Source organism: Ascidiella aspersa, chromosome 4 (assembly GCF_963924565.1).
Source record: "Ascidiella aspersa chromosome 4, kaAscAspe10.2, whole genome shotgun sequence".
Lineage (NCBI taxonomy): Eukaryota > Metazoa > Chordata > Ascidiacea > Phlebobranchia > Ascidiidae > Ascidiella > Ascidiella aspersa.
The window spans coordinates 26,692,046-26,764,134 of record NC_139450.1 but is presented as its reverse complement, the minus strand read 5'-3'; the positions used below and the strand labels follow the sequence as shown (position 1 = coordinate 26,764,134).

General features: G+C 36.3%; 3 protein-coding genes and 1 long non-coding RNA gene across 4 annotated transcripts in view; 2 read left to right on the top strand and 2 right to left on the bottom strand.

Annotated features, from left to right (window-relative positions):
- Positions 1-2,258, bottom strand: part of LOC146157216 (lysosomal amino acid transporter 1 homolog) — a 9,679-nt gene extending 7,421 nt beyond the window's left edge. Inside the window, exons 1-3 of the mRNA XM_083387621.1 lie at positions 2,033-2,258; positions 1,631-1,724; positions 419-554 (exon numbers count right to left, since the gene is read on the bottom strand). Coding sequence (XP_083243747.1) covers positions 419-554; positions 1,631-1,724; positions 2,033-2,229 — 427 coding nt within the window. The 5' untranslated portion in view covers positions 2,230-2,258. The remainder of the gene's footprint in view (positions 1-418; positions 555-1,630; positions 1,725-2,032) is intronic.
- A 25,186-nt stretch (positions 2,259-27,444) lies between these two features.
- On the top strand, positions 27,445-28,849 carry LOC146157215 (uncharacterized). The gene is made up of 3 exons (XR_014494816.1): positions 27,445-27,519; positions 28,016-28,102; positions 28,709-28,849. It is a non-coding gene; the product is annotated as an uncharacterized LOC146157215 (long non-coding RNA).
- A 613-nt stretch (positions 28,850-29,462) lies between these two features.
- Positions 29,463-37,381, top strand: LOC146157214 (uncharacterized). Its single transcript, XM_083388126.1, has 10 exons — positions 29,463-29,484; positions 29,787-29,904; positions 30,406-30,524; positions 31,509-31,742; positions 32,374-32,576; positions 33,430-33,547; positions 34,083-34,202; positions 35,158-35,328; positions 36,225-36,388; positions 37,220-37,381. The coding sequence occupies exons 1-10, from the start codon at positions 29,463-29,465 to the stop codon at positions 37,379-37,381; spliced, it is 1,431 nt and encodes a 476-aa protein (XP_083244252.1).
- Positions 37,382-41,007: 3,626 nt separating this feature from the next.
- Positions 41,008-69,667, bottom strand: LOC146157213 (uncharacterized). Its single transcript, XM_083388125.1, has 18 exons — positions 69,503-69,667; positions 68,755-69,091; positions 68,098-68,331; positions 67,590-67,739; positions 67,436-67,486; positions 67,044-67,284; positions 66,645-66,667; positions 66,445-66,495; positions 65,736-65,828; positions 64,595-64,700; positions 63,533-63,651; positions 62,650-62,883; positions 61,505-61,707; positions 60,066-60,183; positions 46,025-46,144; positions 44,499-44,669; positions 43,484-43,647; positions 41,008-41,789 (listed from the first exon to the last, which is right to left on the bottom strand). The coding sequence occupies exons 1-18, from the start codon at positions 69,665-69,667 to the stop codon at positions 41,625-41,627; spliced, it is 2,745 nt and encodes a 914-aa protein (XP_083244251.1). The 3' UTR covers positions 41,008-41,624.
- Positions 69,668-72,089: the final 2,422 nt, after the last annotated feature.

Below are 72,089 nucleotides of genomic sequence, written 5' to 3'. Positions count from 1 at the left end.
TACTTGGTTTTGGGGTACTGATATCTTACAAATAATGAAACTCAAAGTTTAAAAACCCAAGTAAAACCAGGATCCGACTTTTTTTAAAGGAAATAGATATTTCGCCTAAACTGGAATTGTCAGTTCCTATAAGTAAAATATATCTACATAGACAAGTAATAATAAAATTAATAAAGAAATCAAAAACATACAAAATCAGTATAGATTAAGTAAAAAGTTTACAAACGAAATACAGGTTGTCAAAAGAAAACTATGGCTATTTTGAAAGGTATAATGCAAAGCAGCGCCATTTCAATATTTCTACTTAGAGAAAAAAATGAAATAAACAGGATGGGGTTACATGCATAAAAATCTTTACAGCAGAAAGGAAAGGCCTATAAATATAAAACAATAGGATGTTTGTTATCAATAAAAAGGCTACCTGCTCTGTTGAGCATGCGCCTGTGTTTGAGAGAGTAGTAGGAAAACTGAAAGATCATGATCAAATCCATTGAGACATAATAAACCGCAGTGTAGAGCTGGATTGGAAACTGCTTGGTGAGAACACAACCAATCTGGAAAAAGTTGAAGCAGTATGTTTAAGATAGTTAATTTTAGGGTTGACAACCTTTCGTCATCAACCAAGTTTTCTCTCAGTAAAAGCCTGGGAAATGTACGACAAATGGTTGGCATTTAATCAAAATATGCACTTGCCTATTGGGCAAGTGTCTACCAATTAGCACTTGACCCGATGGCAAAGTCATCTATGAATATTTGTCCTACTGAATTGTTTTTTATAACTTTGTCTTACTCTTTCGGTGTGCATAAATAAATCAGCGTGTTTATAAGCATGCATGGATGAAAAATTGGAATGTTGATCTGTGCTTAAATTTTTTTACTTTATGACACTAGTCAGCCGGACGAGTGGGTGTCAATCAGCACTAGCGTGGAGGAAATTGCATTGGCAAGCAGTCAAGTGAAAAATTCCATCCCTTGACAATCAGTGGAACATTATAATTACTTATTCACAAATGAATAAACAGTTGACATGAAAGTAGCCTATTAAACGAAATTAATGAGAACATCAATTTGAAATGCAAATATATATCTAAGTAGCCATCTCTCTAGAAGACATGTAATTACATTAACAAACAAAAAAGCTCATAAATTGACTTCTGCACACTGCCTGTACCAACTTGTTAGGTAACATAATTCAGTTAACCTTTTAAAGTATATATATACAATGTTTATCAACCTATAAGAGAAAATCCAAATATCTGGGGGGGTCGCCAATCTGCAGTATATATTTGAAATGCTTAGATTTAGAGATCTGTCCAGAGAAAGATTACGTAAAAGTTTGAAAAAAAGCTATGAGAGAGATTCGAAGACATGCCTCAAATCCTAACATTTGAATTTATTCATGCAATTTGTCTCATATTTGGTTCACTTATAAAAAGTTCATTGAATATAATTAAGTCGCCAAAGGTTTGCTGTTTTAATCACGCTTATTATTCGGGTTCCTACGAAAAGGTTAAGGAACACTGATGTATAGCATGAAACAAAAGATACAACTGATCTATTTATCTTTCGGTATATTTGGTATACAAAGAGCACACCTAACAAGAAAACAAATTAAGGAATTTAGTAATACCAAGTTGCTTGAATCTCCAAAAAGCCACAGCAATAGAAACCAAAAGGAAAGAGCCTCGTCAACTTTTCCTTTCTTGTAGTTCTCATAAAGCTGACTGAAATCATTTTCAATTGCAAATTTTATATTGGAAATAAATTAATTGTATGAAGCATTGCAAAAAATTATATTAAACTGAAAATATGCTGCAGTACAAAGTGGGTAAAATCAAAATAAAATTTGGTAAAATCAAAATCAGCAGATAATGATAGATAACACATAGAATTGATATCAAAGATTTTTTTGCTGCAATTAATTGAAGAATTACTTTACTAGCTTTGGATGAAATAATTACATTATCAGCTTTCAGAAACATGATAAAACACAGGGTTGACAAAAGTATATGACAATAATGCAGAAACTCACGGCAAACTCGAGCAAATCCAGCAGACAATAGAAACCAAACCGAAAAGGAATCCGATTTCTTCTTTTGTGTTGTAAACACACTCATTAAAAACCTCGTAAACCCACATGACTGGGTCTGGTTCCAAGCAGCTGCCATTACTTGCATTGCCAGTGCTGAAGTCTTCAAACACTGACTGTAGTGGATTTATGGAAAACATGTTTTCATGGAAATAAAAGCAATAAAAGCTAAAATCTGTAAAGGTCAAGTCTGTTTGTTAGCCAATATGAAACTTTTTAACTTAGTTTTTTGCGTGGTACCGTTTAGAAAAACAAATTCAGGAAAAAGAGTAACTCAACCTCTTGATTATGCGATTAACACCAAACCACATGATTCCTGGCTGTTAACTAAGGCTCTGAAACCCTTCTGACATATTCTGTTATGTTTTCTCAGATGGAAACAGTCACATTTTAGATATCTTCTTTAAGCAGGGTCTAAATATAACTCAGGACTTTTTATCAATTGTTGAAACTTTGCTGCTTTTATTATCTAAGCATGTTTTCAAAAAGCAAAGAGCAGCCACACATGGTGTTGTTATATAGTCCATTTTCACAAATATTGTACATTTTGAATAATATTTAGGTATAATACAACACTACAACAGCAATTGAGTGAAAATTTAGCGTTTAAGGTATGTGGCTACGGTAGGCAAGGCGCTGATACCTAAGGCGAAGGCCGACGGGTGCCTAAGTATCTTGGAGTGGAGTAATGCTGCATAAAGGCTAACAGAAACTAACATTAATTTTGTTGTTTTAATCTAAAACAAGCTTAGACTTGTAGTACGATATAAAAACACATTGAAATGTTTTTAGGACTCAGCAGTTACCATAAGGTAAACAGTACAATAAAATCCAAAAGACTTACTAGAAGCTTTAAGAGTAAAATATCACGTAAAGCCGCTTCGAATAAGTTTTAAAACACAGAAAACATAAATTGATGCACTCACCACCGACCACAAAACAGTTAAACATCGCAGTCATCGCTATTCTACACGGTTTTATGACCATCTTGCAGTATGTCGGGGTTAACGAACTTCTTTGTTAAATTTCTTTGTTTTGCTTATCAACTACGAATCACTCAGGCGTAACTAGATTTCTAGAAGCACTCGCACGGGAATTCCCCAGAAGGTTGCTCAAAAAATAAAACGTCACAATAAAATCCTGTAAAATTGTTACCCGAGAAAACTAAAGCAACGAAGTATCGACCAGAAAATGCGATCCGGAAAACAACATTGATGGAAATTCTGGCAGAACACAGGCTGTAAAATTAAGATATTAAATACGCCTTTGTTTACTATGGCAAAATGGGTTTGTCATACTGCATGGCGACATATTGAACGGGTCAACAAGACTTTATCATGAAGTTGAACTTTATTTTGTCAAAAAATTAACTATTCAGTTCGTTGCCGGTCAAAGAAGCAAATGGCAATAAGGTTTAGTTCTATTTTAAATGTAGCTGTAGGAATATGCGATTTACCCGTGTTTTGTCTTTCCAGCGATTCATGTAATTGGACATGACTAGTAACTAGTTTGACAAGAAATGTAGGTTACCTATTGTACAGGCGAGGATCCAGAAATTTAGTTTGGGAGGGCCATGATTTTACCTGACGTTAAAAAGTTACGTCGTAACGTGACCTCACAAACTATACAAAAGTAACATAACAAAGTTTATCACGTGTACCTCCCCCCTCGACCCCCTCTGAAAAAAACAACACTAAACGACCGAGCGCACAACTTTAAAAATATATTTTTTCATAAACAAATATATTCGCGGTCCCAAGATACGTTGATATAACATTTACACACATCATCAGTTGAATTGAATTACCCAACATGGAAAAATATACCACTATTATTATGCGTAAATATCATTGGACTAGTTTTGTAAAAATCAATTGTCACAACACGAACAAAACACAAATTGAATCCTATTTTTGCTAAACAATAAACTTCCACTTAAGGTTCGTGAAGTTAACATTCTCCGATTACGCGTCAGCGTGATCCTATTGTGCTGATAGGTTTAAGGAATTTAATACGATAAAACCTTGAAGGATCGCACATCCAGCTCGCGTTCGTAGAACCTCGTGTCAAAGTGACTGACCACCTGCCCGTTTTATCGTCACGTGAGTTGTAATGTTATAATCCCCTCTTCAAACATATTTCGACTGCCCGCTAAGGGAAATAAGTGAAGGCGCGATAAACCCTTGAGCCCTCGTTCTCCGAATGACAAAGGGCATATACTGTGTGTCATACGGTGAACTGCCAAGTCGAACAAAGTCGTTGCAAGGACATGTCTTGAAGAAATTAAGGTTTCAAATGTGGTTTTGAAACAAACTTCAAAGTGTATTTTGAAAGTAACGATCGGATGTCCGCTATGTGATTCCGGAATACAACTTTTCTTTTTCCACCTATCTATAATATCCAGTAAACTAACAATTGAATGTTTTTAAAAATAATATTTTTGCGATCGAAAAACCCCAAATCGTTGGTCTTTTAGGTGGGACTCGCCACTTTTCTCAGTTTTCTTAGGTATTTTATTTTAGGTATTTTAGACTATTTAATACACGAAAAGGCAAACACGAAAATTAGTTGTATTTTGCATACAATTATTTAATTGTTTTTTACTGACGCAACCGGGATATAATGCGAAACGACAGGCGAAAGTTCTTACTTTTGCTAATTTTAAAGGTTGTAAGGGTAGCATCCCAGTGGCCACACGCAAGTTGTGTAAATCGGACTTTGGTTAAATAGGTTCATGTTCTCTCCAAGCAGGGCTGCGGAGTCGGAGTCGAACTCGGGACTCGGGACTCGAGGAGTCGGTTTGTTTTGCTGGAGTCGGACCTTCCTCCAAGTGTCCGGATTCATAGTATTTGGCAAAAGAAAAATTCCGAGAAAAGAAAACGACTTCAGTTCATTCAAACATTGGAACAGCACATACGTTAGATTACGACGTGTTTGATTGGGAAGAAGAAAAGCACTAATAGACTTACATACTTATTGTCTTTAAAAGATCAGTTTAGTTTACTTAAAATGCATACTGTTTATACAAGGCCTTATAATAATTATCTAACATTACAGCTCTTCTGACTGAAATTCGTTTTGTTTTTTGACGAAAAGTTTTGTTTTTTTAATCATTTTTTCTTGGGTTTAAAAGTCATACGGTTGATTGGAGAACCTGATGTACAATATGTTTGAATTTTCAGTTATGTAATGAAATGGGACAGTTTTGTTGGTGTTAAATTTACAGTGTGTTGCTTTCAAAACTGCCAATCTTTTAAGAAATTCAGTTGCAAACCCGGTTGTTGGCTTCAAAACTTTATATAAATGGTGACCTTAAATTGATTTGCAAATTGCAGGACAGTGCGATAGAAGGTGTCGCCTTAGTACCATCAGTTGAAAAGCAATTTGGTGTCAGAAAAAGATTAAACTGGTGATACTAACATCGCAGTTCACAACCATCTAAATTAGGGATGGCGAACCACTGAACCCGAATTGTCGTCATCATTTTCATAAAAGAATAAATTTAAAAAATTAATTCTTATTTAGATATCACTAAACTGTTTAAATCAGGGCTGCCCAAGTGCCCAATCTGTTGGTCATGCAAAAGTGTTTTAGGGGTAACGAGTAGGGATACATATCTGCACTTCAACAAATGCGTGCAGAAAAGCAGGCAACTAACAGCATTTCGTTTATCGCTGTAAAATGTAAAAGGTGATAATCCTTTAAAGGCAAGGTTTCTCAAACTGCGGTCCGCGGACCAATGGTGGTCCGCGACGACTGCTCAGGTGGTCGGTGACTATGATAAGAAATTAAAAAGTCACACATGTACGTTGTACAGTACGCACCCTTTACAGTACGCACCACCCTTTTAAAAATAATTGCCACGGTTGTTCACAACTTAATGATTTCGAAAGCTTTTGCTATCCAGCATCGTGAATCCAGGCACAGCAGTATGTGTTCAACATGTCACAATGTTTATGTGCATCACCGGCACGTATTTAAAATTTAAATTAAATAAGATGCTGTTAAATTAACTACCCAGCTGAGGTTCATAGAACATTTTTGGACTATTTAGAAACGTTATTTTTATGACGGTTGCCAGAAACTTAAAGTTTGTTGTTACGAATTGCCTAGATAGGTTAACCTATTATATTATTCCGACTTTTAGTAATATTATTCCGACTTTTTTTTTTAGTTTCACGTACAGTATTCGTCAAAGTTTTCAACTCATCATATCTATGACCTGTTTATTTCGGTAACCCAAACGATTTTGTTAATGTACCAAGGCATTTTTGGAATGGTTATCTCTGTTACGACAAACTTCTGTTGCTTTAATGACGTTGAAGTCTTTCCGAGCCCCAAAAATGAACTAACCCATTTTCTTGTTTTTACTATAAGCAGTGATTAATCTGCAACATTGCACAGTGAGAATTTGCGATTAATCAGACACTCGATTTAAAGTGTAACTTGTGTGATATGAGAGTGGTGTAGGAATGACGATCCGATTCCAAATCATTGTTTTTTAATACAACGATTTCTATCCTAAGAAGTGAATTTGATGGAAAATGAATCTAAAGACAAACTAAACTTTGAAACTCGAAAGCAAGCTCGGTGTAATTACCTAAACAAAATAGCTTTGCCCGTTTCACTTTGAAAAACTTTTTTTTTTTAATTTGTAAAAAAGTGGTAAATTATGGATTATGCTTACATGGTAACCGATTTACTTGGAAATAAAAACGTCACAAAGACGACCACTGAATCCAGGTTTATTAAACTCGGTTGACTCGTTCATTTTTTTGTATTTGACGAAAAGCAATGCATTTTAGTTCTTCAACCTTATGTATTAAACTGATTGCTCCAGAAAAATATGTTAATTTCCACTTAAATTAACCTCACTTAAACAGAACAGATTGGAACGTGTCCAAAGCTTTAGAAAATCCCATAAAATTCTTACAAAGGACAAGATCGGAGAAAGAGCTCCCTTGATATGACTTGATATGACTTGAACAATTAGAATTATTTTACCTTTCTAAAACTAGATTAGAATTAGAGGTAGAGAATTTCATATTTTCCAAATTAGATTAAAACAAGAATTAAATTATTTTTAGTTTTCTCAATTGAGATGGTTTTCGTCAGTAGAGACGCGCAGACCGATTATAAAAGCTTTTGGCGAAACAAGCATTAGAATAAGTATAATTAATAATATTATAGCCTACACACCTAGCTTATACCTAATATTTATGACCACGCAGTATTAACAATATATGTTTAGACTATTGAAAAACAATATATGTAAGAAAAAAAAATAGGAAAAAAAAATCTAAATTGGCAAAATTTGATTTAAAATCAGAGAGCCTTGAACCCCACAACAATAGTAGCCTATATATTGCACTTATCTCGTTAGCTTCTACTACAATGCTGAATAAAGCTAAAAATTGTTTAGTTACGTAGGCTAATGAGTAGAAATTACATTTAAGAAACGTTATATGGTATACACTAGCAAACGGTCACCCAGAAAACTTGCTAAGAATTGCATGACATTCCTTGGGTCCTCCCTAGTATGGTAGGAGACTAAGAATATAGAATACAATGGAAACATACTTGAGACCCTAACCCCAAATTTATCAAACGACTCTCTCAAAATATAGCTAAAATACGTCGTTTTAGCAACTAAACTTATTGTCACACATTAAAATAAAATACTTGCGGGTTGTTAAAAAAATAGTGGTTATCATAGTCAAAAATTCGTAGTGACAAATATCAGGTAATGGAAACCAATATATTTTTTCAAAACTCTTTTTAACATTGAAGGCGGCTCTTTGGTTTAGGTTGCAAGTTTAAATAAAGTTTGGTGCTGTTGTGCTTGCTTGGATAATATTTGAAGACAGTGCTCTAAATATAAATTTTCAGGCAATTTATTTACAGTGCATTTGCAACATGTACTAGGATAGTTTAACCAGTGGTTCCAAAGCTATTCGCACTGCCGTTCCCTTACAGCAGTTGTTCTCAAACTGGGGTCCGCGAGACAATTTTCTGGGACCGCGAAACACCAACAAAAATCAACTAGACCTGAAGGAGAACATTTTAATTTCAACGTGTTTGCGCTCGTCATTAAAAGCTACTACAATTAGTTGTTCATTTACGTGATTGCATGCCTTGAGCTGAATTGTGCATTGTGACGTCATAATTAAGAGTTGTGCTAATAAGAATTTTGCTTAATTTATCTTTCCCAAAGACTAAAATATAAAATCACAAAACGCCAACAATAATATATTGGCAATCAACTTTTGTGGGTTTTTAAGCATATGGTTAATCTCCTTTTCCACTTTGGGGTAGAGTTTGAAAACAATTGTTAGATGTTTATACTCATTGTAGTTCAGTTAAAAAAATATTTTGAGATCAGATTTCAAGATACGGTAACATCGTTTTATAAAAAGTTTTATGGAAAGTCAATAAAATTATACACCTAGATTATTGCAGAAAGTCAAAATACCAGGCTTGATGAAATATATACATAAAGATTTTTCGCGTCAATTCGACTGATAATTGTAAAGTATACCCTTAAAAACCTAGGTAACGCACCTCCGGAAACATCGCACTCGCGGCACACCTGGTATGGTCTCGCGGCATAACGGTTGCGGAGCACTGTCCTAGAGACCTAGACTATAGTCTAAAAGCAAGCTATATAACTACTGCCAAAAGTAAACGTTTTTTAGCGGTTTAACAAAAAATAGCTTAAAACTATACTATAATTTAAACATATTTGCTATTTAATAATCACTTTGTCGTTACTACTCTTTTTATTAGTCACCAAAATGAGATGGTTTGGAAATCACTTGATGGTCCGGAAAACTACTGATAAGTCTATATTAGAATGTGTGTCTTTGCCCCTGCCAAGGCTATCCCCTGGTCTAGAGTGTGTCATTTTTTTCACACCTGAAGGGGCTATATCGTCCACTTTGATAACCACTGGTTTACTATATGTATCAAATCAGAAGATTTTAGTTAAAAACTTACTCAATACTCTTCCTTTGTAATAGCACGTTCAGGTATAACCAAGTGATTTTGTTAAATTGGCCATGGATGTTGTAATTACCGATGTGTGTAATGCTGATTCCAACAGATTTTCATGCATAGGCGAATGATGAAAAACATTTTTTTCAAAAAAACTTTGTTTGCATAGGATTTATGGTTATGCCTGTCTTAGTGTTCGTAACTCAGTTACAAAGTTACCAAAAACATGATTTCACAATAAAGTAACCTTAAGAACACCATATACCATGCATTTTTTGGTTTTAGGTTGGAGATTTTGCTACTTGCAAACAAAGCTTCACTAAAGTTTCAATAAGTTTAAGGCATTGGAACTTCAATAAGTTTGTGGGTGTGGACCACAATGAAATAATATTTATTGCATATAAACAACGGTAAATCAGTATTTACGGGTAACGCGGTTTAGAAACAACAAAAATATTGGAAATTCTGAACAATTGACGAAACACGACCAGCAGAATGTTGATGGCTTTGAATAACACACACAGGCAGGTGTGATGACGCCACAACCGGCCAGACTGTTTCAACCAAATGACCGGGCTTTGACAAGTAATGTGGAAGTTCAACAAACCGCAAAAGCGCTACTATAGTTCAACAAACCGGGGTTTGACACGTAATATGGAGCAAACCGCTACAACTTCAACAAAGAACGAATTCCTCAACAAGAATTCGATGCATTTGATTTGTTTGTGCTTTGAGTGACATTTTACTGTGTTTACTGTGCAGCCTTACAGCGGTTTTTACCTGTTTCCAAACAAACAGTTTATAAATATGCGATTATTATACAACTTGCAGACATCTTCTCGAGACCAAGCAATATTACAAATTTTCTGGCGTTTTGAAAGACATCTTTAGACGTTTAAAAGACGTCAAATTGAACCGACAACGCGATTTCGAGTTTTGCAGGAAAACAAAACGTTTTTAAATTGGAAGTCTAATAATTTCCACTACAATTCATAACAGGTTTAACGGTAATATGGTGTTTCTCTTATTATGCATCAGACCATGACGGCTGTCGAAAGTAGAATGCCTTTGCTTCAAGGCAAAAGAAAAAAGTAGAAGTTTGTCCTCATGGTTATAATCTCTTTGGCTGCGACTGAGAGTCCAAAAGTGCTGTTAGACAAAGTAGCATTTTTGGTAAAAATCGGAATTATATTAGAACTAGAATTAGAGCACACAAGCAATACACAAATTAGATTAGAATTACAATAAGCCGCATTTTTCTCTAGTTTACTGCATTAGAAAACTAGAATCATCCAGTTTTCCAAGTATGCCCATGACCTTGAAATAAATTAGCAGACCTTCAATTAAGAAGTAAGCGCATTCCAAAACTAAACATGTCAACGTTCCACCAAGCTTAGCCTTCCCGCAGCGTCAGCTTATGCTATAACAAGGTGGACCAGGGTTGACAGCATTGCAAACCACAATATTTCTTGCATATTCTTTGCGGGCCTCATGAAGCAGGCTACATGAGTGCCAGGAGCAGATTAATGATTTTCGTTTGGTCGGGGCATGAAAGGCTTAAAGATGACGCCACAAAGCACCGTTAAAAAGTAATGTCAAAAGACATATAAGCTCCAAAACTTGCTGCTTTTGCCGAAATTGTGCTCAAATGAAATCGAGTGATAATGTGACTTGTAAAATGTTGCGCGCGAGGCGCGAAAAAAATGCGTATTTGACAAAAATTTCGAATAAGACTGAATTTATAAACGTAGAATGTTGTTTAATCAAATCTATTTGACTAAAATTGCATCATGGAAAGGGTCAGGGCGTTAGCATTTAGTCATAGTGAAAACCTATAAAACAATATTTTCCAAAAGCGCAATATTTTTTATCGTTAATTTACTTTAAACTGGCAAAAATACTAATTTTTATAGGGTCGTAGTTTTTATGTTATGCTCATATTAAAAAGACGGAAAACTAAACACAAATATAAATTATAAGTTCGTAAAACAGCCATTTCAAAAAGTTCATAGGACGTAAGACTGCAACATTCAAACCGGTCAAACACATACCAAAAGTTTGCCACCGTCTGGATCCGAACTTGATGAGCGATAGTAAACTGGTTTATTTAATGGTGTAACCGAAATAATGTAATCATAACCAAACAATTGCATGCTTGCTGATTGTTAGTCACTTTGATTTATTTGAATAAATCCCTAACTTTACGAATTACAAATTCAACAGTAGTTCGCGGGACACGAACAATGGTGTCCCGGGCCTGGGTTTGGATCACCATGCGGCCTGTGCTATAAGGTTCAAAAATCAGCACGCTGCTCAGTGACAGCATATTAGTAATTTACCACCCGTTTTTTTGTTTATTGCAAGGTTTTTTATTTTTTTATGTAATGTTTCTCACGAAACTTTTTTGTTTAAAGAATTGGGACTAATTTAAAAAAAAAACAGCTTACAATGGGCTTGTTTATGTTTTGCATTAAAATAAGCAGATAAAAAAACTAATCACGCAACTCAAAATGTTTTAGAAAATAAGCACATTAGTGTTTCCTAAGACACTGTATTACAAAATTAGGAGACATCTTGGGAATAAGCATGGAATAGCAATCCTGTACGCTAAAGAGTAGACCACCTGCTGAGAAAGCAGAGTGCGTACTAGTTCCCCCAAAAGGTACCTCGTTATCTTACGAAACTCTTTTCTTTCAACGTAATTACTTAAACTTGATGCATTCAATGCAATGTGATCGGGCTTTGGAGAAAGTCACGCCATCGTGTATTATGTTATTGGGTTATGATGCGCGCTCGGCTAAAAAGGTCAAACACGACTTTCAAACGCTGTAGGCCAATTTTTTCTCGTTAATTTGAAAACGTTACCTTTTTGCTTTCCAGCCTAATCAATTGGACTTTTTTGAGCATAGTGATGTAATAACGTTATTTGGATCAAAACGGGACGGAATAATGTTTTCGTATTTATTTTATGTAAATTGTAAACGTTTCCCATGAATATGCTGTTGCTTTCAGGCATTGTATATACTGAAAATAAGTTTTTCTGGTATTTATTAGTTTACCGACCTTTCGGCTACCTATTCAGGATGCCTTCATCAGTGAATGGAACAAACACGCGATAAGAGCGCTCTTTTTTGTGTCGCTTTACTTTGCGTGGTGGTGTTTGTTACATTCCCTGATAAAGGCATCCTGGATATAGGTAGCCGAAACGTCGGTAAAAAAAATATATCAGAAGAACTTATTTTTTCCCGTTCGTACATTCGCAGTCGTTTGCTTCTGGAAATATGTATGTGGCCCTTGGCTTAAAATTCCCATTTAATTCTTAAGTGCTTGAACACGTGCACGCCTCAAATAAAGTTTGCCCGCATTTCCTATCTCAAAATGTGCGCACATTCTAAAAAAATGCGCACATTCTTAAAGTCATTTTAAAATGTGCGCACTTTTGGCGCATTTTAGCGTGTACATGTTCACATTTTAGCGGCACATTTCATTCTAAAAAAGTGCGCACATTTTCAAAGTCATTTAAAAATTTTGGGACATTTTCGCGTTCACATTTTTGCGCACATTGTGCAAAAAATGCTCGCATCCCTGTTTGCGATTTGGGCTTTGTTTAGTCAGAACAGTATGAAATGGTTGATGGAGAACTAAGTTGTGCAAAGGTGATTTTGAAAGGTGTTATGTTTTCATTGCAGTTTATAGAGGGAAGTTTTAAAGACTGGAGTTTTAAAGATTTTATGGCTTTTACGAACTTTTACTAGAATGGAAGTGTTGGTGATCGTGTTGACCATTTTTTTTTCAGGTAAGTCTGCAAACATGTTGTTGCAAACAAATGTGCGAATAACCTTCCAGTGATACGTAGGCTAATAGAATAACTCCCTGACTTAACTGAACAACTCCTGACTTAACTGAAGAAAAATGTAATTAATGTGTCAACTTTATGCGTGAAGTGCTTGCTTGTGTTTCTTGTTGCTTTTTACCAAAGAATTAAGTCAATCGTGATCGCATCGCGAAGTCAAATGAAAGCCGCTTCTGTTCCTTGTATCCCAGTGTCCCACAACTTTTTCGCGGCGACTTAAATACTGAGCCGAATTATAACACCGATTCTTTGGCGATTTAATCTTCTTCACTGAATTTTCTGTATGCTTAAAGTGAACTAAACAAAAAACGCAAATAAGAAAGTAGCAGAATATAAGTTCGAACTGAATTAAAATCGGCCATATATCTTTTGTATTGCTTCTGCAATAAATAATATTGCCATGTAAAACAAACGTGTTGACCCAGCCAAATCAAAAGGTCACCTAGTTTTAGGTCGCGGCGCATAGCTTGATAAACACTGTTGAAGCCTAATCTAAATGCCGGCCCTGCAAAGAATACGCATTCCTCTACTCTACACGCTTTGCATTGCTGAAAATATATGTGTAGTTTTCTTATTGTTCTAAGTGTTACAAACAGATGCTATTCTTTAATCTTGATGGTAATTTAAACGATGTACATCGCAAAAAAATTACTTTTACATAAAATATATAACGCCTACTGCATTTCGTTTTGTTAGACATAATTTTTTCACGCCTTTCCTTCCGTACAGAGAGCTTTAAACGAACGTTCGGCAATCCAGCTTTGGTGAGTTGGCAGCAGGCCGAGAGCAAGTGCGAAAATGGGATGCTTGACAGAAATGGGGGCTGCATATGCGCCGCAGGCTACACAGGGACAACTTGCAGCGTTTGTAAGTACTATTTTTCTTGTGCGACAAAGTCCGAAAGGCGTCAGTACATAACTACACTACTTCGATACTAATTAAACAACTAGGAATGGCCGTTTAAATACTTCAAAGCAGTAGTTCTCAAAATCTTTCACCTTGCGGATTCCTTATGATTTCTTAAAATATTTGCCGACACCTCTAATGCTTAATAGAGCAGCAGATTTTGAAAGTTCACGGGACATTAAAACTCTTAACATTCAGTTCGGTACTCAAACTCAGTAAACTTAGCGTACACAAGCTGTCAAAATACTATTATCAAACTTTCACCAAGAAAAATATTTTCCCGACTAATATTATTTACCAGCCTTTGAAATTCGAGATGCTGTGAGGAAATCTTCAAACCTTCCCACGGATCCCCAGGGGACCGAGTATGACAACCACAACTTTAAAAAGCCCCGTCGACTTTTCAGTTGTCCAACTCAACCATCGAAACATTTTTTCTCTGTTTACTATTTTGTTAACATCGAGATCTTTGGTGGATTCAGTCGGCATAATTTAGGAATTTTGGGCGAGCAGGCTAGAAAAACAATTAACCTGACGTGAGGTTCGAACACGCAACCTCCGACCAAACCGGGACTGTCGCTTTACCGGCTGAGCTGTGCGCAAGCCCAGTGGGAGCTGTTCGAGAAACGACCATAGAACCGTTATATGCAACATTCTGTTTGTATATAACCTCACTTGAAACATTCATGCGCAATGTGTATAATGTGTGATAAAGCCCGTCTGAAGTCGTTCTGGCCAACGATAACGGAACAAATTATATAACACACTAGGCCTGTATGTGTGTTTTTGCTGTTGCTCAACTTAAAGATCGGCATGCAGCTTATTGCACTATATGAGACCCTTTAACAAAGAAATGCTTTTTTTTTGCAATGCAGCTTTAGGTTTCAAAGAAAATATGGAAGTCGTCAAAGATTCCCGTTTTAATGGTTACGGTGTCGGGGCTTCATGGCCTGAACCCGATCGCACATTTGAAAAGACAACATTCTATCAACTTGAAACGAAGTTGGATACTGGGACCCACGATGATCGAAAAGACGATAGAGATAAACTGGGTCATTTGGTAAGATGTGTATCTATGCAAGTCAGGCCCGACCAGTTTAGTAAAATACACTAAGTAACAAAATTTAAAAAATATTTGTAAATTATTCGCCCTGGTTATGAGTGGTTCATTTAATCAAGCCAAATAGAATTTATCATCGTTCTACCGTTCGCACTATACATGATTCAACCAACGTATAACATTTACTGTATTATTAATGCATTCCTTCACTACGTTGTGTTAAATCGCCCGGATTTAACCAGTATCGGTGTTATATATTCCGATAACAATGTGAAGTAGTTTTAGCTATCTTTTTAGTATTAAATAGTTGTATTCTGACTAAAATGCCATAAAATGCTAGTCAACACACCCAAAGTTTCAACAAAAAGGAAAATGTTTATGTGGTTAACTTTTCTGGGCAGATGATTCTTAAAGGAGCAAATGATTTGGAGAAGATCGTCCCAGATTTTGATATCGAACCCGCAAAAACAGAAGACGCGAAAAACCTTAATCCGCCATCGCCAACCTACGTCATGCAAACCCCGCGAGATGACGACAAAACTCTCGATAGCAATGATGATTATTATAAGAACGAAAAAGTGGATTTTGTCGAAGATTCGGTCGAAAACTTGCATTGGTCTTCCTACGACCCTCAGCGCCCAACATGGCGAAGTGCCACATCTCAGTATGTCATCGCGCCATTCGAGAAATCAATTTTACAAAGATTTCCAACTCTGATCGGAAACGACGGTAAATAAGCTGTTTACAGTAAAATGTGCTTTTATCTTTTTTAAATCGGGAAATAATTAATAGGAACTAATCCATAGTTTTTCGCACGCTAGACCAGTCGCAATCAGTTAATTTTTTATAAGTTGGATAAGTTTGAGTTAAAGCAAAATTAAAAGCCGTGCGCATTTGTGAAATTAAATCAGTTGTCACAATTTGAAAGTCCTATTTCATTTAAGGTGTTTTACCCTATTTATTTACGAAACTTTCTTCCATTGCTTGTACTTTTGGTTTCATGCATAATAAACTGCATAGGCGAACATTCCCTGGAGTATTTTGCCTACTTCTCGCTCTTAACTCCTGTTTGTATACAGTGGAATGCGTCAACGGAGTTGTTCAGAAGATTTTTACGCATTGCAACTGCGACGAAGGATATACCGGTCAACGCTGCGAGACAGGTCAGTTTACACGGTCACTGGCGAATTTTTTGGTTTTAACAGACTAACAAATTTGCACCTACAAAAAATTAATATGCACCCGTCTTTGCAATGCATTATAGTAGAGGGTTGCACTTTAGGGCACTTTAGGATTTTTTCACGTAAAAGCAACACAAAAAAACTTAAAAAAGGGGGCGGTGTTACATCTCCACATTGACGTTATACCAATGTTGTTGTTTACTAGCTACGTATAAATAGCCCGACCTAACAATGCTTTTGGAATTGGCTTTATTTCCTCAACTGCTCTATGTTTGCCGTTCATTTACTAAATAAAAGTAAGCTGTACTGTACCTTGCTAAGCAACTAATTGGTGGAATTTGTGTTTAGCGAAATTTAGAAAAATAATGATACTGTAAAAAACTGATTCTTAACAGACCTGCGTCGCAGAAATAATTGGTGAGTTTAATTTACTCTGTAAATACGTTTGTTCGTCGTTTCAGTTGACTTTCTTGTTTAGAAACCGTGCTTTATCCTATCATTCTGTCATCGTGCCACATGATAAAAGGAGTTTGTTGCCGTGCTACGTGCTTCGCCGTTACTTGTGTGCAGGCCTACTGTGTAAATTTCGCGTCACTACACCAGGATTTAGCCTTTTAACGTGACAACCCCCTTTGTGAGACTTTGCCTAGTGGTCGGCCGTTCTGCGTCTACAAGAAGAATTATTGCGATTTGAATGAAGTTTTAATTATTGCGAGTTGAAATTGGTTTCAACTACTTATAAGTCGAAGGTAAATTTGTCCCTTTGTTTGTACGAATCGCACCTGTTACAAGCCAGTTTACCTCTCGCTGGTAATTTTTAACGTATACGCAATGGACAGCGATAACAAGGAAAAGCTCTGTTCGCTTCAAAGTTTGTTAAAAGATTCTTACATTCGTACCAAGCGTTTTGAACGACAAGTTTAGACGGTGTACAGGCAACAGTGCGAATTGTTGAAAGGAAATCTCATGGGATTGAAAACGAGTTGATGTTCGAGAGAGAAGACGATTCGGCTACGACCATTCTGGAGCGGTACGCTAATGGAAGGCGGCAAGTGATGGTCATCAGAATTGTGGAATGGACAGCAAAGGCTCAAACGGACACACTTCGACTCATGAGAACTTCACAAAATGCTAACAGAGCTCCTGTTGCTACCTGCCCGCCCACTGCATGCACGAGTGTTACACCAAAGTTTCAAGACTCACTACTTTACGGCCTGTCGTATGCCAAGCGCTACACGTCTCGTAAACTGTATTAATATAAGCAAACGTAAATAAACAATAAAACAATAAGAGCGACCAAAGATTAAAATAGGGCGTAAACGAAGACGATTTTAATAGGTGGTTGTCCCCATCCCTGCCCAACCTGACTGCCTATATTGGTTTTGGGTCTGCGGACCACCGCAACCAAAGTGAAAAAATGGTGCAAGTGTCAAATGTAACTAATTATTAGGTGCCAACAGAAAACGTGATAAGATAAGAAAGAAAGCGTGAAACGTGAGGTGTAGTAAATAGTAAAAATAAAGCGAAAAAAACACACAACAAACGATAAAACATTTTTTGTAACACGAGCTTCAGCGTCAAATGCACAGAGGCACGGATATAAGAGCTGCAATAACGTTCGTCAAGCCTTGAAAGGCACTCGATAAAACATGGCAGCAGATGCAGAAATTGGTGTAACAAATTGCGAAGCTCAGTTAGAGAAATCGAAGCTAACGTATGAGAAGAGAATTTCAATTCCAATGTTTTGCGACTCCCGCGACTTCCAGAAGCCGCCACAAAACCGCTGCGAGGTCAACGTCGACTTCACCTCCCTTCGTAGAGCATAACTTTCCTTATCCTCATGAACAGTTGGATTTCAGGTTTGCTTCTCCGCCATGCAATAAACGAAATGGAGAAACCAACTGCGCCAACCGAAATGATGAGCGTTTTTGTCCCACGTCCAAACATTATGAAGTTTCATGGTGATTCAATGGAGTGCTGCAACCAGGGTTAATTCCGAGAATTTGCTTCTTGTTTACCTCCTACAGCTTGTGTTGACAAAGTTCGCCGTAAGATCAAACACCTGTCCAGGAGGCCTGGCGCCAGGCACACTAAAAGCTATCTCAGGAACAAGTACAGCCTCATATAATAGCCAACGCATGTCCACAGCATCTGAAGATGTTTGCTCGGTTTAAGGAAGATTATCCTGAAAGATTGATGCAGTTCTTAAACCTACTGAAAAAGTGTCTTACTTTGTTGAAGGAAATCGGAATATGCCGGTCTGAAACTCCTTGAATTCAATGGTGCAGCTTATTAAAAAGCTGCTCTGCCAACTACAGAAACGGTGAACTTACATAGATAGGTAGATAAATTTTAATATTTTTGAACCGAAACAAGCAGAACACAGTACAAAGTTACAAGGAAAATTACAGTTGTTTGTTCCAGGATGCAGTGAAAGACCGTAAGGTACATCGAGTCAACTGCACCCTGTTTGTACAAATGTTCATTAGAAAAAACAAGGAAACATATACCCAACACAAAACTAATTGACAATAAATATAAGATAACAAACGAAAAGTCATTACAGATCAGTGGTATATAAAACAAATGGCGAAGTTGGATTTGCCGACGTCGGGCATTTCGTATCGCAGCGTGCTGAGTCGAAAAATCCACTCTATATTCGGTATTCCATTTTTGGGTTACGACGTGAGAAGGGCACTGTTGACGGGAAAGACGAGAAAACCCAGAACGTCAACGTACGCTGTTAACCCAGTCGAGGTCCGACAGCGACCAAATACGTCTTCCTTGCGCATGTTTTGTGACTAACCACACGATCTGTCAAGGTCGTTTGCATTTAAACAAAAAACAAACGTTGAACGTGTACAGTTCGTAGTGAGAATGAGGCTCTGCTTCAGGTGCCTTGCTCAAGGTCCTGTCGTAAGGAAATGTAAGGCACAATACGAGAAACTATAGCTGCAAGAGTAACTACCACCATACGTTGCTACACAAATCTGTTCAAATTGCAGGGAAAGAGGCTGCTGCCGCACCTGTTGTACCAGAAAAAGTTGCAGAACCGAAACGTTATGAACGCTTAAGATATGAAAGGCGAAACCAAAGATCTTGCTCTGCAAAACCTCGGTAAATAAGGCAAAAGCGCACGTCGGCAATTCGCTCTCCTTAGTGTACGGCGAAGATAATTCTCCCGACGGTGATATCTGTGTGGAGGAAATCCCAGTTTGCCTAACCCTGTACTGTTTAATAAGGTTCTAAATTAAAACTCTCATTCACGTGGATTAGAGTTTTCGCATATCTAGGACGGAACGGTCTTTCTTCTAATGGTCCTGGACAATCCGAATGCACTATTCTTTATGAAGATGTATCGTGATCCAAAGAGGAAACCGCTTGCTGTAAAGACACCCTTTGGATGAACTGTCTTCGGACTCTCCTTGATTCCGGTTGCCACGTCAAAGTACCGTGAATTTTATCAACACCCAAAAAGGACGCTTTGCAGGAGCAAATTGCCTGCCTGTGGAAGACTGAATTTAAAAATGAAGTGGCTGTGCTCGATTTTCGCACTTAGCGGGATGACAGAAGGGCATTTGGCATAATGCAGAACCAAGCAAAAATTTATAGGTGACCACTATGCTGCCTCTACACTTGAGGATAAGTTCGCCTCGCCTTTCGGAGAATGGTCGAGGCGCTTAGCACCTCAAGCGACGCCTCACACGAGATGTTCCACTCAAGGAAAGTTACGTACTTACGATGCAGTCATATATCGATAAAGTATATGTCAAAGAAATACCCAAGAGAGGAATGATTGTGATGGTGTTGGGTGGTTTTTGTCGCATCATCCCGAGTTACAGCCGAGACTTTGTTGACGTCAGGTCGCTGGTTGCGTGGGCCATAATTTTTGTGAGAATAAGACACTAGTCCAATCGTCTCTTGACTTACTAACCGACTTCAACACTGTAATGAAACAGTTGATGTCCGTTAATTTGATTGTGGAAACACATCGGTTGTGGACAGGATTAGCAATGATTCCTCTTTCCACGGTCTAAAACGAGCATCGCATGGCTGCTTCGTTACAAACGGTAATTTCTGTCGCGTGTTCGGCGTGACAACATTGTCTTCAAAAAAGTTAACTGGCGGTGGACGAATTAAACGGTGCTGAGTGCATGGGAAGTGATCAAATACGTAAAGCGGAAGCAGTTCAGTCCACATTGGAGGGTCAGTGTGGAAACCGTGGTGAAAGGTCATATTATGTTCAAGCTGACCCCAAGTCTCATTGAATCAGTGCCTCGATTTGTAAGTCAACTGGAGAGGGCACTGAACCCACTCGATGCCAAACATAATATCATATTACCGCATTTAACACTCCTCACAGACCTTATAATTAAAAGACACCATCGCCCAGTCCCTTGGTCAGTCATTCTGGCATGGGGATGGGGCATACCTGGTCTTCGTTGCGTCACAAGTTTCTTAAAGGCGTTGCTGTTCGCCATGTAATTGGCAATTGTCTGTTCTGTGAGCGATATTCAGCTGTTGGAGTGCAGAAAATGGCAGACTTGTCGTCAGCGCGATTGAATCCGTACAAGTAAACGACTGTGGGTCGCATATACGAGTGAATTTGTCTACCAAATGTACTGTGTGTTGTATGGCGTCGGAATGGCGCTTGGTTACATTATAATTGACCAATAGAATGTATTTGGTTTTGCTGAGAGTTATGACGTCATTTCATGACTCATCGTGACGTCAAACTAATCAAGTGGTCTAGCAAATCACCCCTATTGGACTGGCTATAGTTTAACCGGATTGTATAGCGATATAGCGGAAGCATATCAAACCAAACAAAAAAGTTTTACAACACAAGAAACATTTTCCTTCTTATTTTGTAAACGTGAAAAACTGTAACAAGAAACGTTTGCATACAAAATCACAATGCCTAAAGTAAATTAATTTTCCCAATTAGAAACCTATTATGAAAATTATGGTATGTGCAATCTTCAGGCGATAACTATAGTCGTGTGAACATGGAAGATTTGTTACACCACTTGTTCATGAAACAGTGTTGTAAACAAGTCATTTGGAATAACTTAAGTCCAAGTCAAGTCTTTTCAAAAATAGCAAGTCCCAGTCCAACTCATCAGTTGCCCGAGTCAAGTGCCAGTCAAGTCATAATTTGAGCAAGTAAATTCAAGTCGAGTCCTTGATATGAAAAAGTAAACGTTAAACTATTGGAATAGTTAAACTCATACGATTTTGAGCAATAACTAAACTAAAAAATAAATGTTTTGTAAGCTGAAATTTGGATAAACAGCCCAGTTTTATAAAAAAAATGCTTAAGGAAAACACTTCATTTTAACCCAAGTTATTTGTCCAAAAGACTCAGTAAAGTAATTTGTTGAAAAAGTAAAGTAATTTGTTGGAAAGCCTATAGAGTCAAGTCAAGTCATTTTGCCCAAAATACTTAATTCAAGACATGTCATTTGAAAACAATGTCATTTAAAAACAAGTCAGTATAACCAGGGCTTTGGAGCAGGCGTAAATGTTAAATTGCTCCGGCTCCAGCTCCGGAGCTCTCTTTTACCATAGGTTAGCACCAGCTCCAGCGCTTATTGATACCACTGCTTCGGCTCCACCTCCAGCAGAGTAGAAACTATCAAATGGGGTCAGTCAGTAGTCAGTATTATCGGTTGCAGTTGACTGCTCTGCTCAGTCTCTGCTGTCAAATCCCCCAGCAACGTGGTTAGTTAGAAAAGGGGACGCCAAAGGGGCAACAATTCTTAATTTTGTAGGGCTGTTATAAGTTATGTGAATTCAGCCATTAGTAGTAGCATCTCATAAAATACCTCGGAGCAGAAACAATTTTTTTCAAACAATTGCTCCAGCTCCATTTTAATTTTACATAGAGCTTCGGCTTTAGCTCCGTTGAAAATCCACGGCTTCGGGGCTTCGGCTCCTTGCCCCGTCTCCGGCTCCAAAGCGCTGATTACAACACTGGCATATTCAATACTTTTGGGGTTAAAGTTTGGTCTGTTAAATGAAATCGTCTGATGTTCTTGCCATACTTTTCACAGTAGCTAACTGAAGTCCAATTTAGTTAATGTTGTATCTTTAAAATTTGTATTTTAGGCTTTATATCCTACTTTGGTTCTGGCAGTGAAAATAGTGGGAGAGAACAAGAAAGACCGCTCAAGGATGATGAATGTTTGCACGGTGTTCCTGTCTATATCAGCTCTTGTATTTGTACGTTGGGATACACAGGAGTTAGCTGTGACACAGGTTTTTACTGCAACCTTATATTAAGCTGTTAAACAAGATAAATGTTGATAGCAGTTATAAACATCAGAGTTTTTTCATGCTTAACATAAAACACTGTGTTATTGGAACCTCAATGAGTACTTTTTCAGCTGAACCAACAATTCCATATTCAAGTGGGAGTGGCCATGTAGATGGAAGTGGTGACTATATTTCAGGTAAATTTGTTTCTTAAAAAAATTCTATGAGTGCCTGTCGCGTATATATCTGTTTAGTCAAATCTGGGTTGACATTGAACTAAAATTTGCATTGCCAGTGGGGCAAGTGTCTACCAATCAGCACTCGCCCGAAAATGTCGATAATCGACTGTAAATTTCTGCCCTGCGTAATTTATTTCACAAATTATTTAACCTTTTTTTAATTGGTACATTAATATTGTTTGTAAGCATAAATTTCTGTTATCTTTGGCGTTTATCATAATTGGTCGACGATCAAGAAATTATTTATCTATCAATCATCCCTATGGGATGTTGAAAGTAGAATCGCAGGGTAATCTATAACATTGGGTTTCGAAAATAACAAATCCAGGATATCAAATCCTAGTATATTTTTAGTAAATTATTTAACCTTGATTTTGTTTGGGGGGGGGGGGAGTATCTTAATATACCCACAGCCACAGCAAAAAATAGCAAAAATTCGCAAACATGTGTAGCCTAATTTTTATAAAAAGATAGTATCCCAAATGTTTAGCATTCTTAACAAATGTCGTTTGAAGCAGTGGTGTAAACTGTAATAGGCGTCCAGGTTGTTGTCAAAACTTATTATTTTGCCAATATAGTGAGTACAATGCAACACTACACAATAAACTCTTTAGCAATTCGGATCTGTTTTTTAGAACATTGTGTGTCAGTTCTACTTTTTTGACTAACGTGAAAAATATGTACTGCAAAGAATACAACGTATTGTCATAACCCATGGGTCGGCAAACTTTTTTTGTCGCGGCCCAAGGTACTCATTTCAGAACTATTAAAGGCCCACTATGAAAAACCGGCGGATTCAGGATATTTGTTTTAGGGTGAAATATAACACAGCGCCTTGGTTCCCAAAACACTGCCGCATCATAAAGTGCAATAAATGTACGATTATCACGCGGCCCACAAAAATATTATAACACTAAACTATTCCAAAGTAACTCGCGGCCAACTAAAAATGGCTCTGCGGTCCACATTTGGGCCGCGGCCCACAGTTTGCCGACCACCGCAATAAACAATACTTGACGATTACGCTGTGCATAAACTCGCTTGATATTGGCCTCAAGTTGACCGCAAGTAACCCTGTAGAAGGCCAGCACGTTGTACGAGAGATTGTTCAAGGCCAGCACGTTGTACGAGAGATTGCAACTTAACGAACGCAGTTAAGGAAATTGCGGACTCTGCACCTGGCATTACACGTTAGTCGCTCGCCCAATAACGCCTAATTGACACTTAATTATTATACGAATGTTATCGCGAGACGTGAAGTAATTGGTTACACGAAAAAACGCCGACACTGCATTACCAGGCTACAATTAAAGCAAGCACAACAAATGTGTCGACGCAGCGACAGGCCTTTAGCTAAACTTGCCACTCGCGTATGTCCAATTAGGCGCAACCATCGGCGGTAAAACATTAAATTATATCGGTTCCAACTACCCGATATAAACGGCAGAATTGGATAGGAATCCCATTTGGATTTGAATCCAAGGATTCGATATTCTACTTTGAACATCCATAAACATCACAACTTGCCCGAAATAAGTTGCACTCGCATTGGCTGGAAATTTCAATATAGTTCATTGAAGAATGTAAAGAATTTAAGTATTTAAATAATAGTCTTCTTTTGATAAAGCTCTTCAATGTGCTCAATTTTTCAGGCACTGATCACCTTATTCAAGAACTGCATTTTTCTGGAAGTGGAAGTGGGAATGGCGTGTCAGGTAAAACACTTCGACTATATATTTACAATGTTATGTAGGGCCTATGCCTGTGTAAGATACATAAAACAACAGCAATTATGGTTTAAATTTATAGGCATCATAATTTAACTGTAAGATATCTATATAAACCAAGTACAAGATAATTGTTTTTCAGGAGATGTTGAGAAAATTCAAAAATACGATCTTTCTGCTAGGGGAATCTCTGGTGAGCTGTGGTTAATGTTTTGATGAAACCTATTCAACAAACAAACAAACATTCAGCATGACAGAGATTTTATACTTTTCAACATATAATTGCAACGAACTTTTGATTATATTTTGTATGGGTTATGCAGAAGACTTTCATAAATTATGTTATTCAACGCTGTAGGGTACCCTGTCACAATGCAAAGCGGACAAAAGTACAACAATTAAAAAGCTTAACATTGTTTAGGTTCTGGTGAGTTTCAAAGTGTCATTAAAACTCCAAAAAAAATCAAACAGAATCCAGGTAGGATATATGATGGTTAATTAAAAAATAACTTTTGACAGTCTTTCGTGTTTTGTTCAGCAGTTTCTGTGCAAAAATCATTTAAATTTGCAAGACAACCAACATTTGACCCCCCAAAAACAATTTAATCTTTGTGCTTATTAGCCCAAGCAAAACTCATTTAAATTTGCATGGCACCCGTTAACATTTTTATTCTGTTTGTTTTAACAATAGTACCTTTAGATGTGAAAGTAAAGTGGTCTTGGTTTGTAACGCTGTAAATGTAAATAATTCAAAATACATAGAATAGCCTTCAATATAAGTTCACAAAATCTCATGGTTCACACAGCACTTTAGTATAAAATATAACTTTGCTTTTTTTCAAACTCCGTTTAAGCCTTAATATGTTTTTATCATATCTTTTCAGAAAGACATGAATGGCATCACAATAAAATGGACACATTACCATGGATCCGCGTAAGGCAGCTTCTTGTCTCAAATAGAGACATTGCTTATCCAGGTGAGTAAGTATAATAGTCTGCTATTTACATTCCTCGATTGTGCATTGGGCACCCAAAACTTTCCACTTCTCTTATGTGTCCACTCTGCTTGTTATTGTTTAGAAAGCTTAAAGGTTTATTTTAAATCAACACTTCTAAAATATTTCTGAATGAAACATTTGGCCTATAATGTAGTGGTGTCGGTGCCAATCCTTTACCATATTAATATAGAAATTTCAGGAATGAACTGAACAATGTCTACATAAGAAGGTAATTTAAAAAAATGGTGGATGTACAACCAGAGGTAACTTATTTACTGTAAAGGCAATTATAGCCTAATACCCCAAAATAATACGTTTAAACCTTATCATTTCATCTATCTTTATGTTTGAGCATAACTATAACGTCGTGGACATTGGATCCGTTACCTTCCAAAATGTAGAGTATCGGTGTGGAAATCAAATTACCGATATCGTACACCCCAGTGTGGATATACATCAATCAATTCACAGGGGTGTCATACAACCAGGGCTGCGCAGTCGGGTAAAAATGAGTCAGACTCCAGCTAAAAGTGCGATTTTGTCAAGTCCTGAGTCAAGCTCTGAATCTACGGCCTGTATCATACCATTCAGGTAGCTAAAATAAGGTGGATATTTAGCAATCCACTCATAGGAAGGTCCCATTATTCATCCACCCACAATACATACACTGTCAGAACGGTGTTTAAATTTGAACACCAAAACGGTCTAAGCACGTTTAAAATCTAAACACTTAAACACCTAATTTAAACACCTTTGTGTTTAATTTGAATTTTGATGTTTAAATTCTAAACACCTGAACGATTTTATGCTAAACACCTGATATTTTGACGTGTTTAACATAGAATATTGGGAGATTTTAAGCACAATTAACGATTTTAAACATGTTGACGATTAAACACTTGATATTTTAACACGTTGATTGTCAGACATGTTTAGTTCGATAGATTCTTGCAAAGTTATAGCTTAAGCCATTTATGTTGATGTGATTAGACGTTGTTGAGAGAGGTATTGTTATTTTAAAGCACTGAGCGGTTGTTTTTCGTACGATTGCGTCTATCGATTTCGTCAAATATTTAACAAGTTAGCATATATGGTTGTAACAGATCACAATAAACAAAATTACTTAAATCATGGTTTCCTAACTTAACATCTGTTCGGCCTATTTGGCATTATGTTAAAATAATAAATATACGGGTTAGCGTGCTTAACGCGCCATTAAATCCATTACACGATTTCATTGATGTAGCTTGCCTATAGCTTATTTGTACCAAAGTACAAACTCGAGGCTGTGCGGTCTTGTGCCGCCATGACCTACTTAAATTGGGCCAGCAATAAAAATACGCGCGATGAAAACAATCTACGGCACGGATTTTTACTAGAGAAAAGCTGTATCGCCATGAAGCTTGTATATTTTTCAAGAATAAATTGTTCGACATATGACGAACAGTAAGTATTCTTTATTAAGTGTTCGATTTACGATATATTTTAACTAATTATAGTAATTATTTTTTGTTTCAAAACAATTTTCTGTGTACATATAAAGTTCATTCAATAAATAAAGTTATAAGGTATTTGAAATTGATTCGGTCCGCTGAACAACGCACTGGCCTGTGACGAACGCGGGATATTGAAACATCAAACAGAAAAAAAAGCTTAGAACTTTTACAAGTTACACATTACAGTTAAAGCCGGTTTTGCGTATATTTGGCTTTCGAGTAACTAACATTTATGTTAAACAAATACTATAAAGTGTATAGTGGTGACATATATACTTTAATTTGCTTTTTGATAAATGTGTAGTAATAATGTTTTATTAGCTGTGCAAGACTGTCAGGTTTAGAATCTAAAATGTATGTTACAAAAGCCTTGTCTTGGAAAACGAAGTGACTGAATTTGGATTTTTGTTTCAGAATTTAGGTATTTCATTCATAAATCCAAAAGCAATGAAAGTGGTAAAGACTATTTCATGATGATTTGTTGCTTAACACTTTATGAAAGGATTAAATTAAATGAATCATTTAAGGTTTGTATGTTTTTTTATCCTAAATAGAAATTTAATTTTTCTGTTAAACAATCAAGTGTGCTTTCAACAATTTAATAATATTAAAGATACTAAGATTACACTGCTTTGTTTCAGGGCAATCAATGACAGCCAACCGATTGCTCTTTTCGACTTCAAAAATTACTTGCCTCATGGACGATTAAGGTTAAAAATGTAAGCAAATTTTACTTACATATTTTACATTAATATAGTTTATTCACATTTGGCTTTTATTTCGTATGTAGCGGCCAGCGAGGAGAACTATTGCTTTTCAAAATTGACTAATATATAAGTTTTTGCTTAGAACCTTTCATCATAGAATATGTAAAAAAAATATTTTTTCACCAATTTTGATGTTTTTTCAATCTCTATAAAATTTCTGAGGTACTTGAATATGTGTTACGCCTTAAAAAATCTTTCAACTTTGGTATTTCCTTAGCGTACTTCTTGACTTATGTTGTGTTATGTTTTCAGATACTGACAATGATTTTAATAGCGAAATATATTTATCAATTTATAACATCCAAACAAACTGATTTTCGGTTTACATTTCCATTGTTTAAATCTTACTTTGAAACTTTAAATGTAAAATTTAATCTGTAGTACTTTGGAATGCTACTGGACCTTTAATAAATTATATAGTTTACATAACTTTTTTATTTATTTACAGGAATTTTAACTGTAAAGTGTAAGATGGGAAAATAAAAGTCTGTGACAAAGTTCAAGTGGAAATCAACAAAAGAGTATAGATCACAAGGTAAAAAAACTCAAATTTTATTTTTCTTAATCTTAAGTCATTTATCCAATTTTTAAATTTGTGGTAAATACATTTAATTTATATGGGTTGTGTCTAATGTTTGGTCTGCATATCCCAGTAATGGGCAACTTTTTTTGGTTAGATTGTGTATCACTAGTTTAAGCACAAATTTCAATAGCCAATAATGTCCAATACAATAATCTGGAACCCATATTACCTTTTTGTATGAAATTATTTAATGATTTAATTTATTTTCAAAGTAGGGTGAACCTTTTTTTAATTTTTGTGGGTTATGAAGATATCAATTACAATAAAAATGAACTTGTTTCGCAATCATTGCACTGTCATTCAGTTAAAGTGTAACATAAATAATACATTTCTCAATGCTATGCTTAAAGAATGCATTGCCACAAACTTAGTACAAGTCATAATAATATGTTTTTGTGGTGGTTAATGACAGACTAAAACATATTTTTATGACATGACTTGTAGTGGTTCTAGTCGGTAACTTGAAAATTTTACTATGTTTAAAAAAAAAGTTGTTCAGTGGCAGTGTATAATTTAATTATTGCAGTATATTATATTGATCTAAATGTTATTTTTTAGGCAGCCATGCTCAACTCGTCTTATAGAAAAGCTCTTCAAGGCCTTTATTGGGCAAACCTTTGTAGGGCACAGCAGCATTTCTGCATTTGTATATTAGTGGATGGAATGGACATTAAATTTGTGGAAGAACAACACTTGTTGAACAAATTGTTTAGTTATATTTTCATTGATATTCAATGCTCTTGTGTTTATATGTTTTTAAACCACCTACTTAAGGCCCACCTTGAAAATTTGCCAAGCATAGCAATTATAAATATTATAAAAAGGGTTTCAACTTTGTAAAATATCTCCTTTTCTGTGTTTTTTTTTTAACTTTTTCTGTTTTTTTACTGTTTATCACATACCCAGTTATGTTTGCATTAACGCCCTCATTGTATTTAATATGCAATATTTATACTATTACTAAATATGGTTTTAAACAACCCACTAAAGACCCCACCTTGAAAAATTTGCCAAGTATAGAAATTATAAATATTAAAACATATATATCTTTTTTTGTTGTTTTTATTTACTTTTTCTCTTATTTAATTTTTGTTGCAGATATATTTTTGTTTGCGTAAACACTTTCATTGTATCCAATTCCAACATGTTATTTTGTGTATTATATATGTTTTCCGTTTTCCTACTTCTTTTCATTTCTAATATAAGCTCTTCAATTTTTAATGTATAGTTTTCTTTTCCAAGTTTTGCATTTTTCGAAACTTTCACTGTGTTAAGCTTTTTGTGTTGTTTTTCACCTTTTTCGCGCAATAAAATGGTTTACCGAATGAAATTTTGTGGAATTGATTTGGAAACACTGAATACTAGCATTAAACACCTGGCCGAATGAACGGCAAAACGTCTAAACACCTGAAATTTAAACACGTTTATTTTTAAACATGTTACATTTTCGCCCATTTCAGGTGTTTAATTTTGGTGTTTAATCGAATGACAGTGTAGTTGGAAATTATTCAATCATATAAACTGTTTCACCTTTACAATACACAGCTTGAGACCTTATTAGTTTCCAAGTTTGCCAAATAGTGAGTATTTTTACTGCGCACGTCAAAACATTGGAGCTCATATGTGTCTTTAATAGTTTGCTTTGCAGAGAATATCTTTGAGAACACTTTTATTGCGGTTTCGACGGGAATCAAAGGAACAAACTCGAAGTTTCATTTCCTGCCCTATCTCGGGAATACTTCTAACGTCTACAGGCAAGCAATTTTGACTTGTATATTTGTGAAAAAACATATATTTTCCAATTACAGAAAAATTAAATCAAATTATATGAAAGTATATAAATAAATAACTATGCAATACCAACTGTAATGAGCATTAATAAATTGTCGTACAGTTTTAAAATTTCACCAAAAATTAGTTTTAAATTGCTTTCGACAACAATTTTGCTCTCATTCATCTTTATTGAGGAAACAAACCGCTGGCTGGGTTAAAACCCGTCGGGCTGTAGAAAGGTGACCGCTGGCCTAGAGCCATAAGATAAAACTTGTTGATCCTAACCTTTGCGCAACGGCCCAAGAAAAATAACACGTCATATAGCAAAGTAAAAAAGTAATATTAAAAATCGAGACAGTTTTTTTAACCACAGATGCGGCCTTTTATAGGTCAAATTCGGTTTCTTTGCATTAAAATACGATGATGTTTATCACAAGGTTGAATTAGCGCGGCGACAAACAACCTTCTCCGTTTGTATTTAGATTCTCGTTCGCACCGAGTCAAAGTGGACTGAAGTCGCGACTGGAACTGACCACTTGCTACACGACTCCCAAACGCGCCACGCAATTATTCGGGAGCATTAAGTTAAACCCGTCAATTAGTGAGCACGACAAGTTGAAATGCCCAAATTATTTACTACTAAGAATATCCGATACTTGGAGTTTCATTCCACCAATTTCCGATATTTTGGCGTTTCATCGCTGTACCATTTTCCGATATCCAGGGCCAAAGTACTGCCATCCGATCCGAAACCAAATTACGTCATTAGTGTGACCAACTAAGCAATCAACTTAATAAGGGCAATGTTAGTGGTGTTAGGTGTATTAGTTCAGAAAATTCCTTTCAAATTACAAAATGCTATCAGAGGTTCTCAAAGTGTGCGTCACGACGCCCTGCTGCGTCGTTTCAATTTTCCAAGGGCGTCGCACAGTGATTTCGTTTCTTATATACCGCCTATAGATTAATATTTTACAAAAGAAAAAAATTGCTTCAAGTACGAATTTCAGTAAAAATTAGTAAAAATTCTGTTTCTGGTTGCGTCGCAAGTCGATCAAACTTTTTCAAAGGCACCAGTAGTTTTCAATTTTAAAAATTAAACAAAACGCAACGCAAGCAAATTGTTTTATGTGAAAAACGTAAGATAAATAACTTAATTTATAAAACAATATGAGTGAATAATTCATTTTTCCAAACAAAAATGTGCAATATTAAGTCATTTTGAATAAATAAGAGGTCAAGTCCCAGTGAAAAAGTCAATTTCAAGTCAAGTCCTTGAAATTTAAAAATCATAAAAAAGTCATACGATTATAAGTATAAAATCAAATAAAAAATAACACAAAACTAAACGTATAGCAAGCAAATTGTTTTATGAGCAAACCTTAATAAAAAATCAAATGCTTAATGAAAACACTTGATTTCAATCAAAGTCCTTTGTCCAAAAGACTTACGTCAAGTTAGCTCTTTTGTCCAAAAGTCTCAAGTTAAGTTATTTTTTCTTAAAATACTTAAGTCATGTCACTTGAAAACAGTTACTTAAGTGCACTTAAGTGGTTGACTTAAGTCATCACAACACTGATCCCTGCAGTTTCCTCCCTCGGCATCCACTGCCCCATCGTTCGCCCGCCCCCCGGCTTGACCCACACTTACAGCTACGAGGTGTTCCTGCCCGCCCGGGACTTCCCCTCGGCCGGCAAGTACATCGTGACGCAGTGGCACGGTTCGGCCGACCCCAACATCTTGAGAGACGAGTTTGGATGCCTTGCTACCCTCTCTCATTACGACCGCGCCAAGCTGTGTAAGAAGAACGTTTGCGACCAGGGTAAGGCTCTTTCTCTTGTTGCCTTATAAGAAGAGAAAAAACAATCGCAAACAATGTTTAATATTTCATAAAAATATGCCTGTTTTTTTAATCGCTGGAAAGTTGACCACAAATAAATTTGAAAATTGCCCTTAGGTAACGAACACATCGGGCGATGTGGTAAAATGGCAAAAATATATATCTTTTTTCAAAAAACTACGCAAAATAGTCAGTTTAAATGAAACGTTTGCTCAAACATTGAAATAAGACAGACAGGTTTCCTGATAAACTGCGCTTTGCAATTCAAGAAACTTCCCTTTTAATGGGTCGAAAAAAATAGTGTGGCCTTTGTCCAGAAATTCATTTGTTTTAAGTCTCATTAAAAAAGGGGGAAGGGTACATTTAAAATGTGCATTTTGTCCAGAAATTCATTTTGTTTTAAGTCTGTTTACAAAACGGGGGAGTATACATTTAAACTGTACATGTTGTCCAGAAATTCGGTTGTTTTAAATCTCTTTAAAAAACGGAAAAAATGGTACATTTGTTATATGCTGAATGTCTTTCATCATTCGCCCTTGTTACGTGTTTATCAACACGTTAAACACCCAAATTTCCTTCAGTTACAGTCCCGTTAAGGCTACATACTCGTTAGGATCAATATACGACAAGAAACGTCGCTACATCGGCTTGCAGTATGTGCACGGGGGTTACCCACCACTGACACTAAAGGTGGACAACGGCGAATTCCTGATCACCGCCAGATCGGATGAGAGGGTCTTCATTGAGAAGGGCGGCTGCGGGGTGAAAAAGAACCACGCCAGGAACTTCCATTGCCCACTGCACCCCAGGCAACAGGTATATATACTGGCTTTTGGAATGTGCGATACTTGTTTTATTTCCTGATACCCGAAATTTCGTTTAAATGTTCCGACAACTTTATCCGATGCCGAGCAGTGTCACTCCTTTGGTTAAATAAAAAATGTAAACTAAAAATCTGCAAGAAACATGTTAATTACTGATTGATTAACAAATTCAGTTACCTCCAAGTTGTTAGTTTACTCTTTCCTGAGAAATTTACCTTTGTCGCAATCTATGGCTAAAATGCCAATTGCCTTTCTCAATCGGCGTCGGATCGGCACCGATAACCAACCTAGTATCGGACAAGTACCGATGCTGCCACTTGGTATCGGTGCTGATCTGGAATTTTTTGAAATCTCTAATCCTTGCCTCAATTCTCGCGGGATCTTTCGAATTTGGCCTGTAATATTGTGCGATTTTGATTTTAATGACGGCATGTTTATAATTTTATTTTCGTTTTATAGCATAAGATCGGTTTTGAAACGCGTTCCCGGGTAGTAATTTGTACTGGTCCGATACTAGGTCGGTATCGGTGTCAATTCAAAACTACATTAAGCTAGGTAGATTATCTATGAAATGCGATTCAAATAATTCCATCACTTTTTTTTTAATTTAAATTTTTGTTTAGAAACAAAATGAAATAATTTTGTCAATGAATAATTATTCAGTGTAATAAAACGTGAATTTCGCTCGAATGGGACCGCAGGAACATCAAAATTCCTTTCACTGAATGGTGAACACAAACTTCACGCCGGCTTATAGATTTACTTCAGTTGATCGCATACAATTTCCCCGTTTCAAAGATTGCTGTCACGCCTGTAAAAAAACTGTTGATATCCTGCCGTTCCAGTACCACACCCTGGCCAGAATTCCTTTCCGCGATTTCGTTTTCGATCGCTGGGTTCGCTTCGAATGGAAGATAAAGTGGAGCGAGTACGGAATCGATCCAAGACCCAAAAACCCGACAGGTCGGTTTTTACAACTCGTCCTGCGATAGAGCTGTACTTGTTGTCGCATTTTCCAATGGAAAATTGTTTTTCCCGGTGTTTTTGTTGTGGATTCACGACTAACACAGGAAAATCCGCACAAATAAGCAAATGGTTATTAGTCATTACTAAGTGGGCGTCTAACCCTGCCGAATCAGATAATTCCATCACTTCAGTTTTAGGTATAAAAACTAATTTAATTCCTATTATTTTGTTCAGGTCAAATATACAGGAAGCCATAAGTGCACATAACATTTTATTCTTTTAAAAAACAGCCGCAAATGAACCTTACCGCAAGTTTAGGTAGTTTTGCATGTATTTGACGTAAATGCACACATTCTTGCCAAATTTTGAAACATTTTGGTATATGATTAAAATCTCGTTTATTTTTATGTGCAATACACCAAAAATTATCGGGTCTCGTTGGCTTTTCAAAACAGAAAAGAGGATGGCGACAACAAAAAGGTTGGGACCACATCTTTATATCGTTTGTCATTTGTTGAATTTTCACACGCAGACCCTGGCGTACTGCTGAGCGACGCGTGGATTCGGCTGGAGGTCGGCGGCAAAACGGTTGTGGACTGGCGAGGTCCGTGCGGGCGTAACGACGCCGACAGGGTTCCCTATTTCAAGACGGGTAAGCTAGAAGAAGATCATTAGTGAAATTAATTAAAGGTTTTTCGTTAGGTATCGTTTATATGTTTCACTTTCAGCGCGGTGGCCGATTTTTTTTCGTACTTTAATTTAGAGTTGGCCGTGGCTTTTAAAACAGGCTTAGCCAGATAATTATGACAATCTTACACTGCCGATGTGTTTTACTGCAGACGTAATGATTAGGAAAGGCGATACTCGTTAGTAATCGAATGACCACAATCCGTGACGTCATTACTAGGAATTATAAAAATATGAAGTATCTATAGGAATAAGATATGAAGTATCTGAGCTCAAACACGCAAAATCGATAAAATTTAAACGTTAAATGGTATTTTTTCTATGTTAGCCTACCAAGCCAAAATTTATTTAGTCTTGAAGTTTATTGTTAACCTAATAGTTTTTTGATAAATTTTGATCGTAATTTATGGCGGAAATCTAATATTGATTTGGAATCGAATCGGCGCCGATACAACCCTTGTTTTGGACCTTTACCGATACTACTAGTTAGCATGAAACAACGGCTCTGTATTTGATTATTTAGCCTCAATACAACTTTACGCTAAAAAAAACGTTGTCGACCTGAAAGCTTTAGGTGGGTTAAATTTCTGCTAATTAGTTAGCGAATAACACAAAAGGGCTGTAAATTTTGGTTGGCCCACGAATCGCCTATATGCTTTATAGGCGCACAATTACCTAAGTTTAAATGTTATATCAGCTGTTTCTTGTCCAATTATTATAATTCTTATACAGGTCACTTAATAAATGTACCGTTATATACAGTTATAAAACATAGATACAAAGCAAATTATTTTTGTGAAATATCAGCCAAAAACAAAACAACTAAACACCGATAAACGTTCTGCAAATTATTGTATATAATTTCAAGGCCACGCATTGAATGTACGACAATCCACATTTTATTGTTTCGCTTTGTGCAGGCGTCTACAACCCGTCGGGCAGCGTGCACCCCCTGCGCATGTACATGAGGGGGTACCGACACACTTACGCACAGAGCGACAACGCGCAAGCGGAGGGCAGCACTCTTGGTGGTTCGTTCACTGACGAAAGCGAAAAAATGAAGTTCAAGCAATATCAGCTGAGCAGAAACAGTAAGTTGTTTTTTCATTTAGATTTAAGTCGACATTTTCATGAATACATTCAACTACTACACGCCAAAAGATATTTGCATGTCAGATTGCTTGAGAAACGCACGGTTTCAAACCAAAATCAGCCAGCAAGGTCATGAAACTTATATTCGAAAATTATGCATTTCGCCAAATAAATGGCATCATCAGTTTATTTATGCAAACAAATTGTAAAAATATTAAAACATGTAAAATAAATACATAAAATACGCTCAAAACTAACATGAACTATAAGACAAACATTTTAGAGAAAAACTATATATATATATATATATATATAATTTAAATACATTAGTAAGCGCAATTATCTCCTGCCTTTTTTCTTTTTTTAATCAACAAATTTGGAATCAAAAAATGTTTGTAGACAATGCTATATTGACCTGGCTTTTAAACATTCAGTGGTGTTAAAAATTTTATCGAACTTAACTTAAATGAGAAGAAGTTTCAATTTCTATTTGGTTTCAGCACAGAAAAAATAATCTCGTTTCAAGGTGCTTAAAGATTTTAAGGTACTAAATAAATGAACCAAAAAATCAAACCGATTGCCTTTCAGATTTCAGTCGTAATGTCATATTTGGATACACTATGCACGGATCTGTAATGTAGCTTAATAATAAATTTAAAAGCCAAAAAGGTCGAGTAGATCGACAGCATCTTGATTAATACGTTTCGATACGAACTTGTATCATCTTGTATCGTCACACTAACTGAAGATGATACAAGCTCGTATCGAAACGTATTAATCAAGATGCTGTCGATCTACTCGACCTTTTTGGCTTTGAAATGTTATATTTATTATTATATATTTGCTGCCATATGTCAAACTTCGTACAACTACTATTTTCATATTTTTCCTCCAGCTTTGCAGGATGCGCGCGGCTTTCGTCACGTGAGCGGCGACGGTCAGTGCACTTTACGCGCCAACATCGACCACGTGGCCGAACTGGCGCGAACCAGGTTCTCTCGCCTTCAAACAGACAAGCACACGCTGAAGCTGCTCAAAACTTTAGTTTTAGCGGTCGAGGTACAATTTGTGAATGCCTTAGTTTAGAAACAAAGCTTTCTGTGTTGCTTGGTCAACAGTTCCTTTCAAGTGGACTTTGTACACCTCACTTGAAATGTCCGATAATATCGATTCGGGGCCCATTTCGGAAGTAAGTGGTAATATCGGTTTCATCCGATACCAGGGCGAAATCGTTGCCGATCAGATAATAAATTAATTTGTGCATTTCAACCATAATCTGCAATCCAACGAAATGATTTTTACCTTGAGAGTTACCTTTTAAAACCAATCTTAGGTTAACAACGGGAGGTAACTAAACTTTTTATGACAAAAGCAGATTTTGGCCAAATAACCTGGAAAAAATTGCCTTGAAATTTTAATTATATGTATTTTAGTTGTTTCAGCTTGATAATGACGCCATTCGGAATCGGATCGCGACACTTTTTGATCAAAATATCGGATATCGGAATAAATTATATTTCAGAGCAAAGAGAAATAATTTCATAACGCAAAAGCAAATTCTGGCCTAAAGTATGCCTGTCGTAACTATGGTCCAGCAAGTAAAATTGATAAAATTGAAACGTTGAAATGAGTTTATCCCAATAGATTACAGTTTGCTTTAACATCAGGATTCAAGTGACATTTTGTTGTTAGCATACTCAAGGTAAAAATCGCTGCGTTTGATCGCTAATAATGAACAAAAATCGTCATGAAATTTTTTGTTCGTATCTGCACCGATACACCACGCTAGTATCGGACGATGGTACGACTTGATATCTTGTGTGGTAAAAACAAACAAATGTCATACGTAGCCCTAATCAATTTTAACACAAGCCGCCTTACTGTTCGCAGGCGCAAGATTTCAAAATACGCAGTCTGGGGAAAAAGCTGGAAGAGAAAGATTTTTGTTGCCACTCTTGCGCCACCAGGCGGCAAAAAGGAGCTGACCTGTGCGAGGAAAATGTTGAGTCAGCATCCAGAGATACCCAGTCATCGTCGGGAGACAACGACTGAAGGGCAAAGTTATTAAATTATAGTTTGCCTACTCAGCGTGTCTTGTTTTTTTTCATGTCGATAGGCGGTGTCCCAAACAAACACTTGCAGTTAATCATAGCAAGTGCGAAATGTGGTCTCTGACTGGTTGGTCACCCTTGATATGGTAGGCTACTATTTTCGTTTTGGTATGCGAATGTCAAATTCAATTAAACACGAACTCTTGTGTGTGGAAACAGTAAACGGATAAGTTTTGTTTATTATTCTGAAACTGGTTAGCGACAATATCTAATTAATTAAAGCGGGTCGCAGACTTCGAAATTTGGAAAGTCCTGCGTTCGACAGCCGGTGTTGTCGTGTTATTAATTTACGTTGCACTTTATTTATGCTTGCCTTCCATTCACAGAAAATCTTAGCGGTTACATTGATGCACCAAGTTGAAAAATTGCAGCATTTTATGGTTTATTTCCGAGTGTCAATAAAATGCCTAAAATCAATAAATTAAACATAATAAAAATGTAATTTAAAATAAACACCAACGAATGGCGTTTTAACTTGATGACCCTGTTCAATTGTTCATCACCCGTCTTTCTTCGCCTTTGGCGGCTGCGGCAGAATTATCAAATATTAATCGTACTAAACAATACGTCGAAAACGTTTTCGGACAGATTTAAAGATAGCAAATGGCTTGTTTATCTGTGCAACTTTTAGGTGCTGGGCGTTTAAATACACAGCTTTGATATTTCCCATCCTCGGTTCCTTTGGGCAGTGTGTAAGAATAATTATTTTTCTTGGTTTTGTGAATTGAAGCAAGATGTGTTCATTGAAAGCGTCTAGCTTGTCAATTTTCTATCGCGGGCGTTATTTATTGTTGAACGTAAAAAATATTTTTCGTTGAATCTAAAAAAAATTAATAAATAACAGTATTACGCATTTTGAGCCATGTACTGTAGTCGTTTCGCACCCTGCGGCTTAATTACGTTATTCGCATTTTTGTGCTGATTGCTAATTGATTACAGTGCTATTATGCTGCTATGCTAATTGTCCTCCTTTTTCATTAACGGATTCCCCACCGAACCCGTGGCAATCAGAAGAGGTGTGAGACAAGGTGACCCGCTTAGTCTCACCCTCTTTTTGATGGCACTCGACCCCCTCCTGAAAAAAAACACTCGACCCCCTCTTTTTGATGGCACTCGACCCCCTCCTGACTCACCCTAACCCACCCCAATTCTCTCCCCCCATTATTTGATACTTTGGCCAAATTTGAAACAGTCTCCGGTTTGGCCCTCAACCCCCTCAAAACGAAGGCTACCTACTCCAAATTCGTACCCCCTTCCTACTACACCCTACCTACCATAAAATGGAATCCCCTATCCATATTCCCCCTTAATATCCCCATTGGAGACCCTACCCAAATTACCCAAGCATGGCAGACTTCATACACAAACTTTAAAAACATGATCTCACAAATCACACACCTATTTCTCACTTTTGATTACAAATCCATTCTCTCTAAAACCCTCCTTCTCCCAAATTTTACACAACTGGCTGCCGTCTATCCTCTTCCAAACCCAAAATTAACCAAAAATTACTTAAATACTTTATCGGCCCCCATAACCCCCTCATCCCGCTTGACACCCTAGCGGCCAGTCGCCCCCACGGGGGCTACTCGGTCGCCAACATCCCCATCTACCTCGATCTCTTTCTCATCCGTATCATAGGCCCCTACCTTAACCACCGTATCCTGGACTCCCCCGCAGACACTCAAACCCAAATCATTGAATATAACCTCGGAATACAGCTTCCCAAAAAATATGACTTCCGGATTAAAAACACGCTCCCCCATACAGCGTTTCCGTCGCCATATTATCAACAAATTTGGACTCTCATAAACAAGTATAACCCACTGAATTAACTTCACTGAATTAACTTGTCCCAAAATCAAACCTCTCTACCTCCGCCTCAATATCCCCGAGCGATACTCCGACCCCAAACCCAGCTACAATTCCCCCAACTGGACCTTAATTCATCACCCTATGCTCCCCACATACCTCAGGACCTTTAATTATAAACTTGCCCACAGTGCAATGCCTGTTAAATCCCACACCACCCCAAACATCCTCTCCATTGACCCCAACTGTCCGCTCTTCCACTCCCGATATGAATCTGACGCCCACCTTTTCCACCATTGCACACAAATTCAACCCCTCCTGACCCACGTTAAGAACCTCTACTTTAATTTTACCTCTCTACCCACAACCATTTTTAATAACCACACCCACATTTGTTTTGTCGCCCCACCCCGCTCCCCAACAACGACCTTATCACACTCCTTAACACCATCTGGAAAACCCGTATCAAAAAAGTCCTCACCCCAGACCCGCAACCCACCCCACCCCAACGCCTAATATTATTTTTTAATAACCTTATTCGATCCCCGTGCCAAATTGAACAGGCCAAACCCAACTCGCCCCACGTCGACCTGTTCATTAAATTAACCTCCCTCCTTTAGTACCAACTGACCTCTCCTGTACTACCAAGCTAAATCGTCCCAACCCCATGTCAATCCAAAACCTTAGGTTATCTCTCCTACCTCCATAATAGTTATCATATCTTATTTATATATATACTGGGAAATGTATCCCGGTCGCCAGTTTTCAGGACATCATTTGTTTTTCGGTCCGCCATTCCTCCGTTACCCTTCACGGCCTGTTTTACTTGCCAGAACTTCAAATAAAAAAAACAATAACTAAGACTCCATACAGTTGTTTTACGAATAAAAAAAAAGGTTAAACCCAGCACACGTTGCTTGATATTTTTGTATTGCCATAAGCCAAGTAAAGTTTCTGTCCACCAGAAACGTCCTTCAATTTATTTTACCCAAAAGAGCTAAGTCATTTGTAAACCGTCAAACAAAACTATCTGGCCGCTAAACGACCAGCAAAAAAATGCAAAAACACGATTATAACGAGTTTTAAGGCCGTTTTGCCACCCCCCCAATTTTATAAATATTTTACTCTTAATAATTTGTTTTTTAGCACTTATGAGCAGTACCACACAAGTCGATCACAGGCATGCCACACCTTCAATTGTCAAGCATTTATAAGTTATTATTACGTTTGCTTAACATCAATGTAGTTTTACTACTTTTAGACAGTTTTTGCTATTTGACTGTTTTTTGAGTATTGTGTTAACACTCAGTTAGTTGGTTCTCGAAACGGTTTGCTAACTTTGTTATTTGTGTTCGTTACGGCAGTTAATACAATGACAAAAGCTAAAAAAAATGTTCACATTTTTTGCCCCCCCCCCCCCAAAAAAAAAAAAAAAATTCGGCTGGCTGCGCCACTGCCAAGTGTATTCTGTTATCACTAGCATGGTAAACCTAAAAATCAAAGTAGAAAAATGGTTTAATTTAATGGACCGTATCAGACTGGAATTAAACAGTAGGTTATAAGGAATGGAGTTTTATTTCGCGTTGCAAACAAGTGGGTCCCCGGCCGCCACCATAACACACGAATTGTATTTTGGTCTAACGCAATATGGAACCCTTATTAACTTGAAAAGCACAGTCATAGCATACCACCAATACTACCTGTACTACTTTAACAACAAAATAAACTACGCTCGAAAGTGGTAGAGGATTATGAAAATATTCATTTATCACACATAGCTGCGAATGAAACAACAATTTACAGTGCTAAGGTAAAACGGTAAACTTTGGTTTGGGAGCCTTTAAAAAATGCTTTTTCAGTAAATTTTCTAGCAAAAACAGATTAAACTTTTGTTAAACGGTGGCGCTTTTAGCAAAACAAGAGCAAATCTTTTTTTACTAAAAATTACTGACATATTTAATAACTTGTTATCAATTTTGTTCCTAATGTTTTATCAAAGATGACATAAGTCTTACTCTTAAAAAAACGTGTTACTCTTTAAAAGCGAAAAATTGTACAAAGATTAATTATCTAGAATTCAAGTCGTGTAGGAAAACTACTATTAACTCCGATTAACTTTGATTAAACGATTTTCTATGCCAAAACCACCGTTTTCACTTACAACAATTTGGCAAAATTAGTATCTAAAAATGACAAGATTATTTGAGGAAGAGCAGTTTGAAATGTGATGTTTCGTGAGGAAGAAGAACAGTTTGAAATGTGACGAAGAGTGAAGAAGGCACATTTCGGCATGGATTGCTTCTTTTACGCATCACCGCACACGCGCCAAGCGTTCATTTAGCGTCGATAAACGTCAAAGCGAGGATTGCTCTTCAGTCGTTATCTCCCGATGATGATGACTGGTTATCCCCGAATGCTGACTCAGCATTTTTCTCGCACAGGTCAGCTTCCTGGCGCCCCCTCTTGGTACACGACTGGCAGCAGAAGTCTTTATCTTTCAACTTCTTTTCCAGACTGCGTATTTTAAAATCCTGCGCCTGCGAACAGTAAGGCGGCTTGTGTTAAAAGTGATTAAGGCGGCAAATGACATTTTTCTATCTTCAACCAAACAAGATATCATGTCGTAGTATCGCCCGATACTAGCGTGATATCGGTGCCGATCCGGCACAATTTCTTTTATCGAAATTGTTATTCATTTTAGCAATCCAACGCAGCGATTTTTACTTTGAGTAGGCTAACAACCGAATGTAACTCAAACCCTGATGCTCAAGCAAACTTTATCCTAATAATGAGATAAACACATTTCAACGTTTTAATATTACATTTTTTTTACTCGGCCATAGTTACGATAAGCATACTTTCTTGTAGAACATTTTTTGTAATAAAACATTATTAAATTTCAGACAATCCTAGTTGTGACAACACTACACGAATTTGTTAAGGAGAGATTTAAGCTCGGTTTAATAATTCAAATAAAGACAAAATAGAAACTAAAGTGCGCAAAAAATTATAATTAAAGTGCGTTAAAAAATGATTTGGCTTTGATCCGAAATATAATATTTTCCGAAAGATAAAATATTTTCCTAAAATATAATATTATTTCTGAGTATCGGACGAGTATCGATACTTCAGATTTTATTCGGATGCCGGTATCCTATATTTTGGGCAAAAAATATCGCGTTTCGATAGCAAATGACGTCATTACTAAGCTAAAACAAGCAAAATACAAATAAGTGAAATTTCAAAAGGCTTTTTTTTTTCAGGTTATTTTTTCTAGGTTATTAGGTTAAATTTACTTAGCGATAAAAAGTTTAGTTACCTTCCTTAATATTTGTTTTCAAATGTAAATTTCAAGGTAAAATTCATTTCTTGGGTACACTATGCACGGATCTGTAATGTAGCTTAATAATAAATTGCAAAGCCAAAAAGGTCGAGTAGATCGACAGCATCTTGATTAAGACGTTTCGATACGAACTTGTATCATCTTCAGTTAATGTGTCTTAATTAAGATGCTGTCGATTTACTCGACCTTTTTGGCTCAGCAATTTATTATCAAAAATCATTTCGTTATGTTGAAATACACAAATTAATTTCTTTTTAATTTATTATCTGATCGGCAACGATATCGCCCTGGTATCGGACGAAACCGATATTACCACTTAGTATCGGGTATCGGCCCCGATCTATATTATCGGACATCCCTGGTCACGTCTCAAAAGTCCACTTAAAAGGAAGTTGGCCTAGCAACACAGCAAGTTCTGTTTCCAAACCAAGACATTCAAAAGTTGGTCCAATCAAAAAAAAAAAGTTGCTGGTCTAGAATCCTACCATATTTTTTTACAATAACGAATCTAAGGCGCTGGATCACATTTCGAGATTGCTGTGTGTGAGTTAACGTTTGAGTGGGTCAAGTATTATTATTTTTATATTTATTTTCTCACATTTATTTCTGCCTAGTAATTTCAATTTCGACAACTCTTTTCGTTACTATAACAAAAAGTGGTATAGGCTTTTAGCGCCCTAGAATCTTACCACAGTTATTAAATTAACCAACAATGTTTGGGATAGGGTGCTAGTTTGCGTTTGGGTGTGTGTGAGTCAAGTATTATTATATTAACATTATTTAATACTTTTGCACAACCCAACCTAACCCAACCTAACCCAAACGCAAGCCCGCACCCTAACCAAAATAATGTGCATTGGGCTTCTAGACCAGCGCCAAAAGTCGTACCTCGACCGCTAAAACTAGAGTCTTGAGCAACTTCAGCGTGTGCTTGTCCGTTTGAAGGCGGGAGAACCTGGTTCGCGCCAATTCGGCCACGTGGTCGATGTTGGCGCGTAAAGTGCACTGACCGTCGCCGCTCACGTGACGAAAGCCGCGCGCCTCTTGCAAAGCTGGACGGGAAAAATTAAAATGGTTTTACAAAGTTTGACATATGGCAGAAAATACGTGATAATAAAAATAACATTACAACTTAAGTCTGAAAGGTAAATGTTTTTGCTTTTCTGGTTCAGTTATAAGTACCTAAAATCTTGTACCTTGAAACAAGCCTAATTATTTTTATCTCTATATTTTGCTATTCGTAAATTTCTGTGCTGAAACCAATAGAAATTGCAATTTATTTTCACAAACGTCGGGTTCGACAAAATTTGTAACACTTCAAAATATTTTCCGAGTCCAATTTTGTCGATTGATATAAAGAAAAAACAGGCAGCTAATAGCGCTTACTAATGGATTTAAAATATGTCCTAACTAATTGGATTAAAGAGTGTGCGTGTAAATTATTCTTGAAAAACAAAGCGTGGGCCGTAAAACGGTAATACAAACAAAGTTACAGATTTAATAATTAAAAAAACAATTCTAGAAATAGATGCTTAGTATGTTTGTCACAATAAAATATTTGCGTCAAACACTTATTGTCGACGATAAAAAGTCTAAATAGTTTTTTTCTAAAATTCTTTTGTTCTATAGTTAATATTTTTTATATTAGTTTTGAGTGTATTTCGTTTATTTATTTCACATTTTTAAATGCTTTTATATTTGTTTGCGCCATACTGATGATGCCATTCACTTGACGAAAAGCATAATAATTGATAATAATATAAGTTTGTTGACCTTGTTGGCTGTTTTTCGTTCGAAACGGTGCGTTTCTCAAACTATCTGGTATGGGAATATTTTTTGGCGTGTGGTTGTTGAATGTATTTATGAAAATGTCGACTTACATTTAAATGAAAAAACAACTTACTGTTTCTGCTCAGCTGATATTGCTTGAACTTCATTTTTTCGCTTTCGTCAGTGAACGAACCACCAAGAGTGCTGCCCTCCGCTTGCGCGTTGTCGCTCTTTGCGAAAGTGTGTCGGTACCCCCTCATGTACAAGCGCAGGGGGTGCACGCTGCCCGACGGGTTGTAGACGCCTGCACAAAACGAAAACAATAAAATGTGGATTGTTTTACATTCAATGCGTGACCTTGAAATTATATGCAATAATTTGCAGAACGTTCATCAGTTTATATTTGGTTTTGTTTGGTTGATATTTAACAAAATTAATTCGCTTTGTATCTATGTTTTGTAACCATATATAACGGTAGATTTATTGTTCATACCGGCATATTTATTGAGTGACCTGTATAAATGTAATCAAAATAATTGAACAAGAAACAGCTGATATAATATTTAAACTTTTGTACCCCCAATGCGCATATAAAACATTCATAGGGCAGCTGATAATTGCACGGCCAAGAAAAGTTTACAGCCATTTTGTGCTATTAGCTAACTATCATCAGCAAATATGTGTAACTCACCACAAAATTTTTAAGTCGACATTAGCATGAGTTGTTCAAAAAAAGTAAATACTTGTATAGTGCCAAGGAAATTATCAAATCGGAGCCGATAATTAATTCATGTAAACTCGTAGTATCAATAATTGTTCGATGCTAGGGTAGTATCGGCGCCGATTCGATGAATATTGCATTTTAGAAAAACGAATATTGGATTTCAGCCATGAATTACGATCTAACACAGCGATTTCTAGAATGAAAAGTAAATTCTTCAAAAACTATTAGTTTAACAAACTGAGGTAAATAAATTTATCAAGGCTAAACCAAATTTAGGCTTGGTAACATAAAAAAAAATCCTTTCAACGTTTATCGATTTTGCTTGTTTGAGCACAGATACTTCATATTACATTCCGATGCCTATACCCGCTTATGACGTCATTACTACGGTCAAATAAGCAAACGAAGATCAATTGCAAAGTGCAATGGTAACGATTTTATTGTATTATGCCCAAATTTGTTTTGTGCTCGAAAGCCTTTTTCTATTTTAAAAATAATTTTCGATTTAAAAATTTATTATTATTTATTTTCTTGTAATTTGTCGTTAGAGACAAAAAAAACTCTAATTTAGTTCGCAAAAATGGCTGTAATGAACAAATTAAGCAGGTGTCGGTAGGCGGTACTATTAATTGGCATCGGGTATCGGCCCCGATACGATATGCTGACATCCCTAGTAATGACGTCAAAATCGGATCGTTGTCGGTTTCTAACAAATATCGACATTCCTACTCATTGCGTCTGCAGTGAAACACACCGGACAGTGTAAGATTTTCAAAATAATGTGGCTAAGCCTGTTTTAAAAGCCATGGCCATCTCTAAATTGACCTGATTTTTCTCTAGCAAGAAAATTTCGGCCACCGCGCCGGAAATGAAATTTATACAATCCGTACCGAAAAATCATTAATTAAATCACTACTTAGCTTGTTCTCGCTTACCCGTCTTGAAATAGGGAACCCTGTCGGCGTCGTTACGCCCGCACGGACCTCGCCAGTCCACAACCGTTTTGCCGCCGACCTCCAGCCGAATCCATGCGTCGCTCAGCAGTACGCCAGGGTCTGCGTGTGAAAATCGATCAAATGACAAACGATATAGAGAAGTGGTCCCGACCTTTTTGTTGTCGCCACCCTTTTTCCTGTTTTGAAAAGCCGAAGCGACCCCCCAATTTTGGGTGTATTGCGCATAACAATACACCAGATTTTAATTATATACCACCTGACAAAAAGTTCATATTTTTAGACAACGGTTCGAGGTTCATTTGCGGCATTACGATTTTTTATAGTAAAACAAAATGAATTGTGCACTAAGAGGTACCAATGGAAAATTGACTGGAACAAAAAAAGGAAAAAATTAAGTTAGTTTTGTTAAGTCTAAAACTGAAGTGATGGAAATATAAATAAGAAAAATGTTTTATAGTAGTATTTTTATAATAGTTTTTATATCATTTTATTTTTCACTGAATTGTTTAAGGGGGGGAATGTTGTTGCGAAGAATTTAATTGTGTATAAATGCTGTTCCATTGTTTACTGCGAAACGGGCCTTCGGTTGTCAAACGATTTGTTTCAGACAAGACTAGAGCTATGCGGCCATTTATTGAAAACAAAAGTATAGTGACGTCACTCATGAGTACACGACTAATTCACTGACGCAAATGTCATTAAAACAAACATTTGTTTGCTTATCAAATAGCACACGGCGAACCCCCACATAACCACTGCTATAGAGGGATACGAGAGAGAGATGTATAGAGCAGTGGTTCTCAACCGCCGGTCCGTGGACCGGTGCCGGTCCGCATCAACTTTCCTGCCGGTCCGCCAAATATTTACAATTTTATATCTTAGTTGCAAAATGCAAGATGCTAAAAGCTTGTCCATCAAATGTAGAACTTCGTCAGTTCCGTAATTTGCTACATTGTGACGCAACATAGACTTAATGGTCTACTTCGGACTTTATTGTTTGTCACAATGGCGCAAGTGTTCTAGTAGGCTAGAACTCGTTTTTGTCTTAAGCTTTAAAACCAGTGCTAGGTGAAAAACTTTAATGAACCACGTAAAACACAAATTGCCTATTAAATTGAGGTTTCCATTCTTTGCTTTTGAGTTGAAAACTTTTGTCGTAATTACATTTTGGGTTGATTTTTAACAACCGGTCCGCAGAACTTGTTTTGAAATTTTACCGGTCCGTAAGCCTAAAAAGGTTGAGAACCACTGGTATAGAGTATTGTACAATCGATCGGAAAACTTCGATTGTACAACCGATTGTACAGTTAAATCCGTTAAGACTCGGTATGTTCAAAGTAGAATCCTAAGGCATTCTTGAATAATGGTTTTCGAATCTAAACTAACGAATCCATAATACTATATTTACCTTCTTATTTTGGGAGTGGACTATTCATAAAGTACCCTTTAGTGACAAAACAGCAGTTATTTCGCCAAACTATTTGTTTACGTATCTCACTTTTAATCTTAAAAACAAATTATATGGGCCGAAAATTTATTTTCGGGACATATCTTGTTTTTGCCGTTATTATATGGGCCGAAAATTTATTTTCGGGACATATCTTGTTTTTGCCGTTATTATATGGGCCGAAAATTTATTTTCGGGACATATCTTGTTTTTGCCGTTATTATATGGGCCGAAAATTTATTTTCGGGACATATCTTGTTTTTGCCGTTATTATATGGGCCGAAAATTTATTTTCGGGACATATCTTGTTTTTGCCGTTATTATATGGGCCGAAAATTTATTTTCGGGACATATATTGTTTTTGCCGCTATTCTTTTTTGGTTTCCTATGGTATGTTTCAGACCGAGTTTTGTCCGAAGCTTTATAGAAAAAGTAGACATCGTAGAACCTTCAAATTTTCAGACATGGCGTAGAGTGGTATGTAGGTGCTTTGTATAAGTTTATGAGGCTGCACTCCCAGGGGCCTTTGCTTGGGGGGTAAAAACCTGAAATATTGCGTTTTAGCACTTTGTAGCTAACGACAGCCATCTAGCAGCAGAAAAACTTTCATACAGAATTCGTTCATATTCGCTTGCTTTGTCCAGCTCGCGTCGCGACGAGGCGGCTGCTGGCATCCCTGCTGCGCCCTATTGTCCCGCGCGTGCAACATTTGTGTTGGAAATGGCTTGCCTAGTAAAACTATGCACATGCGACTTGCCTTTCATAAAGAGGCCTCTCTAAGTAAAAAAAACCTATTGCTCTTACAACACAAAATATTTTACCACCGCAAATTTAAATGCGAATCCTACAGGCAGTGTACACATCTCTGTTAGCACATGTTGTAATTGTTGCACCATTCAAACATATCAACACCAGGTCTAAGCAAATATAATTATACAAGGGCCGCAACAACAAAAAGCTTAAGTTTAACGCATTCTTAACGACGACGTTACAAAGCTACGTCATAACATGGCGTCATAAATAAATAAATCTTGCGTTTATTGGATTTAAATTGGCAAAACTTTCAATATAAAACGTGGCTTATTAAGCACATAAACGTGTTTGCATATTGCTCAAAACTACAGATTTAAACTCTGTTTCAACAGTGATTGCTCAGACCAAGGCATGGTAAAAATTTACACAGTAAAAGATGGAAAAAGTATAGCAAACCATAGACGTTAAATCATTTAGAGAAAATGAAAATATTGACTTTTTAAACATGCTAGCTGACCAAAATGTAATAACATGGCCGTAAGCATTATCTACGTAAATTTTTATTGATCAAATGTATGTTTCGATCATTTGCCAAAATCTTCGCCATATTTGAACCCCCTTCGCTTCAAAGCCATAAGTTATTATATTATTATACACAACTTATAATTGTGTGTAGATATGTTGGATTGGAGTAACATACAGAACAGGTGCAAATAGCAAATATTCTCCAAATACGATGTTTCCAATATTCTCCAAATCGTATTTCATCGTATTGTCGCGGTAATACACAAAGAGGTAAGGCCGTGAATAAAGTTTCACCCACCGTACAATTAACGGAGGGAAGCATTTCGAGTAAGGATGTTCAAGGCAGAATATCGGCGACACATTTATAATGCCTGCTTTAAATGCGGCGTCAGCATTTTTTGGGGCGACCAATTACTTCGCGATAAGCTTCGCCTAATAATTAAGTGTCAATAGGGTGTATTTACCGCCGCAAGTTTAAATGCGAAATCTTAAGGCAGTCTGCGCCTCTCTGTTAGCACCTGTTGTGCATCTTGCTCCAACCAGCATACCAACATCAGGCCTAAACTTATCTAGCAAAACTTTCGATTTAATAGTTTGCGTATTAGGCACGTAATAGTGTTTTTCATATTGTTTGAAACGACAGATTTAAAGCCTGTTTTAACAGTGATTGCTCGGACCAAGCTATGGTAAAAAATTACCTAGTGAAAGTTTGCAAAAGTATAGCAAACCATAGGCGTTACCATTTTTAGTCTTTAGGAGAATGATAATATTTGATTTTCAAACACGTAAGCTGGTCAAAATTTAATAAAATAGCCATATGCATTATCTAAGTAAATTCTATTTATCAAATATATGTTTCGATCATTCCCCAAACTCTACGCCATATTAGAACCACTTTCGCATCAAAGGCATATTTTAAGTGGGGAAGTTTTCGGCCCATATCTGTTTTTGCTTGCAGAAACAAGTTAAGGAAAATGAAAAACAAAATATATAATATAAAGTACACAATACAAAATATAAAAAAAAAAATTAAAAAAAAAAAAATTAAAATAAAGTAAAAATTGAAAATAAACACCAAGCCCTGAAAATATATCCCCTGACAAAATATACAACAACCGCACCCCCGTCTAGTTCTTTTTTGGTTTCCTATGGTTTCCTATGGTTTCCTATGGTTTCCTATGGTTTCCTATGGTTTGTTTCAGACCGAGTTTTGTCCGAAGCTTTATAGAAAAAGTAGACATCGTAGAACCTTCAAATTTTCAGACATGGCGTAGAGTGGTATGTAGGTGCTTTGTAAAAGTTTATGAGGCTGCACTCCCAGGGGCCTTTGCTTGGGGGGTAAAAACCTGAAATATTGCGTTTTAGCACTTTGTAGCTAACGACAGCCATCTAGCAGCAGAAAAACTTTCATACAGAATTCGTTCATATTCGCTTGCTTTGTCCAGCTCGCGTCGCGACGAGGCGGCTGCTGGCATCCCTGCTGCGCCCTATTGTCCCGCGCGTGCAACATTTGTGTTGGAAGTGGCTTGCCTAGTAAAACTATGCACATGCGACTTGCCTTTCATAAAGAGGCCTCTCTAAGTAAAAAAACCTATTGCTCTTACAACACAAAATATTTTACCACCGCAAATTTAAATGCGAATCCTACAGGCAGTGTACACATCTCTGTTAGCACATGTTGTAATTGTTGCACCATTCAAACATATCGACACCAGGTCTAAGCAAATATAATTATACAAGGGCCGCAACAACAAAAAGCTTAAGTTTAACGCATTCTTAACGACGACGTTACAAAGCTACGTCATAACATGGCGTCATAAATAAATAAATCTTGCGTTTATTGGATTTAAATTGGCAAAACTTTCAATATAAAACGTGGCTTATTAAGCACATAAACGTGTTTGCATATTGCTCAAAACTACAGATTTAAACTCTGTTTCAACAGTGATTGCTCAGACCAAGGCATGGTAAAAATTTACACAGTAAAAGTTGGAAAAAGTATAGCAAACCATAGACGTTAAATCATTTAGAGAGAATGAAAATATTGACTTTTTAAACATGCTAGCTGACCAAAATGTAATAACATGGTCGTAAGCATTATCTACGTAAATTTTTATTGATCAAATGTATGTTTCGATCATTTGCCAAAATCTACGCCATATTTGAACCCCCTTCGCTTCAAAGCCATAAGTTATTATATTATTATACACAACTTATAATTGTGTGTAGATATGTTGGATTGGAGTAACATACAGAACAGGTGCAAATAGCAAATATTCTCCAAATACGATGTTTCCAATATTCTCCAAATCGTATTTCATCGTATTGTCGCGGTAATACACAAAGAGGTAAGGCCGTGAATAAAGTTTCACCCACCGTACAATTAACGGAGGGAAGCATTTCGAGTAGGGATGTTCAAGGCAGAATATCGGCGACACATTTATAATGCTTTGCTTTAAATGCGGCGTCAGCATTTTTTGGGGCGACCAATTACTTCGCGATAAGCTTCGCCTAATAATTAAGTGTCAATAGGGTGTATTTACCGCCGCAAGTTTAAATGCGAAATCTTAAGGCAGTCTACGCCTCTCTGTTAGCACCTGTTGTGCATCTTGCTCCGACCAGCATACCAACATCAGGCCTAAACTTATCTAGCAAAACTTTCGATTTAATAGTTTGCGTATTAGGCACGTAATAGTGTTTTTCATATTGTTTGAAACGACAGATTTAAAGCCTGTTTTAACAGTGATTGCTCGGACCAAGCTATGGTAAAAAATTACCTAGTGAAAGTTTGCAAAAGTATAGCAAACCATAGGCGTTAAACCATTTTTAGTCTTTAAGAGAATGATAATATTTGATTTTCAAACACGTAAGCTGGTCAAAATTGAATAAAATAGCCATATGCATTATCTAAGTAAATTCTATTTATCAAATATATGTTTCGATCATTCCCCAAATTCTACGCCATATTTGAACCCCTTTCGCATCAAAGGCATATTTTAAGTGGGGAAGTTTTCGGCCCATATCTGTTTTTGCTTGCAGAAACAAGTTAAGGAAAATGAAAAACAAAATATATAATATAAAGTACACAATACAAAATATTAAAAAAAAAAATTAAAAAAAAAAAATTAAAATAAAGTAAAAATTGAAAACAAAACACTAAGCCCTGAAAATATATCCCCTGACAAAATATACAACAACCGCAACCCCGTCTAGTTCTTTTTTGGTTTCCTATGGTATGTTTCAGACCGCTTTTTGTCCGAAGCTTTATAGAAAAAGTAGACATCGTAGAACCTTCAAATTTTCAGACATGGCGTAGAGTGGTATGTAGGTGCTTTGTAAAAGTTTATGAGGCTGCACTCCCAGGGGCCTTTGCTTGGGGGGTAAAAACCTGAAATATTGCGTTTTAGCACTTTGTAGCTAACGACAGCCATCTAGCAGCAGAAAAACTTTCATACAGAATTCGTTCACATTCGCTTGCTTTGTCCAGCTCGCGTCGCGACAAGGCGGCTGCTGGCATCCCTGCTGCGCCCTATTGTCCGGCGCGTGCAACATTTGTGTTGGAAGTGGCTTGCCTAGTAAAACTATGCACATGCGACTTGCCTTTCATAAAGAGGCCTCTCTAAGTAAAAAAACCTATTGCTCTTACAACACAAAATATTTTACCACCGCAAATTTAACTGCGAATCCTACAGGCAGTGTACACATCTCTGTTAGCACATGTTGTAATTGTTGCACCATTCAAACATATCAACACCAGGTCTAAGCAAATATAATTATACAAGGGCCGCAACAACAAAAAGCTTAAGTTTAACGCATTCTTAACGACGATGTTACAAAGCTACGTCATAACATGGCGTCATAAATAAATAAATCTTGCGTTTATTGGATTTAAATTGGCAAAACTTTCAATATAAAACGTGGCTTATTAGGCACATAAACGTGTTTGCATATTGCTAAAAACTACAGATTTAAACTCTGTTTCAACAGTGATTGCTCAGACCAAGGCATGGTAAAAATTTACACAGTAAAAGTTGGAAAAAGTATAGCAAACCATAGACGTTAAATCATTTAGAGAGAATGAAAATATTGACTTTTTAAACATGCTAGCTGACCAAAATGTGATAACATGGCCGTAAGCATTATCTACGTAAATTTTTATTGATCAAATGTATGTTTCGATCATTTGCCAAAATCTACGCCATATTTGAACCCCCTTCGCTTCAAAGCCATAAGTTATTATATTATTATAGACAACTTATAATTGTGTGTAGATATGTTGGATTGGAGTAACATACAGAACAGGTGCAAATAGCAAATATTCTCCAAATACGATGTTTCCAATATTCTCCAAATCGTATTTCATCGTATTGTCGCGGTAATACACAAAGAGGTAAGGCCGTGAATAAAGTTTCACCCACCGTACAATTAACGGAGGGAAGCATTGCGAGTAGAGATGTTCAAAGCAGAATATCGGCGACTCATTTATAATGCTTGCTTTAAATGCGGCGTCAGCATTTTTTGGGGCGACCAATTACTTTGCGATAAGCTTCGCCTAATAATCAAGTGTCAATAGGGTGTATTTACCGCCGCAAATTTAAATGCGAAATCTTAAGGCAGTGTACGCCTCTCTGTTAGCACCTGTTGTGCATGTTGCTCCAACCAACATACCAATATCAGGCCTAAACAACTAGCAAAACTTTCGATTTAATAGTTTGCGTATTAGGCACATAATAGTGTGTTTCATATTGTTTAAAACTACAGATTTAAAGTCTGTTTTAACAGTGATTGCTCGGACCAAGCCATGGTAAAAATTTACCGAGTAAAAGTTTGCAAAAGTATTGCAAACCATAGGCGTTAAACCATTTTAAGTCTTGAGGAGAATGATAATATTTGGTTTTCAAACACGTAAGCTCTGGCCAAAATGTAATAAAATGGCCATGTACATTATCTACGCAAATTCTATTTATCAAATATATGTTTCGATCATTCCCCAAATACTACGCCATATTTGAACCCCTTTTGCATCAAAGTGGGGAAGTTTTCGGCCCATATCTGTTTTTGCTTGCAGAAACAAGTTAAGGAAAATGAAAAACAAAATATTAAAAAATAAAAAGTGTAAAATAAAAAAAATATTAAATAAAAAAAAAATAAAAAAATAAAAATAAAAAACACACAAAAAAAATAAAAAATAAAAATTAAAAAATGAATATGAAAAAAAAAATTGAAAAAAAAAAATAAATAAATAAAATCAATTTCAAAAAAAAATTAAAACTAAATAAAAATAAACACTAAGCCCTGACAATATACCCCCTGACAAAATGGAAGTTTTCGGCCCATATCTGTTTTTGCTTGCAGAAACAAGTTAAGGAAAATGAAAAACAAAATATATAATATAAAGTACACAATACAAAATATTAAAAAAAAAATTAAAAAAAAAAAATTAAAATAAAGTAAAAATTGAAAATAAACACTAAGCCCTGAAAATATATCCCCTGACAAAATATACAACAACCGCACCCCCGTCTAGTTCTTTTTTGGTTTCCTATGGTTTCCTATGGTTTGTTTCAGACCGACTTTTGTCCGAAGCTTTATAGAAAAAGTAGACATCGTAGAACCTTCAAATTTTCAGACATGGCGTAGAGTGGTATGTAGGTGCTTTGTAAAAGTTTATGAGGCTGCACTCCCAGGGGCCTTTGCTTGGGGGGTAAAAACCTGAAATATTGCGTTTTAGCACTTTGTAGCTAACGACAGCCATCTAGCAGCAGAAAAACTTTCATACAGAATTCGTTCATATTCGCTTGCTTTGTCCAGCTCGCGTCGCGACGAGGCGGCTGCTGGCATCCCTGCTGCGCCCTATTGTCCCGCGCGTGCAACATTTGTGTTGGAAGTGGCTTGCCTAGTAAAACTATGCACATGCGACTTGCCTTTCATAAAGAGGCCTCTCTAAGTAAAAAAACCTATTGCTCTTACAACACAAAATATTTTACCACCGCAAATTTAAATGCGAATCCTACAGGCAGTGTACACATCTCTGTTAGCACATGTTGTAATTGTTGCACCATTCAAACATATCAACACCAGGTCTAGCAAATATAATTATACAAGGGCCGCAACAACAAAAAGCTTAAGTTTAACGCATTCTTAACGACGACGTTACAAAGCTACGTCATAACATGGCGTCATGAATAAATAAATCTTGCGTTTATTGGATTTAAATTGGCAAAACTTTCAATATAAAACGTGGCTTATTAGGCACATAAACGTGTTTGCATATTGCTCAAAACTACAGATTTAAACTCTGTTTCAACAGTAATTGCTCAGACCAAGGCATGGTAAAAATTTACACAGTAAAAGTTGGAAAAAGTATAGCAAACCATAGACGTTAAATCATTTAGAGAGAATGAAAATATTGACTTTTTAAACATGCTAGCTGACCACAATGTAATAACATGGCCGTAAGCATTATCTACGTAAATTTTTATTGATCAAATGTATGTTTCGATCATTTGCCAAAATCTACGCCATATTTGAACCCCCTTCGCTTCAAAGCCATAAGTTATTATATTATTATACACAACTTATAATTGTGTGTAGATATGTTGAATTGGAGTAACATACAGAACAGGTGCAAATAGCAAATATTCTCCAAATACGATGTTTCCAATATTCTCCAAATCGTATTTCATCGTATTGTCGCGGTAATACACAAAGAGGTAAGGCCGTGAATAAAGTTTCACCCACCGTACAATTAACGGAGGGAAGCATTTCGAGTAGGGATGTTCAAGGCAGAATATCGGCGACACATTTATAATGCTTGCTTTAAATGCGGCGTCAGCATTTTTTGGGGCGACCAATTACTTCGCGATAAGCTTCGCCTAATAATTAAGTGTCAATAGGGTGTATTTACCGCCGCAAGTTTAAATGCGAAATCTTAAGGCAGTCTACGCCTCTCTGTTAGCACCTGTTGTGCATCTTGCTCCAACCAGCATACCAACATCAGGCCTAAACTTATCTAGCAAAACTTTCGATTTAATAGTTTGCGTATTAGGCACGTAATAGTGTTTTTCATATTGTTTGAAACGACAGATTTAAAGCCTGTTTTAACAGTGATTGCTCGGACCAAACTATGGTAAAAATTTACCGAGTAAAAGTTTGCAAAAGTATAGCAAACCATAGGCGTTAAACCATTTTAAGTCTTTAGGAGAATGATAATATTTGATTTTCAAACACGTAAGCTGGTCAAAATTTAATAAAATAGCCATATGCATTATCTAAGTAAATTCTATTTATCAAATATATGTTTCGATCATTTCCCAAAATCTACGCCATATTTGAATCCCTTTCGCATCAAAGGCATAAGTTAAGTGGGGAATTTTTCGGCCCATATCTGTTTTTGCTTGCAGAAACAAGTTAAGGAAAATGAAAAACAAAATATATAATATAAAATACACAATACAAAATATTAAAAAATAAAAAGTATTAAATAAAAACAAAAATGAAAATAAAAATAAAAATAAAACATAAAAAATGAAAAATAAAAAAATAAAAAATAAAAAAAAAATAAAAAAAAACTAAATAAAAAAAAATAAATAATAAAAATGAAAACATTAAAAAATAAAAATTTTGAAAAATAAAAGAAATAATTAAGTCAATCAAAAATATTAAAAAAAAAAAATTGAAAAAAAAAAATTAAAAATTAAAAAAAAATAACACTAAACCTTGAAAGTATACCCCCTGACAAAATGAACAACAACCGCACCCCCGTCTAGTTCTTTTTTGGTTTCCTATGGTTTCCTATGGTTTCCTATGGTTTGTTTCAGACCGACTTTTGTCCGAAGCTTTATAGAAAAAGTAGACATCGTAGAACCTTCAAATTTTCAGACATGGCGTAGAGTGGTATGTAGGTGCTTTGTAAAAGTTTATGAGGCTGCACTCCCAGGGGCCTTTGCTTGGGGGGTAAAAACCTGAAATATTGCGTTTTAGCACTTTGTAGCTAACGACAGCCATCTAGCAGCAGAAAAACTTTCATACAGAATTCGTTCATATTCGCTTGCTTTGTCCAGCTCGCGTCGCGACGAGGCGGCTGCTGGCATCCCTGCTGCGCCCTATTGTCCCGCGCGTGCAACATTTGTGTTGGAAGTGGCTTGCCTAGTAAAACTATGCACATGTGACTTGCCTTTCATAAAGAGGCCTCTCTAAGTAAAAAAACCTATTGCTCTTACAACACAAAATATTTTACCACCGCAAATTTAAATGCGAATCCTACAGGCAGTGTACACATCTCTGTTAGCACATGTTGTAATTGTTGCACCATTCAAACATATCAACACCAGGTATAAGCAAATATAATTATACAAGGGCCGCAACAACAAAAAGCTTAAGTTTAACGCATTCTTAACGACGACGTTACAAAGCTACGTCATAACATGGCGTCATAAATAAATAAATCTTGCGTTTATTGGATTTAAATTGGCAAAACTTTCAATATAAAACGTGGCTTATTAGGCACATAAACGTGTTTGCATATTGCTCAAAACTACAGATTTAAACTCTGTTTCAACAGTGATTGCTCAGACCAAGGCATGGTAAAAATTTACACAGTAAAAGTTGGAAAAAGTATAGCAAACCATAGACGTTACACAGTAAAAGTTGGAAAAAGTATAGCAAACCATAGACGTTAAATCATTTAGAGAGAATGAAAATATTGACTTTTTAAACATGCTAGCTGACCAAAATGTAATAACATGGCCGTAAGCATTATCTACGTGAATTTTTATTGATCAAATGTATATTTCGATCATTTGCCAAAATCTACGCCATATTTGAACCCCCTTCGCTTCAAAGCCATAAGTTATTATATTATTATTTACAACTTATAATTGTGTGTAGATATGTTGGATTGGAGTAACATACAGAACAGGTGCAAATAGCAAATATTCTCCAAATACGATGTTTCCAATATTCTCCAAATCGTATTTCATCGTATTGTCGCGGTAATACACAAAGAGGTAAGGCCGTGAATAAAGTTTCACCCACCGTACAATTAACGGAGGGAAGCATTTCGAGTAGGGATGTTCAAGGCAGAATATCGGCGACACATTTATAATGCTTGCTTTAAATGCGGCGTCAGCATTTTTTGGGGCGACCAATTACTTCGCGATAAGCTTCGCCTAATAATTAAGTGTCAATAGGGTGTATTTACCGCCGCAAGTTTAAATGCGAAATCTTAAGGCAGTCTACGCCTCTCTGTTAGCACCTGTTGTGCATCTTGCTCCAACCAGCATACCAACATCAGGCCTAAACTTATCTAGCAAAACTTTCGATTTAATAGTTTGCGTATTAGGCACGTAATAGTGTTTTTCATATTGTTTGAAACGACAGATTTAAAGGCTGTTTTAACAGTGATTGCTCGGACCAAGCTATGGTAAAAAATTACCTAGTGAAAGTTTGCAAAAGTATAGCAAACCATAAGCGTTAAACCATTTTTAGTCTTTAAGAGAATGATAATATTTGATTTTCAAACACGTAAGCTGGTCAAAATTTAATAAAATAGCCATATGCATTATCTAAGTAAATTCTATTTATCAAATATATGTTTCGATCATTCCCCAAATTCTACGCCATATTTGAACCCCTTTCGCATCAAAGGCATATTTTAAGTGGGGAAGTTTTCGGCCCATATCTGTTTTTGCTTGCAGAAACAAGTTAAGGAAAATGAAAAACAAAATATATAATATAAAGTACACAATACAAAATATTAAAAAAAAAATTAAAAAAAAAAAAATTAATATAAAGTAAAAATTGAAAATAAACACTAAGCCCTGAAAATATATCCCCTGACAAAATATACAACAACCGCACCCCCGTCTAGTTATCAATTATTATTATTCTAAACAACTGTCACTTGAAGTGATTGTGTAAACTGCATGTTTAAATTGAAAAAGAAAACACGAAGGAAACCCAGGTTGTTGGCTTCATCTATACTTTTGCCCATATAGTGAGTGCAATGCAACACTATGAACTGTTTACAAATCCAGTGCGTTTTATAAGATGTCGTTGTTTTAGGTTTACTTTACTATCAACGCGTACTATTAATTGCAAAGCAGGGCTGCGGAGTCGGTTAAAAACAACCCGAGTCCGACTCCGGCCAAAAAAATACACCCAAGTCCGACTCCCGAGTCCCGAATCCCGAGTCCGACTCCGGCAAATGTAAGATTTTGCCGAGTCCCGAGTCCAGCTCTGACTCTACAGCCTGTATTTTACCCATTTACGCAACTAAATTAAGGTGGATTTTCTGCAATCCACACATATTGGTGTCATAATTGATCCACCCGCATTACGTGGTTTAAAAATATTTCATATTTGCTATTACACTTTTACAACTTACATTTTGCCACCTTGACAGTTTTAAAATTTGATACTGCGCATGCGCACGCCGGACTCGGGACTCGGTAGTTTTACGCGGTCTTACTCGAGTCCCGAGTCCCGAGTCCGACTCCGGTAAAACAAACCGACTCCGTCGAGTCCCAAGTCCGACTCCGCAGCCCTGTTGGAAAGAATAGTAAATACTATGACCAGTAATGCGTTTCACTCGCGTATGTCAAATTTGGCGCAACTTTCCGCGGTGAAACAAAGAAATTATAGCGGTTCCAATTACCCGATATAAACAGAAAAAAATGGATTCGAATCTAAGTATCACATATGTCTACTTTAAACATCCCTAGTTATGAAACGTTTTAAAGCGTATGCCAAACTTTTCGGCTTTTTAGCAAAAGGTTTTTGTTTGATACAATTAACGTACAGGTCTTCAACAGAGAGATTATAATTGGGTAGGGTTAGACGCCTACTTAGTATAATTAGTTGCTTATTTGTGCCGATTTTCCGTGTTAGTAGAGTATCCACAACAAAAATCACCGAGATAAACACTTTTCTAGTTGACAAAGTGAAAATACTCATAGTGTCCTTTCTGCAAACAAGTAAGTAAAGAAGGGTAACACCATGAACGCCAAAACTGACGTGATGCTTTCTGCATGCTACAAGCACCTGCTGAAGGACTAGAGGCAGTCGCTAATTATTTTCTTATCGTTTCGTTGCTCGCTGCTTTTTCCTTTTTTTGCTTTCAATTTATTGTACGAGCGTTCAGTGTCATTCACCCTGACGAAGGCGGCTTGTATAGGTTGCCGAAACGTTGGTTAACAATTACAATTACCAGAGGAGCTGTTTTTGATTTATATTACCATGCCTGGTAGCAACAGTTTATATAAGTAAGTACAGCACTGAGTTACTACAACCGACCTGTCGGGTTTTTGGGTCTTGGGTCGATTCCGTACTCGCTCCACTTTATCTTCCATTCGAAGCGAACCCAGCGATCGAAAGCGAAATCGCGGAAAGGAATTCTGGCCAGGGTGTGGTACTGAAACGGCAGCATATCAACATATTGTTTAACAGGTGTGACAGCAATCTTTTTAATCGGGAAAATCGCATACGATCAACCGAAGTAAATCTAAGCCGGCGTGAAGCTTGTGTCCACCATTTTGTAAAAGGAAGTTTAATGTTTAGACATAAATTGGTCCTTATCGCCTGCTATACAAGTCGAGCGAAATTCACGTTTTGTTTGACTGAAAACTTATTCTTTGATGATGAATATATATATTTTTAACCCGAATTTATAATTTAAAAAAATAAATTTGAAGTATTTTTATCGCCTTCCATAGATAAACTGGCTAGCTTAATGTAGTTTTGGATTGAAACCGATACCAACCAAGAATTGGACCAGTACCAAATTCTACTAGCCGGGAAAGGGTTTTTAACCGATTTTATATTCTAAAACGAAAATAAAATTATAAACAGGCACTCATTAAAATTTAAAAAATCAAAATCGCCCAATACTACAGGCTAAATTCAAAAGATACCGCCAGAATACAGGCCAAGATTAGAGATTTCTGAAAATTTCAGATTAGCACCGATACCCGATACCAAGTGGTGTAGTATCGGTACTTGTCCGATACTAGGGTGCTTATCGGTGCCGATCCGACGCCGATTTATAAAGGCATTGCATTTCAGCCATAGATTGCGACAAAGGTAAATTTCCCAGGAAAGAGTAAACTAACAACTTGGAGGTGACTGAATTTCTTAGCGCTAGAGCAATTTTGGATCAATCATTAATTGACATGTTTCTTGCAAGTTTTTAGTTTACGATTTTTTTATTTAACCAAAAGGGGGCGTCGCTTGGTATAAATTCGCCGCAACATTTAAATAAAATTTCGGGTATCGCTATTGGAATAAAACAAGTATCGCACATCCCTAAGCCCTTAAATTGAATCCGCGGGCCAACTGGGTCCATACAGAAGCTTCAGAGGGTCCACAAGGAGAATTTGTCTTTAAGTTTTTCAACTTTAGGCTTTAGCGATTTTTTTTAAACATTATCTGTCATCAATATTGTCTTTGATTATGCTTTAATATTCGATCATATTGCTTGTTTTCTGGTGTAGCTTGTCATATCATGAAGCATCTATTATTCTGTACTATACCTGCTATCAGCAAATCGTTCGCATTAGTTAAAAGTTGTTACATTAGAAAGAATCGTGACTGCACTCGTGTACTACAAGAAACTTGAGTCAACTGACCCTTGCACTTTTATAGGGGCACGAGAAATATCAAAATAATCGCAAAGGGTCCACCAGGCAAAATTTGTAGAAAAGTTTTGGAACCGCTGCTATATCCAGTATATATACCTGCTGCTTGGGGTGCAGTGGACAATGGAAGTTCCTGGCGTGGTTCTTTTTCACCCCGCAGCCGCCCTTCTCAATGAAGACCCTCTCATCCGATCTGGCGGTGATCAGGAACTCGCCGTTGTCCGCCTCCAGTGTCAGTGGTGGGTAACCCCCCTGCACGTACTGCAAGCCGATGTAGCGACCCTTCTTGTCGTATATTGATCCTAACAACGAGTATACGGCATTTACGGGGGCAATGATGAAAAGCATTCAGCATAGAATGAATAAACCATTCCCAGTATTTTTAAAGAGGCCTAAAACAAACGAATTTACGGACAAAATCCACATTTTTTTATTTCGACCCATTAAAAGGAAGGATGGGCTTAAATTGCAAAGCGCAGTTTAACGAAAGATGTTTACAAAGTTTACTGTGTAAGCTGGGTTTTTAAAATTAGAAGAAAGCGCTATTTCTATCCAATACACAGCCTTATATTTTGTTAAATTATTTTTAGGGGGGAAACAACAGTTCCTAAACTGATAGGTATCTTCGGCCAATTTTCAATTTATTTGATTTTGATGTTTGCAAACGTTTTATTTAAACTGATCATTATGCGTTATTTTTTTTTTTGGCAAAAAACAATGTTTTTGCCATTTTACCACGTCGCCCGAAGTGTTCACTATTTACAGGCAAAATTCAAATTTATTCAAGGTCAAATGTTATAGCAATTAAAAAAGCATGCATATTTTTATGAAAAATTAAACACATCTACGTTATTGTTTTGCGATTGTGTTTTCCTCTTCTTATAAGGCAGGGGTTCTTAAAATGGGTTCCATGAATACCTTGGGGGTCCGTTAACTAGTATTAGAGGGTCCATGAAGCCCAAATAGAAATATTAGAGTATATAGTAATCAACTATTAAAAAAACAGTTTAATTAAAAATAAAACGGTTTTGCACTGAATGTATTTCAACTACATTTTACTCTAACGATTTTGGATCGAAATCAAAAGATTTATGAAGTCTATTTGTATTGTGACCTCAATATATGACGTCATTTTTGAAAAGTTCTGGCCGACCGTGGTCCACGCAAAGCAAAAAAAAATATGGGTGCGCAGTAAAAAAAGTTTAAGAACCCCTGTTATGAGGCAACAAGAGAAAGTCCCTCACCCTGGTCGCAAACGTTCTTCTTACACAGCTTGGCGCGGTCGTAATGAGAAAGGGTGGCGAGGCATCCGAACTCGTCCCTCAAGATGTTGGGGTCGGCCGAGCCGTGCCACTGCGTCACGATGTACTTGCCGGCCGAGGGGAAGTCCCGGGCGGGCAGGAACACCTCGTAGCTGTAGGTGTGGGTCAAGCCGGGAGCCGGGCGAACGATGGGGCAGTGGATCCCGAGGGAGGAAACTGCAGGGATTAGTGTTGTGATGACTTAAGTCAACCACTTAAGTGGCACTTAAGTCACTGATTTCAAATGACATGACTTGACTTGGGGAGTCTTTTGGGCAAAGTGAATTGATTGGACTAAAGGCTTTCACACAAATCGGGCATCGCTGTTTACATCTAATTATGAATAAAAAGCAACTATACTGATGTTCAATAATATCGATTCAAAGCGTATATCCGATGCCAAGTGGATATCGTCCAAAACTAGATTTCCGATATGATGCAAAATTCGTTTCTGCATTTATCCATACTTTACGGTCACAAACATTTTTTAAACCAAAATCTCTCAAATATGTGCGACTATATCTAATCCGGGGGCGATGATTATATAGCCATGGTTTTGCGATCCGAATGTGGCATTTTGTACTTTGAACGGCATTTTTCTGAACAAATACACCTAAGATCATTAACATTACATTTATTAATTTGATTAATTTGCTTAGTTGGTCACAGTAATGACGTAACTTGGTATCGGATAAAATACTTTTGCCCTGAGTATCAAAAAAATGGGATTGCAAAGAAACGCAAAAATATCAAAGAAACGCAAAAAAATATAAGTATCGAATTTAACTATAGTAGCAATTTCATTTTGGCACTTTGACTTGCTCACCAACTGACGGGTTTAACTTGGTTGTCCCGAATAATTGCGTGGCGCGTTTGGGAGTCGTGTAGCAAGTGGTCAGTTCCAGTCGCGACTTCAGACCACTTTGACTCGGTGCGAACGAGAATCTAAACACAAACGGGAAGGTTTTTGATCGACGCGTTAATTCGATCCCAAGACAAACAGCATCGTATTTTTATGCAAAGAAACCGAATTTTAATCGATAAACTACCGTGCCTATAGTTTCGATTTTACACGAGTTACAAAACAAAATTTTTTTTTGAACATTTTTCCTTTTCTTTATGAAACAATGTGTTTCTAAATTTTTTTCTAATAAAGATGAAGTACAGCAGAAATGTTATGGAAAGTAATTTAAAACTAAATTTTAATGACATTTTAAACTGTACACACTACAGTGGTATTGCACAGTTATTTATTTATTTATTTGCCTTCATATAATTAAGTTAATTAAGTTCGACCAATTTGTTTTTATGCGACTCGCAATGGTCAGACCTTACATTTATCCGGCCCTTGATGAAAAAAAAATCAGTAACCTCTGATCTAGGCAAAACTAAAATCCTGTGCGCTGAAAGTAAAATTTCGCCGCCTTAAATTTATTGAATTGCGAAAGGAGTTCGGCCAAACTTTTAACAGTTTCGAGCCTCATTAACTTTTAACTGTTTCACACATTATTATACGCAAATTTAAAAAACAAATATTTTTTTGAAAGCATAATGGTTGGGGTTGTAGTAAGACGCAATAAGAATATCAAAGCCCATACAGAATTACGTATCATTTTGAACGTTTCAAATACCTCATTTAGTCATTTTCACATCGTAAATAGATTTTTTTTGTTTTGCAAATACAATTGCACTCTCGTGCTGTATGGACTTTTTATGCTACTAACCAATTGCGGTGTTTTCTTATTTGTCAATTCGTTAGATTACTTTTTTGAAACAAAAACTTTCAACTTTTCGGGAGTAAAACTTTTTGTTTTAAATATTTATGCCAATTGGCAAATATATGTTTTATAAACATTGCGCAAAAAATACACAGATCAAAATTGTTTGCCTGTAGACGTTGGAAGTATTGCCGAGATAGGGCAGGAAATGTAAATTCGAGTTTGTTCCTTTGATTCCCGTTGAAACCGCAACAAAAGTGTTCTCAAAGATGTGCTCTGCAAAACAAAATATTAATAGTATGTATATGTGATTCAATTCTGCTTTTTAACGATAAAACCTCCAACTCAAGTAAAATTACAAAAATCTCCTGAGTTCGACGTGCGAATGCGCGGCATGAAATTTCTAACTATAATAGTGACGCAATCTGTAAAAGGTGAAATAGTATATGGTTGAATATTTTAAAGGTTGAATATTTTTAAATGTATTGTGGGTGGATGAATTATACGGCCTCCCAATGAGTGGATTGCAAAATGCCCACCTTATTTTAGCTAACTGAATGGGTGAAACAGGGTGTAGAGTCAGAGCCGGACTCGGGACTCAAAATCGCACATTTGACCGGAGTCGGACTCATTTTTAAACGACTTCGCAGCCCTGGTGGTACGACAACCCTGTGATTTGATTTCTGTGTATCCACACTGGTATGTACGATATCGGGCGTATATTTTCGATACCGATACTATATATTTGGAAAAGAAAGTATCAAGACCCTATACCCATGACGATACTATTACATGCTCTAGTCTATTACATACAAGAAAATAGATGAATTTATAAGGTTTGAACGTAATATTTTTAGGTATTAGTCTACAACTGTCTTTACCCTAAAGAATAGAAGGGCGTATCTTTATTGAATCCCAAACCATTGGCAGCAGGTTTCTGCGTGTCGACCACTGTTCCGCTGACGCGTATATAAACAGTAAACCTCAAAGTTTAAAAACCAGAGTTAAATCAGGATAAGACATTTTTTTAAAATAAATATATATTTCGCCTATACTGGCATCGTCAGTTCCTTATTCAAATAGAATCTTTTCTTCCTTTAAAAAAATGTCTGATTCCGATTTTACTCTGGTTTTTAAACTTTGAGTTTTATTGTTTAGCCTAAAGAAGTTTCGTTACCTCACGTGGTATACACCACCATTTTTTTAATTGTGAGTTTAGTATATTTTTATATTAATATGGTAAAGGATCGCCACCGACGTCACCACAATATAGGGCAAATGTTGGAATGAAATAGCAAATTAATTACTCACCTGAATGAGCAATGTCTTTTTGTGAGACGAGAAACTGCCTTACACGGTTCCATGGTAATGCGTCCATTTCATTGTGATGCCATATATGTTCATCTGAAAAGATATGATGAAAATATATGAAGGATTTTTACTGAGTGTAAAACAACAAAGGCAGCTTTTATACTAAAGTGCTATGTGACCAGACCCTGAGCTTTTGAGAGCTATTCTTAAAGGCTATTCTATGGTTTTTGATTATTAACATTTACAGCGTTACAAACCAAATCCAATTTACTGTGACATCTATAGTTACGATTTTCAAGCAAAATAATAATGTTAAGGGGTGCCATGCAAATTTAAATGAGTTATGCTTAGGCTACAAAGCACAAATATTAAATTGTTATTTTTTCATGCAAATTTAAGTCATTTTTGCACAGGGACTGCAAAAAAATATTAGAAAGAGTGACAAAAGTGATTTTTTAATTAACCATCATATATCCTACCTGAATTCCGTTCGATTTTTATTGGAGTTTTAATGACACTTCGAAACTCACCAGAACCTAAACAATGTTAAGTTTTTTAAAGTATTATACTTTTGTCCACTTCACATTGTGACAGAGTACCCTACAGCAGTTTGTTGCAATTTTATGTTAAAAAGTTTAAAATCTCTGTTAAGCAGAATAGTTATTTATTCTTTAAATAGTTTTCTATGAAAATACAAACCACAGCTCACCAGAGGTTCCACTACCAGAAAGGTCAAATTCTTGAATTTTCTCAACTTCTTCTGAATAACAATTATTTTGTATTTGGTTAATATTTTATGGTCAAATTATGAAGCTTATTAATCAAAACCTTCTATAATAATTGCTGGTGTTTTCTCTATCTTACACAGTCATACTTAACATTGTAAATATATAGTTCAAATTTTTTTACCTGACCCAACATTTCCACTTCCACTACCAGAAAAATGCAGCTCTTGAAGAAAGTGATCAGTGCCTGAAAAATTATCACATTCAACAGCTTTTTCAAAAAATATTGTTATTTAAATATTTAAAGTCTTTTCATTCGTGCATTAACTAAATGTTGTACTATGCTAGTCAAGATTTGCTGGGTTGAAATTTTGTCCTTGAATGCTTGCCAATGCGAGTGCAATTTTTACTCCAGGCAAGTGCTGATTGATAATAATTAATGTGTTGATCTGGGACAAATTATGTTAAACGCCAAAGATTGAAGGTCAATTATCGCATAAATCGCTAATAATTCATGTGTACCAACAATATCAATGCACCACCACGTTGAAATAACACATTAATAATTTGTAAAATAAATTACTTAGGACATAAATTTGCATTCTTTCCGGCAAAGCCTACTGGCAATGCAAATTTTAATTTAATGTCAAACAAGATGTAACTAAACAGATACCCAACATTACCAAAAGTTTTATTTTTGAAATTACTGTGGCCACAGCCACTCATAGAACTTTTTTTGGGGGGGAAAACAACTTTGCCAAAAAAATAGTTACCGCTTTCATCTAGATGTCCACTCCCACTTGAATAAGAAATTGTTGGTTTAGCTTAAAAAATACTGAATATTGGTAAAAATTATTAAACAAATATAGAGGTAGACAACAGTAATTTTACAATAATAAAGTGTTTTATAATAACCCTGAAAAATTATATTACTTGGCTAAAAAAAGAAACAACTTTTTTTAAAAAAATAGTTACCACTTTCATCTAGATGCCCACTTCCACTTGAATAAGGAATTGTTGGTTCAGCTTAAAAAAATACTCAATATTAGTAAATTTATTAAATCTGTTATGTTTATAACGGCTATCAATATTCTCTTTTTTAACAGCTTAATAATGTTTCAGTCAATACCTGTGTCACAGCTAACTCCTGTGTATCCAAACATACAAATACATGAGCTGATGTAGACAGGAATGCCATGCAAACATTGGTCATCCTTGAGCGGTCTTTGTTGTTCTCTCTCACTATTTTCACTACCAGAGCCAAAGTAGGATATAAAGCCTGAAATAAAAACTTTAAAGATAAATCATTTTCAAATTTGAAATTCAGCAGCTAAAGCATGGCAAGAAAAAATGAGCAGCTGTAGTAAATTTTTATCTAAAGTACTATATGAAAGCCATAAGCACGAATAAGGTTTAGAGCACTTGATCGACTTTTTGCAGCTAAACACATTTCACAGCATTTTTTTAATGAAACGAGAAAAACGGTGTAAATGGGTGTAAGTGTAACTGAGGTATAAAGAGAACTATACTACTATAACGTATTGGAAATTTTGTTTTTATTTTTGGGGGGTGCAGGTTTAGTCTGTGAAAAACTAAAATCGCGAGTGACCGTGCCATGATTTCCAATATACACTAACCTGTCTCGCAGCGTTGACCGGTATATCCTTCGTCGCAGTTGCAATGCTTAAAGATCTGCTCAATAACCCCGTGGACGCATTCCACTGGATACAAACAGGAGTTAGCAGCGAGAAGTAGGCAAAATACTTGAGCAATTGTTCGCCTATTCAGCTTATGATGCATGAAACCAAAAGTACGAGCAATGCAGGAAAAAGAAAACAAACCGACAACAAAGTCATCTTTTACACATACACCTAATTGAGAATACTCGTTTAATTGAAATTATAAAGGGAAAAGCGTAATGTTACTTATTGCACAAATTGACTAACTGTCGATCAGAAAACGATACTGTTCTTTGTGTTTTTAAAAAAATTAAGTTCCTGTTACTTGTGATGCGAAAATGTTACATATTTGTAACTGTAATACTTAAAAAAATGATTTTTGTATATAAATAGGGTAATCACCTTAATTAAACACGAACAACTGATATTAATTTCACTAATGCGCATGTCTTTTTTTTTTTTAGCTTTGATTCAAGCTAATCTAACTTGAAAACAAAAAAACATGGTGACTGCTCTAGCCTGCAAAAACCTATGATTAGTTCCTATTATTTTTTCCCGATTTAAAAAAGGCTAAAAGCACATTTTTTTCTAAAAGCACTTAAACAGCATTTTTACCGTCGTTTTCGATCAGAGTTGGAAATCTTTGTAAAATTGATTTCTCGAATGGCGCGATCACATACTGAGATGTGGCACTTCGCCATGTTGGGCGCTGAGGGTCGTAGGAAGACCAATGCAAGTATTCGACCCAATCTTCGACAAAATCCACTTTTTCGTTCTTATAATAATCATCATTGCTATCGAGAGTTTTGTCTTCATCTCGCGGGGTTTGCATAACGTTGGTTGGCGATGCCGGATTAAGGTTTTTTCCGTACTCTGTTTTCGCGTCTTCTGTTTGTGCATAATCGATATCGAAATCTGGGACGATCTTCTTCTCTGCTCCTTTAATAATCATCTGCCCAGAAAAGTTAACCACATAAACATTTTCCTTTTTATTGAACCACCTAAACAATATGCCCTTTGGGTGTGTTGACTAGCTTTTGATGTATTAAATTACTTATCAGATAGGAAAAACTATACTTTAAATTGTTATCGGAATATATAACACCGATACAGGTTAAATCCGGGCGATTTAACACAACTTAAAGAAGGAATGCATTTAATTATACAGGAAATCTATTTTGTTTATAGCCTACGTTGGTTGAATCTTATATAGTGGGAACGATGATCAATTTTATTTGGTATGAATAAATAAACCACGCATAATTAGAGAAGATAATTTTATTTTTTTTGTTGATATTTTTGTAACATAGTTTATTTCACTAAACTGGTTGGACCTAAACCTACATAGACAGGCACAGCTTACCAATTGACCAAGTTTATGTTTATCGTCTTTTAAATCATCGTAGGTCTCAGCATCCAACTTTATTTCAAATTGATTGAATGTTGTCTTTCCAAATGTGCGATCGGGTTCAGGCCATGAACCTCCGACACCGTAACCATTGAAACGGGAATCTATGACGACTTCCATATTTTCTTCGAAACCTAACACTGCGTTACAGAAAGAAACAAGCTGGTTTTTAAAGAGTCTCACAGTGCGAAAAGTTTTCTGCCGATCTCTTATAAGTTGTAAGGGGGGTAAAAACACACATATAGTGTAGGCCTACTATATATAATTTGTGCCGTTAACGTTGGGCAGAATGACTTCAGAGGGGCTTTATCCCACATTATAAATATGGCGTATAAGAATGTTTCAGTTGCTGAATACGGCCTATTAATCCCCTCCAAATGAGCTTATATATACAAACAGGATATTGCAGATAACCGTGCTATGGTCATTTCTGGACCAGCTCCCTATATAGACCTGCGACTGCGTACCCAGCTAACACACAACGTATTTTCGACGTTCGGGTTGTTTTTTTAAACTAAGTTAACGTTGTGGGAATGTGTCCAAACGAACGTTAAGAAAATACGTCGAGGCCGTGTTATCAAAACGTAATGTAAAACATAGCACTAACGTCAAAATTAACGTTAGGAAAAACCGCAATGCGACCAAATTTCAACGTCATTTCTAACGTACAAACAACGTTGATTACAGACGTCGATCTTAACATGTTTTACGTCATTTTGGACGTCACTTCGAACGTTTGTTGAACGTTATTTTTTAACGTTGCGACGAACCACAATGAAACAAATTTACAACGTCACAGGTGACATGCAAATAACGTTTATTACTGACGTAAAATCTAACATTTTTAGACGGGTTTAGACGTCTTTTACACGTTTAATTAACGCTGTATATTTAACGTTCCGTAAAACTATAACGCAACCAGCTTAGAACCTCATTCGTGACGTAGAATTTACGTTAATTTCTGACGTTACAATTAACTTGATATAGACAAATTTTAACGTAACTTCAAACGTTTGATTAACGTTCTTTCGTAACGTTGAAACAAACCAAATGCAACTTATTTTAAAACGTCATAAATCACGTACAAAAAACGTTGTTTACTGACGTCAAAACTAACGTCTTTTCAGCCAGTTTTGACGTCGTTTAAATGTTTTTTCAATGGTATTCTTTAAAAAAATTGTGGCGCACCACAATGTAACCTGATTATAACGTCAAAGGTGACGTACGAACAAGGTTAATTACTAACTTCGAGGCTAATAACTTGTTTTAGGCTATTTTGTACGTCAGAGCGAACGTTTTGCTAACATTATTTCTAAACTTTGCGACCACCATTGATGTAACTAATTGATACGTGACGTACAATCAACATTAAATTCTGACATCAAAGCTAATTTCTTGGAGACTATTTTGGACGCCATTTTAGGCATTATAATAACGTTTACCGTTTTGACTAACTACATTGTTATATAATTAAAACGTAAAACGTGACGTAACAACAACGTTACCTTTTGTTACAAGGATAACTTTTTTATGACTATTTTATACATCATTTCTAACGTTTTAATAACGTCATTTCTCAACCTTATTACAAACCTTAATGTAACCAATTTAGAACGTCATAGGTGACGTACATGCAACGTTATTTACTCACGTCAAAGTAAACTTGATTTCATTTCATACGTTGTCGTGAGAAACCACAATAGACCCCATTTAGGAAGTCATACGTGACGTACAATCAACGGTGATTTCTGACATCAAAGCTAACTTATTTAAGACCGTTTTGGATGTAATTTTAAACGTTTTAATAGCGTTATTTCTTGACGTTGCGACAAACTAAGATCCAACTAACTGACAACGTCACGCGTGAAGTATAAATGACGTTGAATTCTAAAGTCAAAGCTAACTTCTTTGACAGCATTTTGGACGTGATTTTAAGCTGTTTAACAACGTTATTTTTTGGTTTGTAACTAACAACAATGCAATCTAATTAGAACTTCGCGTGACGTAAAAACTACGGTAAATACTGACATCGAAGCTTACTTGTGTTTAGAATTAGACTATTTTATACGTCATTTTTAACGTTAATATAACGTTATTTTTTAACGTTATTACAATCTTCAATGTAACCAATTCAAAACATCATACGTGGCGTATACGCAAAAAGCAATGATCGTTGAAGATAACTTATTTAAAACCATTTTAAATGTTATTTTCAAAAGTTCCAATAACTTTATTTCTTGACATTACGAAAAACTAAAAACCGACCAAATTTGCAACATGTTAAATGGACTTAGTCATTTCGAAGGTTACGGCAAACCAAAATGCAACCGGATTAAAACGTTAAACGTGACGTATACAACAAGGTATATACCTGACATCGAGGTCAACTTGGTTTAGACTATTTTATACATAAAGCTGAAGTACAATCGAATCAAAATGTCATACGTGACGTATAAAAAACGTTGTTTACCGACGTCAAAACTAACTTTCCAAGTTTTAATTTTCGTTAAATAGAAATGCTCTCTTTTAAGGAATGCGTCGG

Bases quoted from the DNA above. Each gene is read 5' to 3' on its own strand.
- LOC146157214 (XM_083388126.1), top strand. From the start codon at position 29,463: ATGGTTTACCGAATGAAATTTT. The intron at 29,905-30,405 runs GCAAGCAATTTT...GTTTGTATTTAG, and splicing joins AATACTTCTAACGTCTACAG to ATTCTCGTTCGCACCGAGTC. The intron at 32,577-33,429 runs GTATATATACTG...CTGCCGTTCCAG, and splicing joins CACTGCACCCCAGGCAACAG to TACCACACCCTGGCCAGAAT.
- LOC146157213 (XM_083388125.1), bottom strand. From the start codon at position 69,667: ATGGAAGTCGTCATAGATTCCCGTTTCAATGGTTACGGTGTCGGAGGT. The intron at 44,670-46,024 runs GTAAGCGAGAAC...CGTTTTGTGCAG, and splicing joins GGTTCCCTATTTCAAGACGG to GCGTCTACAACCCGTCGGGC. The intron at 43,648-44,498 runs GTAAGTTGTTTT...TTTCCCGTCCAG, and splicing joins ATATCAGCTGAGCAGAAACA to CTTTGCAAGAGGCGCGCGGC.